The sequence below is a fragment of the Microtus pennsylvanicus genome, chromosome Y (genome assembly GCF_037038515.1).
Source record: "Microtus pennsylvanicus isolate mMicPen1 chromosome Y, mMicPen1.hap1, whole genome shotgun sequence".
In the NCBI taxonomy this organism is placed as follows: domain Eukaryota; kingdom Metazoa; phylum Chordata; class Mammalia; order Rodentia; family Cricetidae; genus Microtus; species Microtus pennsylvanicus.
In genome coordinates, this window is record NC_134602.1 from 21,031,357 (window position 1) to 21,103,445 (window position 72,089).

Sequence of the window (72,089 nt, forward strand, 5' to 3'; positions counted from 1 at the left end):
ATATTTAAAAAAAGAAAATATCTTGGCTCTCTAGATTCCAACTTCTGGGTATTCGGTTGAACAGTTGTGGAGCCCAAGAGCTGAACTGACCTCCTCAGCCACCTTGAAGATAGTAAGCCCACCTTCACAGAAGACCAGTGCTTCAAGTGCAACACAGTAGCCACCCCCAAACAAAGCTTTGTGACATCATCAAGGCTCTACTTATGTCATAAAACTCCTCCTAGCCAGGTGTCTTTCCTACTAACCCCCAGAAATATCCAGCATACAGGTCCTAAAATGCTGCTTATACAGCCCCATGAAGACCCAAAATAAAAACCCCCGTCTTCTTCCCAATTACTAGAGTCATATTTTCCAAGTAACTCAACCCCTTTATGTTTTTTTTTTTTTTCTGTAAAATAATTTTTGGTCTGAGTCAACAACTCACATGAATGTTTTTTTTTCCTAGCTCCAATATCCTGATTGGTTATTTTCTATTGATTTTTCCATTACTTCATAATAATAATTATCAAACTTTCCACTTCTCTTCCTCCTCTCACATTCTTCTTGCTCTGTAAATAAACCTCTCCACTCAAACACCAGTCCAAATAGAGGGCAGGGTACTTTGAGCTGTGGGAAGTCCAAGCCCACCCTTCATCCATCCAGATTTAGCAAGGTATGCATCCACAAAAAATATGATCACAAAAAGCCAGTGTATGATATGCAGACAATTGCAAGTGACATTATCTTTGGTTTCTCCGTCTGCCCCAATTGTCAGCCACATTCAGAACTTCCAGTTCGATCCCATGTTCTTTCATTCCCAGGTCACTGGATTAGTTGAATCCCCTTAGTTCAGGCACAGTGTCTCATAGTGTGGACCAAGCCCTTATATTCCTGACGTCCTTGCTCTTTTTCTCCATCCATCTGCTCTTCCACTGGAGCTTGGAAGCTCCATCTAGTTTTCTGATTTTGACCCTGACTTGATCTCCATCATTTGCCAAACAAAAGTTCCATGGCAGTTTTCAAGATAGTCAGTCATCAGTCTGACTATGGGACAAGGCACACATAGTTCCTAGGGACATGTCACAGTGCGGTCAACTTCTCCACCCTGCTTAAGTACCTAGAGAGGGTCACCCTATGGCCTTCTGAGAACCACTTGAGAGATATCGATCTTGACATCCCCAGAATGGCACCATAAATTGAGATATCATCAGTGTATGTGCATTAACTTGTGTGTGTTTGTGTGTGTATTTAAATCGCAATAACAAATGGATTGTAATATTGAAGTTTCTTCTTATCTTGAGAAGAATATTTGCTACAGAAACACTCTCACAGTAATAGTGAGAGTGTAAACTATCTAAGAAAGGAGAAATAACTGGAGGAATCCCCCAGGAGTTAGGCTCAGTGTCCCAGAAATTACACCCAAGGAAAGTCAATGAACTCAGTGATGGAAGATAAAACCCAGCCTAAATAAAATCCTAAATCATTTAGGTGGAACATGAGATAATCTTACAACAGTTACAAGAGGTCTAAAATGCCTGGACTGGAACATAAGGGGAACACAATGACGTGGAGCTGAGAGTGCATGGCAAACTGATTGGATTTGGCAAAAATTATGTAAGCATACCAAGGAAACCACCAGTGGGACAAAACCCTAAGAAATCTGTATGACAACATATCATGTTGAACATAATGAGATTTATAGAAAAAGGAAAGAAATTAATTATGTCACTGTCACACAGGTGATGATGAACCAGTTCCATCGTAGAGTTACTCCCTGCTGTGTTTAAGGTAACCTGTCAATTCTGTCTAGTCAGTTACAAGGAAATTTGCATAATTGCACAGATTAACTATCAGCATCTTTTACTGCACAATCAAAGGCAAGGCAAAGAAATCATAGACATGTTGTTGAATGCTGATGATGTTATTGGGAGTTTTGATGATTTTTTCTCTTAAAGGGAAATCATCGGTGACTCTCATGCATGAAGCAGATCCTTTCTCTGTGATGTTTCCTGAATAGCCACTGAGATACCAGCCCATTGAGTTGTGGTCTCTCTCTCTTTTAAAAATCAACTTCTACCTTCAGCTTGATCTCTTGCTTGAGCTTCCCTTCCGGCTACTAGGCTCCTTTTCTGATGCTGCAGAGGGCTTTTGTAAGGGATTGTGATCTCTAAGTTTTTCCCCTTTCAAGAACTAATCATTCTATTAATCACAATTCTAAACTGCTGTGGGAGTTTGTTTGTGACTTATGCCTTCACATGTGATACAAGCGACCTGTGTGTATAGGGTCTTCTCTCTGTTCATGTGGGGAAGGCATGGCAGCAGGAGTAGATGGCTGCTCATTCTCTGTAAGGAAATCAGTAAACAGTGGGGACCAAGTACAAGGATGTCCTGAAATATTAAGTCTTGTCCTTTCAAGGTCCCAAAGCCTCCAGCTAGGTTCAGGGTCAAGACAATCTCCAAAACCCACCGAGCATGAAGTATTCAGAACTAGAAGCCTGTGTGTGCCATATCACATAAATTCATCGTGAGTACACCAATCTGTTTTTTTTTTTAATGCTACATTATTTTGTCCCATCGGAACGATCTATATTACCAATTAACCAAATTTGCTGCATCTTTGGTATCCTAGAATTGCTTTAAATTGTTGTTGGGACAGTCTTACAAACCTTCCTGTGCTGTTATGAGACCTTAAGGGGACAGCACTTATTTCAGAAATCAAAGGCAGTTGGGTTCAATCCTATGGTTAGCTGTTAGCTAGACACTGGAAGGATGGATTTGACTAAGAAGGGGAGATAGCATACATGGAGGCAGGTAACCTTTCCTTTGCAAAATGACCCATTTTGAGGCCTTACTTCAGGCTCTTCTCTTCTCCTAATCTTGTTTTTTTTTTATTAGTTTAGGAGAAGAATTAAAACTCCATTTACAGTATCTGTGAACCCGAATGAGTTAAGTATGTGTGACCAACTTGATGTCTGCCTGTCTGTCAACAGGGCCAGAGTTCAGGGGCATCTGATGCATAGCACAGGAATGTCAGCCATCAATCTCTGGTCCACCTAACTCTACAGCATTAGAGTTGTCATGGTTGCTCATCTGATCTTCCTCATATGATCTCCATCCACAGAGATGTCAGAAAAATCCTCCCCTGAGAGTGCAAGTTCTTTACAAATGAAAGATTATACAACAGAAGAAACATGGGAGATTTATATGGGCAAGCTGTTGAAAGGATAAAGTGACAGAAGAAGTTTATTGATTAATTAAAGAAAGAATCCGCTTCAGCTGATAGGTTAGAACATAGGTAGGTGGAGAAAACAAAATAGAATGCCGGGAGGAAGAGGTAGTGAGCTCAGAGAAGCCATGCTCCCCTCTCCCCGGCAGATGCCATAGCTCTGCTCTCTGAGGCAGATGTCGATGCAGCCTACCACCATGTCAGACATACTGAATTTTTCCTGGTAAGTGCACCTCGTTATACTACACTGATTATTAGAAATGGGTTAAAATGCTGAATCTAATGGGCCAGCAGTGTTTAAACGAATACAGTTTTTGTGTATTTATTTCAGGCATAACCTTCATGCGGCCGTGGTGCTGGGGACACAGCCTCGCTGCTCAAATAACTACAGAATGGCTTGCAGCCTTGTGGACAACTGAATCCAATGAAAGCCTGAGAAAGCTTGGGAAAGAGTAAAGCATGTTTTCTTGGTAGCATCGATTTCTCGGTCTGCTCTGCTTGCTAGAAGAAAGCAAGGGCTCTCATCTAAAAGAGGCTTGCTGACTCAGCTTCAGCTGCAAAACCCTGCATCCCTTAAGAGGTCCTGCCACAAAACATTTAAATGGTGTTGATAAAAGCCAACTGAATGCTTGTATGTTTTCAACAGTAGCAGGAAAAAAAACTGTGTTGTTTTAAAATGCCGGCTTTCTGGGCCATCCTGCCTGGGCAAACTCTGACTGTTTGAGGAAGGAGGGCCAGCTACAGAAAGAGGGCTTTAGTGTTGTCTGTTGCAGCCTCTTTGATGGCAAGGACCTTGAAACACTGTAGACTTGTGGCACTGAATGCGGCTCTGTTCGGTACCTCAGCCACAAGCTAAGGAATGGGCTACATCTGGCCAGCAAAGCCACGGCTTTAGTCCTACTGAGATTGTTTGGTAAATGAAAGACTCATGTGGTCAGAAAAACAGAGAGAGAAATAGAGTAAAGAGAGATTCAAAGACAAAGAAAATTTTTAAATGATTTACAGTGTGTTAAAACTATGTGCAGGCTAAAATTTGAAGTTCTTAAAGTTAAAAAAAGGAAGAGAGTTGTTGGGTGTGGTAGTACACACCTGTAAACCCAACACATGGGAGGCAGAGGGAGATTGACCTCTGTACCTTCAAGGTGAGGTAGCACACGCCTTTAATCCCAGTGCCTTGAAGGCAGAGACAAACAGATCTTTGTGAGTTCAATGTGTAGTAGCATACACCTTTAATCCCAATGCCTGAAAGGCAGAGAGAGGCAGATCTCTGAGACTTCAAGGACAGACAGGTATACAGAGTTATTCCAGGTCAAAGATACAGAGAACCTGTCGCAAAAGCCAAAAAATAAAAAAGAAAATAAACAAAAGAGGTTAAATTGAAGCGCACAAAGATGGAAAATTCACAGAGAATTTTGATATTGTATGCTATTATGCTCTTTTTGAATCATTTGAATTTTGAGGAAGTAGCAATAGCTGCTAAAAGATGTTTCTTTATAAAAGCTGCTGAAATAATCCAACATAGATATTTTGAAAATGCCTTGACTTTGAAATTTGGATCTAAGGACATGATGCTTTGGAAAGGAGTTTCTATTTTGTTTTCACAGAGGGTGATAGTCTGTGGATGCCTCTATCCTAATATGGTAGGATGGACCACGCCCTACTTAAAGGTTGCTGTGAACACCTTTAAAAAATTGCTTCGCTCAACTGCCAACTGAGATAAATCAATAATGATGCCACCATTCAGCAGGAAGCATTTGGAGAGAAAAAACTGCACCCATGTTCCCAAATATGGCTTATAAACGTTCTTTTACATTTAAAGTGGGATGTGATATAGATATGAATATTTGCATTAGTATAGATTTTGCTTTACTGATAGAGATTTTAGGTCAATTGTGTTATATGTATATGCATTTTTGATCTTAATTAAGGTATTGTGATTGTGTAGTTCATTTAAAAATATAATGTATATAGGTTATTAATGGATAATCCTTAATAATAGTCAAGTTTGTAGTCATGTTAGTTAGATTTTCTAGCTACATAGATATATATATTTCAGTTAGATAGGAATTATTCATAACTCTCTAGACTACAAAATAGGCTATTTAATGTTTTAGTACCTTAGGGTTTTTCATGACAGTGAGACACTCTACTCTTGGCAGCACATATCTACTTCAGGAAGAAGATGGGCATCAAAGAGGATCCTTATGGAGTTTGATAGCCATTTGGGGAAGAAACTGCTCTTGCCTGGATTGTTGCATAAACTGTACACAGAAAACACTCAGAGAGAGGACTACTGAACTTGCCTAAAGGTGAGATGATCTTTTCGTGTTCCTGATTCAGGAAAGGGTCAGCAAAACATTCTTCAAGACAAGCAGATAGTGACTGCCTTTGAAATTTCCTGCTTCATGGAAATGTCTGCTGGAAATTATGGGCCTGTGGGCTGAGGATAGAAATACCAATTGTACAGAGGAACTTTGGGTGACTGTCCAGGCAGCGAGATGTCTCTGTCATTTCTAGAGTTTGAAAATGGCTTACTTTTTGTTTGCTTAGGTAATACTGTATTATTCTGGAGTCTCTGATGGAGTTGAAGAAGAGATAGATAGTTATAGTTTTCCATTGTTATGATAAAAGATAAAATAGATATAAATATTGTAACTGTAATTCTTGCTTGATCACTGTTTTGTTATATGTAATTTTGCTATGTTAAAGTTAAAGATTCCGTTCTTGTTTAAACAGAAATAGGAGTAATGATGGAGTATAGGTCATTGGTTAATTAAATAAAGAACTGTTTGGCCTGCAAGGTTAGAACATAGGTGGGTGGAATAAACATAAGAGAATGCTGGGAGGAATAGGAATTGAGCTTAGAGATGCCATGCACCTCTCCCATGGGCAGAAATGGTAGCTCTGCACTCTGAGGCAGATGGCGATACAGCCAGCCAGCAGGTCAGACATGCTAAATCTTTCCTTCTAAGCGCACCTCGTGCTGCAACATACATTATTAGACATGGGTTAAGAGTCTGAAAATAATGGGGCAGGCAGTGTTTAAATGAATAGTTTTGTGTTGTTATTTCAGAGCATAACCTTACAAGGCGGCCCCATGGGGATGCAGCCCTGCTGCTCAAATTTCTACAATCAAGGGGGAAATGGAAGAAGGGAAGAAAGAAGAGAGAGAGACAAGGAAGAATGGATGAATTCAATCATTCATTGGAAAAATGAGGGAACCAATGAATGAGGAGACCTAGTAGGAAAAAATGTGCTGCATTCCCTCAGAGAGTCAGGTCAAATTAAGGATTGACAAGGAATCCCTGCCTAATTCCAAAGTCACCTCTACTGGAGGACATTCAGGCGTGATGTGGAGGTTGCCTTCAATGGAATCATCATGATGGTGGTAAAGGTACAGGACCGGATCATTCTCGTTGACAATGTAGAAACAGGTCGTTATGGTCTGCACCTCACCTGGGACCACGCCATTCCACTCTTCCTTAGAGCCTGGCATGATGTGGAGGTTGCCTTCCAGGTAGTCATCCAGGAGGTGGTAAATGTACAACCGGATCTTTCTTGTAGGTAATATAAAACCAGGTCTTCATGATTGGCACCTCTTCTAGGACCAACCCGTTCCAGTCATTCTTAGAGCCATTTGTGCACATGAATGTATGTTTCACTGCTCTGCCAGCTATGGTGTTTGAGAGATGATTGTCTGTCACCTGAGGAAATGGCACATTATTAGGCAGGATCTTCAGGTTTAAAATCCTTTCATCACTATGAAGCTCCAAGCCATAGACACAGTCAATCCCATCATATTTCAACAAATAGAGAGAGGGATATGTTGGCAGTTGATCTAGAATGATGGCATTCCAATGGGTGACTGGTTCATTGGCTTCCTTCCAGCCATGAGAAATTCTGCGGCCAACAATATTCTCCAGGGCCTCAAAAGGCTTACTAAGTTTTTGTTTCTGGAGCGATGGCCCATTCTTCTTCTGGAGATGTGGCATGCAACTCATACTAAGAGGCATCTTCATCATGGCGGGAGACTTTTTGAGATAGGCCACAGCACTCCTGTTCCACTGTCTCTTGGCTCTGTTTCTGTGCTTGGGCTTCATAGCTGCCAATCTCTGCATAGGAAGAACTCTTCAGTTTAAATCAGACACAAAGTGGTTTCCTCCACCATAAGTGCCTGCAAGGATAAGAAGGTGAGGATGTGAGGTCAAGGCTCTTTTTAGGAATAACTTTGGAGCAGGTGAAAAAGGCAGGGCTGAATAGATTTGGATACCTAAATGGAATATGTTCTTAAGAAATTAATAAGAAAAGTATCAAACTCTTGTCTACAGCTCAGTATATGTGTATCAGAGACATATTCCTGCTGCAAAATGCAATTGACCTCTACTGAGAAACCTACTTCCTGACTTACTATATCAATGAGAGAGGAAGCTATGCCTATACCTAAAGTGAGAAAGAAATATCTGAACAGATGGCAAAGAATTCAAAGAACAGCCACTCCTCTCCTTACCACTCAAGCTACTGGTTAGTTGGCTGATCTATAACCACCTGCCCAAGGTCATGGCACTCCAGTCCACTGTCTCTCTCTATTGTGTCTCCTGATCCAGATCCAGGTTGATTACATAAAGATATTCTGTATCTTCATTAGAGAAGTGAGTACTGTGAGTCAAACTGCCAAAAGAAAGAAACATTAATCTGTGCAACAGCACCTATTAGAAATAATTATCTTTTAAAACACATATGGACAAAGAGGATCTTTGCCATTTAAGTGGACTGAGGAATTGGACATTTTTAGCAAAGATAGAGTGGGGAGAATACCTGACATTAACCGTCCCCCAGCTATCAAATATAGGAGCTGTTAACGACATAAATTTTGGACCCAGAGCAGATTTGAAAGAAACCTTTCTTTGACTACAGAGGTCCTAGTTGCTTCCTAAACATATTTAAAAAAAGAAAATATCTTGGCTCTCTAGATTCCAACTTCTGGAAATTCGGTTGAACAGTTGTGGAGCCCAAGAGCTGAACTGACCTCCTCAGCCACCGTGAAGATAGTAAGCCCACCTTCACAGAAGTCCAGTGCTTCATGTGGAACAGAGTTGCCACCCCAACCAAAGCTCTGTGACATCATCAAGGCTCAACTTATGTCATAAAACTCCTCCTAGCCAGGTTTCTTCCCTACTAACCCCCAGAAATATCCAGCATACAGGTCCTAAAATGCTGCTCATACAGCCCCATGAAGACCCAAAATAAAAACCCCAATCTTCTTCCCAATTACTTGAGTCATATTTTCCAAGTAACTCAACCCATTTATGTGTTTTTTTTTCTGTAAAATAATTTTTGGTCTGAGTCACCAACTCACGTGAATGTTTTTTTTCCTAGCTCCAATGTCCTCATTGGTTATTTTCTATTGATTTTTCCATTACTTCATAATAATAATTATCAAACTTTCCACTTCTCTTCCTCCTCCCACATTCTTCTTGCTCCGCATATAAACCTCTCCACTCAAACACCAGTCCAAATAGAGGGCAGGGTACTTTGAGCTGTGGGAAGTCCAAGCCCACCCTTCATCCATCCAGATTTAGCAAGGTATGCATCCACAAAAAATATGACCACAAAAAGCCAGTGTATGATATGCAGACAATTGCAAGTGCCATTATCTTTGGCTTCTCCGTCTGCCTCAATTGTCAGCCACATTCAGAGCTTCCAGTTTGATCCCATGTTCTTTCATTCCCAGGTCACTGGATTAGTTGAAATCCCCTTAGTTCAGGCACAGTGTCTCATAGTGTGGACCAAGCCCTTATATTCCTGACATCCTTGCTCTTTTTCTCCATCCATCTGCTCTTCCACTGGAGCTTGGAAGCTCCATCTAGTTTTCTGATTTTGACCCTGACTTGATCTCCATCATTTGCCAAACCAAAGTTCCATGGTGGTTTTCAAGATAGTCAGTCATCAGTCTGACTATGGGACAAGGCACACATAGTTCCTAGGGACATGTCACAGTGCGGTCAACTTCTCCTCCCTGCTTAAGTACCTAGAGAAGGTCACCCTATGGCCTTCTGAGAACCACTCGAGAGATATCGATCTTGACATCCCCAGAATGGCCCCATAAATTGAGATATCATCAGTGTATGTGCATTAACTTGTGTGTGTTTGTGTGTGTGTATTTAAATCACAATAACAAATGGATTGTAACATTGAAGTTTCTTCTCATATTGAGAAGAATATTTGCTACAGAAACACTCTCACAGTAATAGTGAGAGTGTAAACTATCTAAGAAAGGAGAAATAACTGGAGGAGTTAGGCTCAGTGTCCCAGGAATTACGCCCAAGGAAAGTCAATGAACTCAGTGATGGAAGATAAAACCCAGCCTAAATAAAACCCTAAATCATTTAGGTGGAACATGAGATACTCTTACAACAGTTACAAGAGGTCTAAAATGCCTGGACTGGAACATAAGGGGAACACAATGACGTGGAGCTGAGAGTGCATGGCAAAACTGATTGGATCTGGCAAAAATTATGTAAGCATACCAAGGAAACCACCAGTGGGACAAAACCCTAAGAAATCTGTATGACAACATATCATGTTGAACATAATGAGATTTATAGACAAAGGGAAGATCTTAATTATGTCACTGTCACACAGGTGATGATGAACCAGTTCCATCGTAGAGTGACTCCCTGCTGTGTTTAAGATAACCCGTCAATTCTGTCTAGTCAGTTACAAGGAAATTTGCATTAATTGCACAGATTAACTATCAGCATCATTTACTGCACAATCAAAGGCAAGGCAAAGAAATCATAGACATGTTGTTGAATGCTGATGATGTTATTGGGAGTTTTGATGGGTTTTTTTCTTAAAGGGAAATCATCGGTGACTCTCATCCATGAAGCAGATCCTTTCTCTGTGATGTTTCCTGAATAGCCACTGAGATACCAGCCCATTGAGTTGTGGTCTCTCTCTCTTTTAAAAAGCAACTTCTACCTTCAGCTTGATCTCTTGCTTGAGCTTCCCTTCCGGCTACTAGGCTCCTTTTCTGATCCTGCAGATGGCTTTTGTAAGGGATTGTGATCTCTAAGTTTTTCCCTGTTCAAGAACTAATCATTCTATTAATCACAATTCTAAACTGCTGTGGGAGTTTGTTTGTGACTTATGCCTTCACATGTGATACAAGCGACCTGTGTGTATAGGGTCTTCTCTCTGTTCATGTGGGGAAGGCATGGCAGCAGGAGTAGATGGCTGCTCATTCTCTGTAAGGAAATCAGTAAACAGTGGGGACCAAGTACAAGGATGTCCTGAAATATTAAGTCTTGTCCTTTCAAGGCCCCAAAGCCTCCAGCTAGGTTCAGGGTCACGACAATCTCCAAAACCCACCGAGCATGAAGTGTTCAGAACCAGAAGCCTGTGTGTGCCATATCACATAAATTCATCGTGAGTACACCAATCTGTTTTTTTTCAATTCTAAATTATTTTGTCCCATCAGAACGATCTATATTACCAATTAACCAAATTTGCTGCATCTTTGGTGTCCTAGAATTGCTTTAAATTGTTGCTGACAGTCTTACAAACCTTCCTGTGCTGTTATGAGACCTTAAGGGGACAGCACTTATTTCAGAAATCAAAGGCAGTTGGGTTCAATCCTATGGTTAGCTGTTAGCTAGACACTGGAAGGATGGATTTGACTAAGAAAGGGAGACAGCATACATGGAGGCAGGTAACCTTTCCTTTGCAAAATGACCCATTTTGAGGCCTTACTTCAGGCTCTTCTCTTCTCCTAATCTTGGTTTTTTTTTTTATTAGTTTAGGAGAAGAATTAAAACTCCATTTACAGTATCTGTGAACCCGAATGAGTTAAGTATGTGTGACCAACTTGATGTCTGCCTGTCTGTCAACAGGGCCAGAGTTCAGGGGCATCTGATGCATAGCACAGGGATGTCAGCCATCAATCTCTGGTCCACCTAACTCTACAGCATTAGAGTTGTCATGGTTGCTCATCTGATCTTCCTCATATGATCTCCATCCACAGAGATGTCAGAAAAATCCTACCCTGAGAGTGCAAGTTCTTTACAAATGAAAGATTATACAACAGAAGACACATGGGAGATTTATATGGGCAAGCTTTTGAAAAGATAAAGTGACAGAAGAAGTTTTTTGATTAATTAAAGAAAGAATCCTATTCAGCTGATAGGTTAGAACATAGGTAGGTGGAGTAAACAAAATAGAATGCCGGGAGGAAGAGGTAGTGAGCTCAGAGAAGCCATGCTCCCCTCTCCCCGGCAGATGCCATAGCTCTGCTCTCTGAGGCAGATGTCGATGCAGCCAGCCACCATGTCAGACATGCTGAATTTTTCCTGGTAAGTGCACCTCGTTATACTACACTGATTATTAGAAATGGGTTAAAATGCTGAATCTAATGGACCAGCAGTGTTTAAAAGAATACAGTTTTGGTGTATTTATTTCAGGCATAACCTTCATGCGGCCGAGGTGCTGGGGACACAGCCTCGCTGCTCAAATAACTACAGAATGGCTTGCAGCCTTGTGGACAACTGAATCCACTGAAAGCCTGAGAAAGCTTGGGAAAGAGTAAAGCATGTTTTCTTGGTAGCAGCGATTTCTCGGTCTGCTCTGCTTGCTAGAAGAAAGCAAGGGCTCTCATCTAAAAGAGGCTTGCTGACTCAGCTTCAGCTGCAAAAACCTGCAGCCCTTAAGAGGTCCTGCCACAAAACATTTAACTAGTGTTGATAAAAGCCAACTCAATGCTTGCATGTTTTCAGCAGTAGCAGGAAAACAAATTGTGTTGTTTTAAAATGCTGGCTTTCTGGGCCATCCTGCCTGGGCAAACTCTGACTGTTTGAGGAAGGAGGGCCAGCTACAGACAGAGGGCTTGAGTGTTGTCTGTTGCAGCCTCTTTGATGGCAAGGACCTTGAAACACTGTAGACTTGTGGCACTGAATATGGCTCTGTTCGGTACCTCAGCCACAAGGTTGGAATGGCAGAAAGCTAAGGAATGGGCTACATCTGGCCAGAAAAGCCACGGCTTTAGTCCTACTGAGATTGCTTGGTAAATGAAAGACTCATGTGGTCAGAAAAACAGAGAGAGAAATAGAGTAAAGAAGGATTCAAAGACAAAGAAAATTTTTACATGATTTACAGTGTGTTAAAAAATATGTGCGCGCTAAAATTTGAAGTTCTTAAAGTTAAAAAAAGGAAGAGAGTTGTTGGGTGTGGTAGTACACACCTGTAAACCCAACACATGGGAGGCAGAGGGAAATTGACCTCTGTACCTTCAAGGTGAGGTAGTACACGCCTTTAATCCCAGTGCCTTGAAGGCAGAGACAAACAGATCTTTGTGAGTTCAATGTGTAGTAGCATACACCTTTAATCCCAATGCCTGAAAGGCAGAGAGAGGCAGATCTCTGAGACTTCAAGGACAGACAGGTATACAGAGTTATTCCTGGTCAAAGATACAGAGAACCTGTCTCAACAGGCAAAAAAATAAAAAGGAAAAGAATCAAAATAGAGGTTAAATTGAAGCACACAAAGATGGAAAATTCACAGCGAATTTTGATATTGTATACTATTATGCTCTTTTTGAATCATTTGAATTTTGAGGCAGTAGCAATAGCTGCTAAAAGATGTTTCTATATAAAAGCTGCTGAAATAATCCAACATAGATATTTTGAAAATGCCTTGACTTTGAAATTTGGATCTAAGGACATGATGCTTTGGAAAGGAGTTTCTATTTTGTTTTCACGGAGGGTGATAGTCTGTGGATGCCTCTATCCTAATATGGTAGGATGGACCACGCCCTACTTAAAGGTTGTTGTGAACACCTTTAAAAATTTGCTTCGCTCAACTGCCAACTGAGATAAATCAATAATGATGCCACCATTAAGCAGGAAGCATTTTGGAGAGAAAAAACTGCACCCACGTTCCCAAATATGGCTTATAAATGTTCTTTTATATTTAAAGTGGGATGTGATATAGATATGAATATTTGCATTAGTATAGATTTTGCTTTACTGATAGAGATTTTACATCAATTTTGTTATATGTATATGCATTTTTGATCTTAATTAAGGTATTGTGATTGTGTAGTTCATTTAAAAATATAATGTATATAGGTTATTAATGGATAATCATTAATAATAGTCAAGTTTGTAGTCATGTTAGTTAGATTTTCTAGCTACATATATATATATATATATATACATATATATATATATGTATATATATATATATATATTTCAGTTAGATAGGCATTATTCATATCTCTCTAGACTACAAAATAGGGTATTTAATGTTTTAGTACCTTAGGGTTTTTCATGACAGTGAGACACTCTACTCTTGGCAGCACATATCTACTTCAGGAAGAAGATGGGCATCAAAGAGGATCCTTATGGAGTTTGATAGCCATTTGGGGAAGAAACTGCTCTTGCCTGGATTGTTGCATAAACTGTACACAGAAAACACTCAGAGAGAGGACCTCTGAACTTGCCTAAAGGTTAGATGATCTTTTCGTGTTCCTGATTCAGGAAAGGGTCAGCAAAACATTCTTCAAGACAAGCAGATAGTGACTGCCTTTGAAATTTCCTGCTTCATGGAAATGTCTGCTGGAAACTATGGGCCTGTAGGCTGAGGATGGAAACACCAACGGTACAGAGGAACTTTGGATGACTGTCCAGGCAGCGAGATGTCTCTGTCATTTCTAGAGTTTGAAAATGGCTTACTTTTTGTTTGCTTAGGTAATACTGTATTATTCTGGAGTCTCTGATGGAGTTGAAGAAGAGAGAGATAGTTATAGTTTTCCATTGTTATGATAAAAGATAAAATAGATATAAATATTGTAACTGTAATTCTTGCTTGATAACTGTTTTGTTATATGTAATTTTGCTATGTTAAAGTTAACGATTCCGTTCTTGTTTAAACAGAAATAGGAGTAATGATGGAGTATAGGTCATTGGTTAATTAAATAAAGAAACTGTTTGGCCTGAAAGGTTAGAACATAGGTGGGTGGAATAAACATAAGAGAATGCTGGGAGGAATAGGAATTGAGCTTAGAGATGCCATGCACCTCTCCCATGGGCAGAAATGGTAGCTCTGCACTTTGAGGCAGATGGCCATACAGCCAGCCACCAGGTCAGACATGCGAAATCTTTCCTTCTAAGCGCACCTCGTGCTGCAACATACATTATTAGACATGGGTTAAGAGGGTGAAAATAATGGGGCAGGCAGTGTTGAAATGAATAGTTTTGTGTTGTTATTTCGGAGCATAACCTTACAAGGCGGCCCCATGGGGATGCAGCCCTGCTGCTCAAATTTCTACAATCAAGGGGGACATGGAAGAAGGGAAGAAAGAAGAGAGAGAGACAGGGAAGAATGGATGAATTCAATCATTCACTGGAAAAATGAGTGAACCAATGAATGAGGAGACCTAGTAGGAAAAAATGTGCTGCATTCCCTCAGAGAATCAGGTCAAATTAAGGATTGACAAGGTTTTCCACTAAGGAGGAGGCTTATTCCATTTTACCTTCTTTGTGCTCCAGGCCCACCCACAAGAGTGATGATGAGGACAGGGAGAAGAAGAGGAGAGGGTGTACCAGAATTCCCTGGTACAATTTCTCACCCAAATTGTAGACAAATCACCTGACCTGGGACAGCTGATCTACATGCTGGACCCTAACTCCCAGTTTGACAACCCTAACATTTTAACCAAGTTTGTGAAGATGAAGGAACCAAAAATAGCCGAGTTACAGGACGGCAGGTTCCTTAAAGGATGGGAGTCAGACATCAGTACCATACTGGTATTTGGCGGTTTGATGGGTGTGTGGGGTCTTTGCCAGACTCCACCTAGCATCATGGATTCCCTACTTTACTGATATTATGGAGTTCTGTGCATTCATCATATGTGTGCATGTCACACACTAGTGGGCATCATATGTACATGTTTATCCTGTGTGTGGGTGAGTGTGTTCATGAGTTTTATAGCCCAAGTACTACAGAACATGATCAATGAAAGGGAACACTGTTTTCCAGATATGGCAGGGCAATTATTTAAATGAACTGACAAGGGTTGGATGGCATGGATAAGACCTATGAGAGTTCAAGGCATACCGAATCCAGGCATGACAAAGTAGGTGGCAGACAGAATTCTGGCAAAACTAAGTAGGTAGCTTGATGTCCAACTTACTGGAGAAGAGCAACTGAGTGGAGACACTTTTCACTAAGCAACATGCTCTAGTGGAGATCAAACATCCTTTGACTTACAGCCAGTACGAATTAAACCATTCATCAAATGAAACCTAATTTTCTCTGATTTTGAGTATACATTTGTGTCCCTTCCTGATTAATCTACTCTTTATCCTCTTAAGTCCCAATACCTCACGCTGATAGCGGTCACATCTTTCCATTTGACATGGTTTTCCCTCAAGCTTCGTACCGCCCCGAGATCATACAACTTTTTGTCCCCTCTCCACTGCTTCCTTGACAGCCATCTTGTCTTTTACCACACCACGCATCCCCAGTCCTTTACTCTCCAAGGGGAAAAGACCATAAATCCTGCTTTGTTTTAAGGCATGTATTTCTGTGATGCCCCATCCACCAAACACAATCCATCATTGACCAAATAACACAACATGTTTACAAATTTTTATTCTTTGAGAAAGAATAATCCATTGGAAAAGATACCAGGATTCATAGAAGACCTGAGGTATCTCTGAAAACACACATTCCCAAGGAGAGAATTAAGTCTGCCCCTCAAAATTTGAGAATTTCACTTTAACAGATCTTCACCAAATCATAGACATAGATATGGAAGTCATTATCAAACTTGATGAAATACACAGAAGGTTTGTTGGGAACTTGGCAAATAATTTTACCTATCTCTTGGGTTCCATCTTTTTTGTTGTACTGCACTATTTTGCCCTCCAAGGAATCCCTGCCTAATTCCAAAGTCACCTCTCCTGGAGGACATTCGGGCGTGATGTGGAGGTTGCCTTCAATGGAAACATCATGATGGTGGTAAAGGTACAGGACCGGATCATTCTCGTTGACAATGTAGAAACAGGTCGTTATGGTCTGCACCTCATCTGGGACCACGCCACTCCACTCTTCCTTAGAGCCTGGCATGATGTGGAGGTTGCCTTCCAGGTAGTCATCCAGGAGGTGGTAAATGTACAAGACCGGATCTTTCTTGTAGGTAATATAAAACCAGGTCTTCATGATTGGCACCTCTTCTAGGACCATCCCGTTCCAGTCATTCTTAGAGCCATTTGTGCCCATGAATGTATGTTTCACTGCTCTGCCAACTATGGTGTTTGAGAGATGAGTGTCTGTCACCTGAGGAAATGGCACATTATTAGGCAGGATCTTCAGGTTTAAAATCCTTTCATCACTATGAAGCTCCAAGCCATAGACACAATCAATCCCATCATATTTCAACAAATAGAGAGAGGGATATGTTGGCAGTTGATCTAGAATGATGGCTTTCCAATGGGTGACTGGTTCATTGGCTTCCTTCCAGCCATGAGAAATTCTGCGGCCAACAATATTCTCCAGGGCCTCAAAAGGCTTACTAAGTTTTTGCTTCTGGAGCGATGGCCCATTCTTCTTCTGGAGATGTGGCATGCAACTCATACTGAGAGGCATCTACATCATGGTGGGAGACTTTCTGAGATAGGCCACAGCACTCCTGTTCCACTGTCTCTTGGCTCTGTTTCTGTGCTTGGGCTTCATAGCTGCCAATCTCTGCATAGGAAGAACTCTTCAGTTTAAATCAGACACAAAGTGGTTTCCTCCACCATAAGTGCCTGCAAGGATAAGAAGGTGAGCATCTGAGGTCAAGGCTCTTTTTAGGAATAACTTTGGAGCAGGTGAAAAAGGCAGGGCTGAATAGATTTGGATACCTAAATGGAATATGTTCTTAAGAAATTAATAGGAAAATTATCAAACTCTTGTCTACAGCTCAGTATATGTGTATCAGAGACATATTCCTGCTGCAAAATGCAATTGACCTCTACTGAGAAACCTACTTCCTGACTTACTATATCAATGAGAGAGGAAGCTATGCCTATACCTAAAGTGAGAAAGAAATATCTGAACAGATGGCAAAGAATTCAAAGAACAGCCACTCCTCTCCTTACCACTCAAGCTACTGGTTAGTTGGCTGATCTATAACCACCTGCCCAAGGTCATGGCACTCCAGTCCACTGGCTCTCTCTATTGTGTCTCCTGATCCAGATCCAGGTTGATTACATAAAGATATTCTGTATCTTCATTAGAGAAGTGAGTACTGTGAGTCAAACTGCCAAAACAAAGAAACCTTAATCTGTGCAACAGCACCTATTAGAAATAATTATCTTTTAAAACACATATGGACAAAGAGGATCTTTGCCATTTAAGTGGACTGAGGAATTGGACATTTTTAGCAAAGATAGAGTGGGGAGAATACCCGACATTAATCGTCCCCCAGCTATCAAATATAGGAGCTGTTAACAACATAAATTTTGGACCCAGAGCAGATTTGAAAGAAACCTTTCTTTGACTACAGAGGTCCTAGTTGCTTCCTAAACATATTTACCAAAAGAAAATATCTTGGCTCTCTAGATTCCAACTTCTGGAAATTCGGTTGAACAGTTGTGGAGCCTAAGAGCTGAACTGACCTCCTCAGCCACCGTGAAGATAGTAAGCCCACCTTCACAGAAGACTAGTGCTTCATGTGGAACAGAGTTGCCACCCCCAACCAAAGCTTTGTGACATCATCAAGGCTCTACTTATGTCATAAAACTCCTCCTAGCCAGGTTTCTTCCCTACTAACCCCCAGAAATATCCAGCATACAGGTCCTAAAATGCTGCTCATACAGCCCAATGAAGACCCAAAATCAAAACCCCAATCTTCTTCCCAATTACTTGAGTCATATTTTCCAAGTAACTCAACCCCTTTATGTGTTTTTTTTTCTGTAAAATAATTTTTGGTTTGAGTCAACAACTCACATGAATGTTTTTTTTCCTAGCTCCAATGTCCTCATTGGTTATTTTCTATTGATTTTTCCATTACTTCATAATAATAATTATCAAACTTTCCACTTCTCTTCCTCCTCCCACATTCTTCTTGCTCTGCAAATAAACCTCTCCACTCAAACACCAGTCCAAATAGAGGGCAGGGTACTTTGAGCTGTGGGAAGTCCAAACCCCACTTTATCCATCTAGATTTAGCAAGGTATGCATCCACAAATAATATGATCACAAAAAGCCAGTGTATGATATGCAGACAATTGCAAGTGCCATTATCTTTGGCTTCTCCGTCTGCCCCAATTGTCAGCCACATTCAGAGCTTCCAGTTTGATCCCATGTTCTTTCATTCCCAGGTCACTGGATTAGTTGAAATCCCCTTAGTTCAGGCACAGTGTCTCATAGTGTGGACCAAGCCCTTATATTCCTGACATCCTTGCTCTTTTTCTCCATCCATCTGCTCTTCCACTGGAGCTTGGAAGCTCCATCTAGTTTTCTGATTTTGACCCTGACTTGATCTCCATCATTTGCCAAACAAAAGTTCCATGGTGGTTTTCAAGATAGTCAGTCATCAGTCTGACTATGGGACAAGGCACACATAGTTCCTAGGGACATGTCACAGTGTGGTCAACTTCTCCTCCCTGCTTAAGTACCTAGAGAGGGTCACCCTATGGCCTTCTGAGAACCACTCGAGAGATATCGATCTTGACATCCCCAGAATGGCCCCATTAATTGAGATAACATTAGTGTATGTGCATTAACTTGTGTGTGTTTGTGTGTGTGTATTTAAATCACAATAACAAATGGATTGTAACATTGAAATTTCTTCTCATCTTGAGAAGAATATTTGCTACAGAAACACTCTCACAGTAATAGTGAGAGTGTAAACTATCTAAGAAAGGAGAAATAACTGGAGGAATCCCCCAGGAGTTAGGCTCAGTGTCCCAGGAATTACGCCCAAGGAAAGTCAATGAACTCAGTGATGGAAGATAAAACCCAGCCTAAATAAAACCCTAAATCATTTAGGTGGAACATGAGATACTCTTACAACAGTTACAAGAGGTCTAAAATGCCTGGACTGGAACATAAGGGGAACACAATGACGTGGAGCTGAGAGTGCATGGCAAAACTGATTGGATCTGGCAAAAATTATGTAAGCATACCAAGGAAACCACCAGTGGGACAAAACCCTAAGAAATCTGTATGACAACATATCATGTTGAACATAATGAGATTTATAGACAAAGGAAAGATCTTAATTATGTCACTGTCACACAGGTGATGATGAACCAGTTCCATCATAGAGTGACTCCCTGCTGTGTTTAAGATAACCTGTCAATTCGGTCTAGTCAGTTACAAGGAAATTTGCATTAATTGCACAGATTAACTATCAGCATCATTTACTGCACAATCAAAGGCAAGGCAAAGAAATCATAGACATGTTGTTGAATGCTGATGATGTTATTGGGAGTTTTGATGGGTTTTTTTCTTAAAGGGAAATCATCGGTGACTCTCATGCATGAAGCAGATCCTTTCTCTGTGATGTTTCCTGAATAGCAACTGAGATACCAGGCCATGGAGTTGTGGTCTCTCTCTTTTACAAAGCAACTTCTACCTTCAGCTTGATCTCTTGCTTGAGCTTCCCTTCCAGCTACTAGGCTCCTTTTCTGATCCTGCAGAGGGCTTCTGTAAGGGATTGTGATCTCTAAGTTTTTCCCCTTTCAAGAACTAATCATTCTATTAATCACAATTCTAAACTGCTGTGGGAGTTTGTTTGTGACTTATGCCTTCACATGTGATACAAGCCACCTGTGTGTATAGGGTCTTCTCTCTGTTCATGTGGGGAAGGCATGGCAGCAGGAGTAGATGGCTGCTCATTCTCTGTAAGGAAATCAGTAAACAGTGGGGACCAAGTACAAGGATGTCCTGAAATATTAAGTCTTGTCCTTTCAAGGCCCCAAAGCCTCCAGCTAGGTTCAGGGTCACGACAATCTCCAAAACCCACCGAGCATGAAGTATTCAGAACCAGAATCCTGTGTGTGCCATATCACATAAATTCATCGTGAGTACACCAATCTGTTTTTTTTTAATTCTAAATTATTTTGTCCCATTAGAACGATCTATATTACCAATAAACCAAATTTGCTGCATCTTTGGTGTCCTAGAATTGCTTTAAATTGTTACTGGGACAGTCTTACAAACCTTCCTATGCTGTTATGAGACCTTAAGGGGACAGCACTTATTTCAGAAATCAAAGGCAGTTGGGTTCAATCCTATGGTTAGCTGTTAGCTAGACACTGGAAGGATGAATTTGACTAAGAAAGGGAGACAGCATACATGGAGGCAGGTAACCTTTCCTTTGCAAAATGACCCATTTTGAGGCCTTAGTTCAGGCTCTTCTCTTCTCATAATCTTGGTTTTTTGATTACTTTAGGAGAAGAATTAAAACTCCATTTACAGTATCTGTGAACCCGAATGAGTTAAGTATGTGTGACCAACTTTTGTGTCAACAGGGCCAGAGTTCAGGGGCATCTGATGCATAGCACAGGAATGTCAGCCATCAATCTCTGGTCCACCTAACTCTACAGCATTAGAGTTGTCATGGTTGCTCATCTGATCTTCCTCATATGATCTCCATCCACAGAGATGTCAGAAAAGTCCTCCCCTGAGAGTGCAAGTTCTTTACAAATGAAAGATTATACAACAGAAGACACATGGGAGATTTATATGGGCAAGCTGTTGAAAGGATAAAGTGACAGAAGAAGTTTATTGATTAATTAAAGAAAGAATCCGCTTCAGCTGATAGGTTAGAACATAGGTAGGTGGAGTAAACAAAATAGAATGCCGGGAGGAAGAGGTAGTGAGCTCAGAGAAGCCATGCTCCCCTCTCCCTGGCAGATGCCATAGCTCTGCTCTCTGAGGCAGATGTCGATGCAGCCAGCCACCATGTCAGACATGCTGAATTTTTCCTGGTAAGTACACCTCGTTATACTACACTGATTATTAGAAATGGGTTAAAATGCTGAATCTAATTGGCCAGCCGTGTTTAAAAGAATAAAGTTTTGGTTTATTTATGTCAGGCATAACCTTCATGCAGTCGTGGTGCTGAGGAGACAGCCTCGCTGCTCAAATAACTACAGAATGGCTTGCAGCCTTGTGGACAACTGAATCCACTGAAAGCCTGAGAAAGCTTGGGAAAGAGTAAAGCATGTTTTCTTGGTAGCAGTGATTTCTCGGTCTGCTCTGCTTGCTAGAAGAAAGCAAGGGCTCTCATCTAAAAGAGGCTTGCTGACTCAGCTTCAGCTGCAAAACCCTGCAGCCCTTAAGAGGTCCTGCCACAAAACATTTAAATGGTGTTGATAAAAGCCAACTGAATGCTTGTATGTATTCAGCAGTAGCAGGAAAAAAAAAACTGTGTTGTTTTAAAATGCCGGCTTTCTGGGATATCCTGCCTGGGCAAACTCTGACTGTTTGAGGAAGGAGGGCCAGCTACAGAAAGAGGGCTTGAGTGTTGTCTGTTGCAGCCTCTTTGATGGCAAGGACTTTGAAACACTGTAGACTTGTGGCACTGAATGCGGCTCTGTTCGGTACCTCAGCCACAAGGTTGGAATGGCAGAAAGCTAAGGAATGGGCTACATCTGGCCAGCAAAGCCACGTCTTTAGTCCTACTGAGATTGCTTTGTAAATGAAAGATTCATGTGGTCAGAAAAACAGAGAGAGAAATAGAGTAAAGAGAGATTCAAAGACAAAGAAAATTTTTAAATGATTTACAGTGTGTTAAAAATATGTGCAGGCTAAAATTTGAAGTTCTTAAAGTTAAAAAAAGGAAGAGAGTTGTTGGGTGTGGTAGTACACACCTGTAAACCCAACACATGGGAGGCAGAGGGAGATTGACCTCTGTACCTTCAGGGTGAGGTAGCACACGCCTTTAATCCCAGTGCCTTGAAGGCAGAGACAAACAGATCTTTGTGAGTTCAATGTGTAGTAGCATACACCTTTAATCCCTATGCCTGAAAGGCAGAGAGAGGCAGATCTCTGAGACTTCAAGGACAGACAGGTATACAGAGTTATTCCAGGTCAAAGATACAGAGAACCTGTCTCAAAAGGCAAAAAATAAAAAGGAAAAATAAACAAAATAGAGGTTAAATTGAAGCGCACAAAGATGGAAAATTCAGAGTGAATTTTGATATTGTATGCTATTATGCTCTTTTTGAATCATTTGAATTTTGAAGCAGTAGCAATAGCTGCTAAAAGATGTTTCTTTATAAAAGCTGCTGAAATAATCCAACATAGATATTTTGAACATGCCTTGTCATTGAAATTTGGATCTAATTACATGATGCTTTGGAAAGGAGTTTCTATTTTGTTTTCACAGAGGGTGATAGTCTGTGGATGCCTCTATCCTAATATGGTAGGATGGACCACGCCCTACTTAAAGGTTGCTGTGAACACCTTTAAAAAATTGCTTCGCTCAACTGCCAACTGAGATAAATCAATAATGATGCCACCATTCAACAGGAAGCATTTTGGAGAGAAGAAACTGCACCCACGTTCCCAAATATGGCTTATAAACGTTCTTTTACATTTAAAGTGGGTTGTGATATAGATACGAATATTTGCATTAGTATAGATTTTGCTTTACTGATAGAGATTTTAGGTCAATTTTGTTATATGTATATGCATTTTTGATCTTAATTAAGGTATTGTGATTGTGTAGTTCATTTAAAAATATAATGTATATAGGTTATTAATGGATAATCATTAATAATAGTCAAGTTTGTAGTCATGTTAGTTAGATTTTCTAGCTACATAGATATATATATTTCAGTTAGATAGGCATTATTCATAACTCTCTAGACTACAAAATAGGCTATTTAATGTTTTAGTACCTTAGGGTTTTTCATGACAGTGAGACACTCTACTCTTGGCAGCACATATCTACTTCAGGAAGAAGATGGGCATCACAGAGGATCCTTATGGAGTTTGATAGCCATTTGGGGAAGAAACTGCTCTTGCCTGGATTGTTGCATAAACTGTACACAGAAAACACTCAGAGAGAGGACTACTGAACTTGCCTAAAGGTGAGATGATCTTTTCATGTTCCTGATTCAGGAAAGGGTCAGCAAAACATTCTTCCAGACAAGCAGATAGTGACTGCCTTTGAAATTTCCTGCTTCATGGAAATGTCTGCTGGAAACTATGGGCCTGTAGGCTGAGGATGGAAACACCAACGGTACAGAGGAACTTTGGGTGACTGTCCAGGCAGCGAGATGTCTCTGTCATTTCTAGAGTTTGAAAATGGCTTACTTTTTGTTTGCTTAGGTAATACTGTATTATTCTGGAGTCTCTGATGGAGTTGAAGAATAGATAGATAGTTATAGTTTTCCATTGTTATGATAAAAGATAAAATAGATATAAATATTGTAACTGTAATTCTTGCTTGATAACTGTTTTGTTATATGTAATTTTGCTATGTTAAAGTTAAAGATTCCGTTCTTATTTAAACAGAAATAGGAGTAATGATGGAGTATAGGTCATTGGTTAATTAAATAAAGAAACTGTTTGGCCTGAAAGGTTAGGACATAGGTGGATGGAATAAACATATGAGAATGCTGGGAGGAATAGGAATTGAGCTTAGAGATGCCATGCACCTCTGCCATGGGCAGAAATGGTAGCTCTGCACTCTGAGGCAGATGGCGATACAGCCAGCCAGCAGGTCAGACATGCTAAATCTTTCCTTCTAAGCGCACCTCGTGCTGCAACATACATTATTAGACATGGGTTAAGAGGGTGAAAATAATGGGGCAGGCAGTGTTGAAATGAATAGTTTTGTGTTGTTATTTCAGAGCATAACCTTACAAGGCGGCCCCATGGGGATGCAGCCCTGCTGCTCAAATTTCTACAATCAAGGGGGAAATGGAAGAAGGGAAGAAAGAAGAGAGAGAGACAAGGAAGAATGGATGAATTCAATCATTCACTGGAAAAATGAGTGAACCAATGAATGAGGAGACCTAGTAGGAAAAAATGTGCTGCATTCCCTCAGAGAGTCAGGTCAAATTAAGGATTGACAAGGTTTTCCACTAAGGAGGAGGCTTATTCCATTTTACCTTCTTTGTGCTCCAGGACCACCCACAAGAGTGATGATGAGGACAGGGAGAAGAAGAGGAGAGGGTGTACCAGAATTCCCTGGTACAATTTCTCACCCAAATTGTAGCCAAATCACCTGACCTGGGACAGCTGATCTACATGCTGGACCCTAACTCCCAGTTTGACAACTCTCACATTTTAACCAAGTTTGTGAAGATGAAGGAACCAAAAGTAGCCCAGTTACAGGATGGCAGGTTCCTTACAGGATGGGAGTCAGACATCAGTACCATACTGGTATTTGGCGGTTTGATGGGTGTGTGGGGTCTTTGCCAGACTCCACCTAGCATCATGGATTCCCTCCTTTACTGATATTATGGAGTTCGGTGCATTCATCATATGTGTGCATGTCACACACTAGTGGGCATCATATGTGCATGTTTATCCTGTGTGTGGGTGAGTGTGTTCATGAGTTTTATAGCCCAAGTGAAGGGGTTAAATCAGCTCCCTTTAGAGGGCGGGGTTTGCCTCAGGCGAATCCCTGCCAATAAAGGGTGCGCGGAGAGGCGGCTCGCCCCTTTTTTTGTTCCTCGCTACCTGTGCTACGCTGGAACTTTGGTTCAGTAAGTTTAACAATAAACTGGTAAACATTCTTTGATATCTGCATTGCCTTTATTTTGTGCAGGAACATCTGGCGCCTGCCCCGTGGGGCTTTGCCGAGAACCGGCCCCGAATCGGAGTCTCTTGCACCCCCGGTCGCTGCGGCGGTCTCTCTGGGCGCGCGCGGAAGAAGTTGAGATTCTGAGCAGTCTCTCTGGGCACGCGCTGTAACAGCTGAGATTCTGAGCGACTCGATTTTCCCTGCTGCTTGTTAGAGTATCAAGCAGTGAGTTTGATATCGACAGAGCATTTTTAACAGCGCCTAAGCCTCTGTTCCGAGCCGCCCCGGCCAGATTTCCCGTGCCCGCCCGCCGGCGTGCGCGCTGCCTGTGTCTGCTGCTCCCCCTCCCACCGCCGCCAGTGCTCAGGTCACGTGACAGCGGCCTGAGAGCCCCGGCAAAAAATACTTATCAGCCTGGTGTCTGTTTCAATTTTGTTTTTGAGTCGTTTTATTTCAGATTTAGGACATGTGGATTCAACTGGACTCTTTCGCCACCACTGGCAGGAACCACTTATTACAGGTAAGAGAACTTTTTCTTTTCTAAATAATGTCTGAGAACGTGACCGCAGCCTATTTCAATAGTTCTTTTGAGTGCACCATTTGGGAGATCTTACAAGAGGTGTCTACCACACCACATATATGGATATTCCTGGGATTCTTAATTTTCCTTAGCACTATTTGGTTTGATAATAGGAAAATGATCAAATCTCTTAAGGCAGAGGTTGAACGTTTGAAAACTATTGAGAGCGACAACAATCTTCTCAAGAATCAGTTTGAAGTTCTCCAGGAAGAAAACAAATCTTTGTTTAACATGACTTGGTTAACTGAGCAAAATCTAGAAAAAGTACAGGTTGATGTTAAGGAGAAATTCATTACTATGGAAGAAGGAACAGCTGAATTAGATCGTAAGTTTCAGCAGTCCCTTTCTGATGTTAAGGAGAAATTCATTACTATGGAAGAAGGAACAGCTGAATTAGATCGTAAGTTTCAGCAGTCCCTTTCTGATGTTAAGGAGAAATTCATTACTATGGAAGAAGGAACAGCTGAATTAGATCGTAAGTTTCAGCAGTCCCTTTCTGTAGGAACTGAAACGTTAACTGAGAGAATCAAAACTGCTGAATGTGACAATCGAATTTTGTCTAAAGCTTATGACAGATTGGCGGAAAGATTGTCAATACAAGAAGGCACGGTTTATGCCATAAAAATTATGTCCAAAGATGACAAGTTATCTCTACTGGACAAATTTCATACTCTAGAATCCTCAATGAAGGCTTTAGAACATAATTCTGGGCAGGAGATTCAGACATTACAAAAAGCAATGGTGAATAGAATAGAAAAGATTGAGGAATTTCTAAATTCTGATGAAGAAGAGCAAAGGGTAGAAAGGCAAATTTTAACTACATCTGTGGATAAATCCCTCCGGGAAAATTTTCACAAAGCTCTACCTACAGCTCTACATGCCTTTCCTGTAATAACAACAGAAAAGGTGGTTGGTTCCAGAAAGCCTAGGGTCATCAAGGAAGATACATGGGAGCCTGTCCGTATGAATGATCTCAAAGAAATTAAACAGGCCATCATGTCTGTTGGGATGCACTCCCCTTTTGTTAAAGAGATGCTAAAATCTTGGGCCACAACAAGCAAAGCAACCCCCTTGGACTGGCTCCAGCTGAGCTCCGCGGTCCTTGAGAGTGGACCGCAATTAAAATGGAAATGCTTATTCAGGCAAGAGGCTAGACTTTTAGAACAGCAGGAAAAGGCGAAGGGAATTGACATTTCCCTAGATAAAATTCTAGGTGAAGGGCTCTTTTCAGACCCTCAGGAACAAGCTAATTTGGATGAAAACATACTCTCCATGTGTACTACAGCAGCCTTAAGGGCTTGGGACAGAGTACAAGACCCAGGACAGAGAATGGAATCATTTGTCACAGTTAAACAGAGTCAGAGAGAACCCTTTAGTGACTTTTTACAAGGATTAACTAAGGCTGTACAAATGGGGATACCTGACCCAGAAACAAGACGTATAATAATTGAGTCTTTGGCTTACGAAAATGCTAATGTGGAATGCAAAAGGATCTTGAGGCCTTTAATGTTCAGATTAGCGTCCTTGGAAGAATGGGTCTTGCATACACTAGATGTTGACACATTTGACTATGGCGCTGATCATGGGTAGAAGAAGCAATTTCCAATGGTAAAAGGAGACACCAGAATACCAAATGTTTTAATTGTGGCAAAATGGGTCATATGAAAAGGAATTGTAAACAATGGGTTTTCAGAAATAATAATAATGCGTCTTCTAGAAATAACAGGAATAGAAGGAATCAGCCTTCAGGTTTATGTAGAAGAGGTGGGAAGGGAGGACACTGGACGAATGAATGCAGGTCTACAAGAGATAGACAAGGCAACCTGATACAGATGGGAAACGTGAGAGGGGGGGCCTCTCAGGCCCCCATGGCAAACATGGTTCAGACATTCCCAGTTTCTGCAGAGAACATGCCTCGTCAGGACAATTAGAAAGCCACATGCCTACTGTTACAAGCAATAGTAATCAGAAAGATGAGTTACGTGTGTTTTGGCAAACTTCTATAAATGATCAAAGACCTAAGCTGAGAGTGTGTGTAAATGGCATTTTTATTACTGGCCTACTGGACACAGGTGCTGATGTAAGTATCATTACCCCAGAATCTTGGCATCCATATTGGCCTCTTCCGAATGTAAATGTTCAGCTCCTGGGAATTGGAACCCTATGTCGAGTAAGGCAGAGCACGAGATGGGTTGAATGTATAGGGCCTGAGGGACAAATAGGAAAATTAAGGCCTTATGTAGCCAATATTGCAATGAATTTATGGGGTCGTGACCTATTACAACAATGGAATACTCAAATTAACATTCCTGCTACTTCTAGAGCCCATATTTCTGAAAGGAATATTAAAAGTTATTACAAAAGGACAAAACCGGCCATTAGGGCTGTGCAGGAACAAGCAATTGATGTCCCTTCAGAAATACCAACAGCCTTGCCTCTAAAATGGTTGACTGAGAAACCAATATGGACAAAGCAATGGCCTTTAGCTGAGGAAAAGCTACAGGCTTTAGAACAGCTGGTACAAGAGCAACTAGATGCTGGACATATAGAAGAATCTACCAGCCCTTGGAATTCTCCTGTATTTGTGGTTAAGAAAAAATCAGGTAAATGGAGAATGGTGACAGATCTCAGGGCCATCAACAAGGTTATTCAACCTATGGGCCCTCTGCAATCTGGAATTCCATTGCCCTCTTTATTACCAAAAGGATGGCCTCTCATAGTTATTGATTTAAAGGATTGTTTTTTCACTATACCTTTGCAAAAAGAAGATAGAGAAAAATTTGCCTTCACAGTGCCTACTTATAACAATTCTCAACCTTCGAGGAGGTACCACTGGACCGTCCTCGCCCAGGGTATGTTAAATAGCCCCTCCCTGTGCCAATATTTTGTGAACCAACCATTGCAAATAATACGCAAGAAATTTCCCAAATCTATTGTATACCATTACATGGACGACATATTGTTATCTGATTCAAACATAGATACCTTGAACAGACTGTTTGAAGAAATACAGATACTGTTACCTAAATGGGGATTGCAAATTGCTCCTGAAAAGATTCAGAAGGGAGATTCTGTTAATTATTTAGGTTATAGAATAGGTTTGCAAAAAATTAAGACACAGAAGGCACAAATTTGGAGAGATCGCTTACGGACTCTTAATGACTTTCAAAGACTGTTAGGAGACATTTCCAGTTTACGACCAACTATTGGGATAACACCTGATCTAATAATTCATTTGAACAAGACCTTGGATGGTGATAAAGATTTAAACAGTCCCAGAGAATTAACAGCTGAAGCAGAAAAGGAACTGACAAAATAAAGGCAATGCAGATATCAAAGAATATTTACCAGTTTATTGTTAAACTTACTGAACCAAAGTTCCAGCGTAGCACAGGTAGCGAGGAACAAAAAAGGGGCGAGCCGCCTCTCCGCGCACCCTTTATTGGCAGGGATTCGCCTGAGGCAAACCCCGCCCTCTAAAGGGAGCTGATTTAACCCCTTCATCTCCTCCTTTTGTCTAAATAAGACACAACTAAACCAAATATAACTATAACAATAATAACAAATGATAAATATAACAAACAATATTGAGAGCAAAAGTTTTGCTAAAGAGTAACTACAATTAAATAATCTTCAACTCCATCAAAGATCTGAGAAGGGAGTAAATATTACTTAACAAAAAAGAGATATCCAAAATGTGCAACAAATGACAGAGACAACTGACTGCCTGGGCAATCACCCAAAATCTCGTTTGCAATGTTGAGTCAACCAACTTTGGCTAAGGCCTAACATAACTGACATACCATTCTCAAATGCAAGGAACTTTCTTAGGATTATCCTACCCTGTCTTGGCAAGATAAGACAATCCTGTTTATATCTTAGTCAGTAGTTGAGGTATGGGTTTTTCTTAACCCAAAGGCCAGTTCTGCCAGGAAGACAAGCTCCCAGTGGAGTGTCTTTGGTGCTCAACGTTCTCTCGGGAGTAGAGTGGTGTTGCCAGGAGTAAATTGTGTCTCGATGGCACAGAATTCTAGGTTAGATTAAAGGCCATTTTCTACAGCTCTTCAAAGAGGCTGAAGATTATACTATCTATACTGAAAATAATCTCTATGTATCTAAAAGACCTGATTAACCTAAAAATAATATGACAAACATGTAATTCTCAATACCTATCTAATTTGAAAACTAAGGGAATAAACAATTGTGCAATGTATGAAGACAATGATCTTCACCTGTAAACAATGTCATTACTTATCAAATGTAAACAATGTTATTACATAAATAGTACCAGAGGTAGAAATTTACATTGTGATATGATAGATGTATCCATACAATATAAGCATACTCTTATACCAAAATAGAGGTAGGAACACTCACATTCAATATTCAATATATCAATATACAAGAAACAGTACCAACATAATTTTCTAAAAACAGTAAGTCACAAATACCAATCATCCCATCAACCCAGTTAATCCCCCCTTTTTTTTTATCCCTAATTACATACAATATCTCCCCATCCCCTCACTCCTTAACCAACCACTAAAAGCTGTTCCTAACCCTGTGGGCAAACTCTGTTGGGAGAGGGGACGTCGTCCTCTTAGATTGCTTCTAGCTGACATGGGGGCGACGTTCTTCTTAGGGGCCCCTGTGAAAGCAAACGATGGTAAAATTCCCAAATTAACCTTTGACTTAAGAAAATTATAACTAGTCTCTGTGTGTTTCGAGAAGGTCCGGCCAGAGTATTGTCAAAAATGTGCATCATATGAAATTGTCTCTTGCAGTTGGTACAAAAAACAGGTCTAAAATTAGTGCTTAAAAAAAAAATCATGACGTCATAAAAAACAGATTGAGTTGATGTTGTGGGGCCCCATCTTCATCCTGGAAACTTCAAAAATTACTGTAGGAAAATATGTTGCTTGTTATGGGAAATTTAAACATTAACAACAAGGACTTATACTGACATATAAAGAAAGACACAGATGTGAGGGAAGGCAAAGAAAGTTTATCAAGTATAAAATTATTCTTATTGTGTCCCATTTCATGGCTCCTGACCTGAGACAGAAACTTTGAAATACCTCTTATCAACAGGCTTGGAATTGAAGAAGGACTGAGCCATAGTCCAACTCCAAAACCAGCTCTACACATTTATAAAGAAGTGTTCAATAAAACATATATATATATATATATATATATATATATATATATATATATATATATATAAAATCAATACTTACGATATGTATAGAATTTTATTGTTGATGTTTAATGGGTCGTAACTATTTTCCATCCATCAGTAATTAAATATTCAGGGTCCCTCAAATTCTTTGGAGATGAATATTTTCCTGTGGAGATAAGAAAAGAACCCTGCCCCCATCCTATTAGTAATCCTTACCATCTGTATGTCGGTCATCCTTGTGAATGAATTGTTATTTATCTTTTCCAAGTGACTTCCCTTCCTCAAACCGAACCTTTATTAATTTTGACGGTATCCATAATTTTTCCTCACCTGTGGAGATAAGAGCAAAACCCCTTCCCCAACGCAGCACATCTCCTGGCTTCCATTGTGAGGTCAGTACATCCTTGAAATAAACTGGTTGATTTAGTTCAGCAGACTTTTCCATTATCCAATGTCTTTCTGCAGCCGTCGTTCCCTTCTCGTTAGCGTTGAGAAAATTCAAGGTTAACAAAGCATTATGTAACCTATTTCTAGGGGTGTTTTCCACTCCTTTCTGTTTGTTCAACATATCCTTTATAGTTCGATTTGATCTTTCTATGACTGCTTGACCTGTAGGATTGTATGGTATACCTGTAACATGTTTGATATTGTAATGATCAAAAAACCGTTTCATCTTCCTAGAGACATAAGCAGGACCATTATCGGTCTTTATTTGTGTAGGTATACCCATGATAGCCATGACTTCTAATAAATGAGTGATTACTGAATCAGCTTTTTCTGAACTTAAAGCAGTTGCCCACTGAAAGCCTGAATAAGTGTCGATGGTGTGATGAACATACTTCAATTTGCCAAATTCTGCAAAGTGGAACACATCCATCTGCCAGATTTCATTTCTATGAGTGCCCTTTGGATTAACTCCTGCTGGCAGTGGCGTTTGGTTATAGAAAGAGCAGGTAGGGCATTTCTTCACAATCTCCTTAGCTTGTTGCCATGTAATAGAAAACTCTTTCTTCAAAACTTTGCTATTAACATGATGTTTTTTATGAAATTCAGAGGCTTGAAGCACACTACCAATCAATAATTGATCAATTTCTGCATTACCTTGTGCTAGAGGACCTGGCAGACCCGTATGGGATCGGATGTGTTATGTACATAGGGCAAAGCCGGTTCCTTACAGGATGGGAGTCAGACATCAGTACCATACTGGTATTTGGCAGTTTGATGGGTGTGTGGGGTCTTTGCCAGACTCCACCTAGCATCATGGATTCCCTACTTTACTGATATTATGGAGTTCGGTGCATTCATCATATGTGTGCATGTCACACACTAGTGGGCATCATATGTACATGTTTATCCTGTGTGTGGGTGAGTGTGTTCATGAGTTTTATAGCCCAAGTACTACAGAACATGATCAATGAAAGGGAACACTGTTTTCCAGATATGGCAGGGCAATTATTTAAATGAACTGACAAGGGTTGGATGGCATGGATAAGACCTATGAGAGTTCAAGGCATACCGAATCCAGGCATGACAAAGTAGGTGGCAGACAGAATTCTGGCAAAACTAAGTAGGTAGCTTGATGTCCAACTTACTGGAGAAGAGCAACTGAGCGGAGACACTTTTCACTAAGCAACATGCTCTAGTGGAGATCAAACATCCTTTGACTTACAGCCAGTACGAATTAACCCTTTCATCAAATGAAAGCTAATTTTCTCTGATTTTGAGTATACATTTGTGTCCCTTCCTGATTAATCTACTCTTTATCCTCTTAAGTCCCAATACCTCACGCTGATATCGGTCACATCTTTCCATTTGACATGGTTTTCCCTCAAGCTTCATACCGCCCCGAGATCATACAACTTTTTGTCCCCTCTCCACTGCTTCCTTGACAGCCATCTTGTCCTTTACCACACCACGCATCCCCAGTCCTTTACTCTCCAAGGGGAAAAGACCATAAATCGTGCTTTGTTTTGAGGCATGTATTTCTGTGATGCCCCATCCACCAAACACAATCCATCATTGACCAAATAACACAACATGTTAACAAATTTTTATTCTTTGAGAAAGAATAATCCATTGGAAAAGATACCAGGATTCATAGAAGACCTGAGGTATCTCTGAAAAAACACATTGCCAAAGAGAGAATTAAGTCTGCCCCTCAAAATTTGAGAATTTCACTTTAACAGATCTTCACCAAATCATAGACATAGATATGGAAGTCATTATCAAACTTGATGAAATACACAGAAGGTTTGTTGGGAACTTGGCAAATAATTTTACCTATCTCTTGGGTTCCATCTTTTTTGTTGTACTGCACTCTTTTGCCCTCCAAGGAATCCCTGCCTAATTCCAAAGTCACCTCTACTGGAGGACATCCAGGCGTGATGTGGAGGTTGCCTTCAATAGAATCATCATGATGGTGGTAAAAGTACAGGACCGGATCATTCTCGTTGACAATGTAGAAACAGGTCATAATGGTCTGCACCTCATCTGGGACCACGCCACTCCACTCTTCCTTAGAGCCTGGCATGATGTGGAGGTTGCCTTCCAGGTAGTCATCCAGGAGGTGGTAAATGTATAAGACCGGATCATTCTTGTAGGTAATATAAAACCAGGTCTTCATGATTGGCACCTCTTCTAGGACCATCCCGTTCCAGTCATTCTTAGAGCCATTTGTGCCCATGAATGTATGTTTCACTGCTCTGCCAACTATGGTGTTTGAGAGATGAGTGTCTGTCACCTGAGGAAATGGCACATTATTAGGCAGGATCTTCAGGTTTAAAATCCTTTCATCACTATGAAGCTCCAAGCCATAGACACAATCAATCCCATCATATTTCAACAAATAGAGAGAGGGATATGTTGGCAGTTGATCTAGAATGATGGCTTTCCAATGGGTGACTGGTTCATTGGCTTCCTTCCAGCCATGAGAAATTCTGCGGCCAACAATATTCTCCAAGGCCTCAAAAGGCTTACTAAGTTTTTGCTTCTGGAGCGATGGCCCATTCTTCTTCTGGAGATGTGGCATGCCACTCATACTAAGAGGCATCTTCATCATGGCGGGAGACTTTCTGAGATAGGCCACAGCACTCCTGTTCCACTGTCTCTTGGATCTGTTTCCGTGCTTGGGCTTCATAGCTGCCAATCTCTGCATAGGAAGAACTCTTCAGTTTAAATCAGACACAAAGTGGTTTCCCCCACCATAAGTGCCTGCAAGGATAAGAAGGTGAGGATGTGAGGTCTAGGCTCTTTTTAGGAATAACTTTGAAGCAGGTGAAAAAGGCAGGGCTGAATAGATTTGGATACCTAAATATAATATGTTCTTAAGAAATTAATAGGAAAATTATCAAACTCTTGTCTACAGCTCAGTATATGTGTATCAGAGACATATTCCTGCTGCAAAATGCAATTGACCTCTACTGAGAAACCTACTTCCTGACTTACTATATCAATGAGAGAGGAAGCTATGCCTATACCTAAAGTGAGAAAGAAATATCTGAACAGATGGCAAAGAATTCAAAGAACAGCCACTCCTCTAATTACCACTCAAGCTACTGGTTAGTTGGCTGATCTATAACCACCTGCCCAAGGTAATGGCACTCCAGTCCACTGGCTCTCTCTATTGTGTCTCCTGATCCAGATCCAGGTTGATTACATAAAGTTATTCTGTATCTTCATTAGAGAAGTGAGTACTGTGAGTCAAACTGCCAAAAGAAAGAAACATTAATCTGTGCAACAGCACCTATTAGAAATATTTATCTTTTAAAACACATATGGACAAAGAGGATCTTTGCCATTTAAGTGGACTGAGGAATTGGACATTTTTAGCAAAGATAGAGTGGGGAGAATACCTGACATTAACCGTCCCCCAGCTATCAAATATAGGAGCTGTTAACGACATAAATTTTGGACCCAGAGCAGATTTGAAAGAAACCTTTCTTTGACTACAGAGGTCCTAGTTGCTTCCTAAACATATTTATCAAAAGAAAATATCTTGGCTCTCTAGATTCCCACTTCTGGAAATTCGATTGAACAGTTGTGGAGCCCAAGAGCTGAACTGACCTCATCAGCCACCATGAAGATAGTAAGCCCACCTTCACAGAAGACCAGTGCTTCATGTGGAACAGAGCTTTGTGACATCATCAAGTCTCTACTTATGTCATAAAACTCCTCCTAGCCAGGTTTCTTCCCTACTAACCCCCAGAAATACCCAGCATACAGGTCCTAAAATGCTGCTCATACAGCCCCATGAAGACCCAAAATAAAATCCCCAATCTTCTTCCCAATTACTTGAGTCATATTTTCCAAGTAACTCAACCCCTTTATGTGTTTTTTTTTTTCTGTAAAATAATTTTTGGTCTGAGTCAACAACTCACATGAATGTTTTTTTTTCCTAGCTCCAATGTCCTCATTGGTTATTTTCTATTGATTTTTCCACTACTTCATAATAATAATTATCAAACTTTCCACTTCTCTTCCTCCTCCCACATTCTTCTTCCTCCTCAAATAAACCTCTCCACTCAAACACCAGTCCAAATAGAGGGCAGGGTACTTTGAGCTGTGGGAAGTCCAAGCCCACCCTTCATCCATCCAGATTTAGCAAGGTATGCATCCACAAAAAATATGATCACAAAAAGCCAGTGTATGATATGCAGACAATTGCAAGTGCCATTATCTTTGGCTTCTCCGTCTGCCCCAATAGTCAGCCACATTCAGAGCTTCCAGTTTGATCCCATGTTCTTTCATTCCCAGGTCACTGGATTAGTGGAAATCCCCTTAGTTCAGGCACAGTGTCTCATAGTGTGGACCAAGCCCTTATATTCCTGACATCCTTGCTCTTATTCTCCATCCATCTGCTCTTCCACTGGAGCTTGGAAGCTCCATCTAGTCTTCTGATTTTGACCCTGACTTGATCTCCATCATTTGCCAAACAAAAGTTCCATGGTGGTTTTCAAGATAGTCAGTCATCAGTCTGACTATGGGACAAGGCACACATAGTTCCTAGAGACATGTCACAGTGCGGTCAACTTCTCCTCCCTGCTTAAGTACCTAGAGAGGGTCACCCTATGGCCTTCTGAGAACCACTCGAGAGATATCGATCTTGACATCCCCAGAATGGCCCCATAAATTGAGATATCATCAGTGTATGTGCATTAACTTGTGTGTGTTTGTGTGTGTGTATTTAAATCACAATAACAAATGGATTGTAACATTGAAGTATCTTCTCATCTTGAGAAGAATATTTGCTACAGAAACACTCTCACAGTAATAGTGAGAGTGTAAACTATCTAAGAAAGGAGAAATAACTGGAGGAATCCCCCAGGAGTTAGGCTCAGTGTCCCAGGAATTACGCCCAGGGAAAGTCAATGAACTCAGTGATGGAAGATAAAACCCAGCCTAAATAAAACCCTAAATCATTTAGGTGGAACATGAGATACTCTTACAACAGGTACAAGAGGTCTAAAATGCCTGGACTGGAACATAAGGGGAACAAAATGACGTGGAGCTGAGAGTGCATGGCAAAACTGATTGGATCTGGCAAAAATTATGTAAGCATACCAAGGAAACCACCAGTGGGACAAAACCCTAAGAAATCTGTATGACAACATATCATGTTGAACATAATGAGATTTATAGACAAAGGAAAGATCTCAATTATGTCACTGTCACACAGGTGATGATGAACCAGTTCCATCGTAGAGTGACTCCCTGCTGTGTTTAAGATAACCTGTCAATTCTGTCTAGTCAGTTACAAGGAAATTTGCATTAATTGCACAGATTAACTATCAGCATCATTTACTGCACAATCAAAGGCAAGGCAAAGAAATCATAGACATGTTGTTGAATGCTGATGATGTTATTGGGAGTTTTGATGGGTTTTTTTCTTAACGGGAAATCATCGGTGACTCTCATGCATGAAGCAGATCCTTTCTCTGTGATGTTTCCTGAATAGCCACTGAGATACCAGCCCATTGAGTTGTGGTCTCTCTCTCTTTTAAAAAGCAACTTCTACCTTCAGCTTGATCTCTTGCTTGAGCTTCCCTTCCGGCTACTAGGCTCCTTTTCTGATCCTGCAGAGGGCTTTTGTAAGGGATTGTGATCTCTAAGTTTTTCCCCTTTCAAGAACTAATCATTCTATTAATCACAATTCTAAACTGCTGTGGGAGTTTGTTTGTGACTTATGCCTTCACATGTTATACATGCGACCTGTGTGTATAGGGTCTTCTCTCTGTTCATGTGGGGAAGGCATGGCAGCAGGAGTAGATGGCTGCTCATTCTCTGTAAGGAAATCAGTAAACAGTGAGCACCAATTACAAGGATGTCCTGAAATATTAAGTCTTGTCCTTTCAAAGCCCCAAAGCCTCCAGCTAGGTTCAGGGTCATGACAATCTCCAAAACCCACCGAGCATGGAGTATTCAGAACCAGAAGCCTGTGTGTGCCATATCACGTAAATTCATCGTGAGTACACCAATCTGTTTTTTTTCAATTCTAAACTATTTAGTCCCATCAGAACGATCTATATTACCAATTAACCAAATTTGCTGCATCTTTGGTGTCCTAGAATTGCTTTAAATTGTTGCTGACAGTCTTACAAACCTTCCTGTGCTGTTATGAGACCTTAAGGGGACAGCACTTATTTCAGAAATCAAAGGCAGTTGGGTTCAATCCTATGGTTAGCTGTTAGCTAGACACTGGAAGGATGGATTTGACTAAGAAAGGGAGACAGCATACATGGAGGCAGGTAACCTTTCCTTTGCAAAATGACCCATTTTGAGGCCTTACTTCAGGCTCTTCTCTTCTCCTAATCTTGGTTTCTTTATTAGTTTAGGAGAAGAATTAAAACTCCATTTACAGTATCTGTGAACCCGAATGAGTTAAGTATGTGTGACCGCCTGGATGACTGCCTGTCTGTCAACAGGGCCAGAGTTCAGGGGCATCTGATGCATAGCACAGGAATGTCAGCCATCAATCTCTGGTCCACCTAACTCTACAGCATTAGAGTTGTCATTGTTGCTCATCTGATCTTCCTCATATGATCTCCATCCACAGAGATGTCAGAAAAATCCTCCCCTGAGAGTGCAAGTTCTTTACAAATGAAAGATTATACAACAGAAGACACATGGGAGATTTATATGGGCAAGCTGTTGAAAGGATAAAGTGACAGAAGAAGTTTATTGATTAATTAAAGAAAGAATCCGCTTCAGCTGATAGGTTAGATCATAGGTAAGTGGAGTAAACAAAATAGAATGCCGGGAGGAAGAGGTAGTGAGCTCAGAGAAGCCATGCTCCCCTCTCCCCGGCAGATGCCATAGCTCTGCTCTCTGAGGCAGATGTCGATGCAGCCAGCCACCATGTCAGACATGCTGAATTTTTCCTGGTAAGTGCACCTCGTTATACTACACTGATTATTAGAAATATGTTAAAATGCTGAATCTAATGGGCCAGCAGTGTTTAAAAGAATACAGTTTTTGTGTATTTATTTCAGGCATAACCTTCATGCGGCCGTGGTGCTGGGGACACAGCCTCGCTGCTCAAATAACTACAGAATGGCTTGCAGCCTTGTGGACAACTGAATCCATTGAAAGCCTGAGAAAGCTTGGGAAAGAGTAAAGCATGTTTTCTTGGTAGCAGCGATTTCTCGGTCTGCTCTGCTTGCTAGAAGAAAGCAATGGCTCTCATCTAAAAGAGGCTTGCTGACTCAGCTTCAGCTGCAAAACCCTGCAGCCCTTAAGAGGTCCTGCCACAAAACATTTAAATGGTGTTGATAAAAGCCAACTGAATGCTTGTATGTTTTCAGCAGTAGCAGGAAAACAAACTGTGTTGTTTTAAAATGCCGGGTTTCTGGGCCATCCTGCCTGGGCAAACTCTGACTGTTTGAGGAAGGAGGGCCAGCTACAGAAAGAGGGCTTGAGTGTTGTCTGTTGCAGCCTCTTTGATGGCAAGGACCTTGAAACACTGTAGACTTGTGGCACTGAATGCGGCTCTCTTCGGTACCTCAGCCACAAAATTGGAATGGCAGAAAGCTAAGGAATGGGCTACATCTGGCCAGCAAAACCACGGCTTTAGTCCTACTGAGATTGCTTGGTAAATGAAAGACTCATGTGGTCAGAAAAACAGAGAGAGAAATAGAGTAAAGAGAGATTCAAAGACAAAGAAAATTTTTAAATGATTTACAGTGTGTTAAAAATATGTGCAGGCTAATATTTGAAGTTCTTATAGTTAAAAAAAGGAAGAGATTTGTTGGGTGTGGTTGTACACACTTGTAAACCCAACACATGGGAGGCAGAGGGAGATTGACCTCTGTACCTTCAGGGTAAGGTAGCACACGCCTTTAATCCCAGTGCCTTGAAGGCAGAGACAAACAGATCTTTGTGAGTTCAATGTGTAGTAGCATACACCTTTAATCCCAATGCCTGAAAGGCAGAGAGAGGCAGATCTCTGAGACTTCAAGGACAGACAGGTATACAGAGTTATTCGAGGTCAAAGATACAGAGAACCTGTCTCAAAAGGCAAAAAATAAAAAGGAAAAGTAAACAAAATAGAGGTTAAATTGAAGCGCACAAAGATGGAAAATTCACAGCGAATTTTGATATTGTATGCTATTATGCTCTTTTTGAATCATTTGAATTTTGAGGCAGTAGCAATAGCTGCTAAAAGATGCTTCTTTATAAAAGCTGCTGAAATAATCCAACATAGATATTTTGAAAATGCCTTGACTTTGAAATTTGGATCTAAGGACATGATGCTTTGGAAAGGAGTTTCTATTTTGTTTTCACAGAGGGTGATAGTCTGTGGATGCCTCTATCCTAATATGGTAGGATGGACCACGCCCTACTTAAAGGTTGCTGTGAACACCTTTAAAAAATAGCTTCGCTCAACTGCCAACTGAGATAAATCAATAATGATGCCACCATTCAGCAGGAGGCATTTTGGAGAGAAAAAACTGCACCCACGTTCCCAAATATGGCTTATAAACGTTCTTTTACATTTAAAGTGGGATGTGATATAGATATGAATATTTGCATTAGTATAGATTTTGCTTTACTGATAGAGTTTTTAGGTCAATTTTGTTATATGTATATGCATTTTTGATCTTCATTAAGGTATTGTGATTGTGTAGTTCATTTAAAAATATAATGTATATAGGTTATTAATGGATAATCATTAATAATAGTCAAGTTTGTAGTCATGTTAGTTAGATTTTCTAGATACATATATATATATATATATATACATATATATATATATATATATATATATCAGTTAGATAGGCATTATTCATAACTCTCTAGACTATAAAATAGGCCATTTAATGTTTTAGTACCTTAGGGTTTTTCATGACAGTGAGACACTCTACTCTTGGCAGCACATATCTACTTCAGGAAGAAGATGGGCATCAAAGAGGATCCTTATGGAGTTTGATAGCCATTTGGGGAAGAAACTGCTCTTGCCTGGATTGTTGCATAAACTGTACACAGAACACACTCAGAGAGAGGACTACTGAACTTGCCTAAAGGTGAGATGATCTTTTCGTGTTCCTGATTCAGGAAAGGGTCAGCAAAACATTCTTCAAGACAAGCAGATAGTGACTGCCTTTGAAATTTCCTGCTTCATGGAAATGTCTGCTGGAAACTATGTGCCTGTAGGCTGAGGATGGAAACACCAACGGTACAGAGGAACTTTGGGTGACTGTCCAGGCAGCGAGATGTCTCTGTCATTTCTAGAGTTTGAAAATGGCTTACTTTTTGTTTGCTTAGGTAATACTGTATTATTCTGGAGTCTCTGATGGAATTGAAGAATAGATAGATAGTTATAGTTTTCCATTGTTATGATAAAAGATAAAATAGATATAAATATTGTAACTGTAATTCTTGCTTGATAACTGTTTTGTTATATGTAATTTTGCTATGTTAAAGTTAAAGATTCCGTTCTTGTTTAAACAGAAATAGGAGTAATGATGGAGTATAGGTCATTGGTTAATTAAATAACGAAACTATTTGGCCTGAAAGGTTAGAACATAAGTGGGTGGAATAAATATAAGAGAATGCTGGGAGGAATAGGAATTGAGCTTAGAGATGCCATGCACCTCTCCCATGGGCAGAAATGGTAGCTCTGCACTCTGAGGCAGATGGCGATACAGCCAGCCACCAGGTCAGACATGCTAAATCTTTCCTTCTAAGCGCACCTCGTGCTGCAACATACATTATTAAACATGGGTTAAGAGGCTGAAAATAATGGGGCAGGCAGTGTTGAAATGAATAGTTTTGTGTTGTTATTTCGGAGCATGACCTTACAAGGCGGCCCCATGGGGATGCAGCCCTGCTGCTCAAATTTCTACAATCAAGGGGGAAATGGAAGAAGGGAAGAAAGAAGAGAGAGAGACAAGGAAGAATGGATGAATTCAATCATTCATTGGAAAAATGAGTGAACCAATGAATGAGGAGACCTAGTAGGAAAAAATGTGCTGCATTCCCTCAGAGAGTCAGGTCAAATTAAGGATTGACAAGGTTTTCCACTAAGGAGGAGGCTTATTCCATCTTAACTTCTTTGTGCTCCAGGCCCACCCACAAGTGTGATGATGAGGACAGGGAGAAGAAGAGGAGAGGGTGTACCAGAATTCCCTGGTACAATTTCTCACCCAAATTGTAGACAAATCACCTGACCTGGGACAGCTGATCTACATGCTGGAATCTAACTCCCAGTTTGACAACTCTAACATTTTAACCAAGTTTGTGAAGATGAAGGAACCAAAAATAGCCCAGTTACAGGATGGCAGGTTCCTTACAGGATGGGAGTCAGACATCAGTACCATACTGGTATTTGGCAGTTTGATGGGTGTGTGGGGTCTTTGCCAGACTCCACCTAGCATCATGGATTCCCTACTTTACTGATATTATGGAGTTCGGTGCATTCATCATATGTGTGCATGTCACACACTAGTGGGCATCATATGTACATGTTTATCCTGTGTGTGGGTGAGTGTGTTCATGAGTTTTATAGCCCAAGTACTACAGAACATGATCAATGAAAGGGAACACTGTTTTCCAGATATCGCTGGACAATTATTTAAATGAACTGACAAGGGTTGGATGGCATGGATAAGACCTATGAGAGTTCAAGGCATACCGAATCCAGGCATGACAAAGTAGGTGGCAGACAGAATTCTGGCAAAACTAAGTAGGTAGCTTGATGTCCAACTTACTGGAGAAGAGCAACTGAGCAGAGACACTTTTCACTAAGCAACATGCTCTAGTGGAGATCAAACATCCTTTGACTTACAGCCAGTACGAATTAAACCATTCATCAAAGGAAAGCTAATTTTCTCTGATTTTGAGTATACATTTGTGTCCCTTCCTGATTAATCTACTCTTTATCCTCTTAAGTCCCAATACCTCACGCTGATAGCGGTCACATCTTTCCATTTGACATGGTTTTCCCTCAAGCTTCATACCGCCCCGAGATCATACAACATTTTGTCCCCTCTCCACTGCTTCCTTGACAGCCATCTTGTCCTTTACCACACCACGCATCCCCAGTCCTTTACTCTCCAAGGGGAAAAGATCATAAATCCTGCTTTGTTTTGAGGCATGTATTTCTGTGATGCCCCATCCACCAAACACAATCCATCATTGACCAAATAACACAACATGTTAACAAATTTTTATTCTTTGAGAAAGAATAATCCATTGGAAAAGATACCAGGATTCATAGAAGACCTGAGGTATCTCTGAAAAAACACATTCCCAAAAAGAGAATTAAGTCTGCCCCTCAAAATTTGAGAATTTCACTTTAACAGATCTTCACCAAATCATAGACATAGATATGGAAGTCATTATCAAACTTGATGAAATACACAGAAGGTTTGTTGGGAACTTGGCAAATAATTTTACCTATCCCTTGGGTTCCATCTTTTTTGTTGTACTGCACTCTTTTGCCCTCCAAGGAATCCCTGCCTAATTCCAAAGTCACCTCTACTGGAGGACATTCAGGTGTGATGTGGAGGTTGCCTTCAATGGAATCATCATGATGGTGGTAAATGTACAGGACCGGATCATTCTCGTTGACAATGTAGAAACAGGTCGTTATGGTCTGCACCTCATCTGGGACCACGCCCCTCAACTCTTCGTTAGAGCCTGGCATGATGTGGAGGTTGCCTTCCAGGTAGTCATCCAGGAGGTGGTAAATGTACAAGACCGGATCTTTCTTGTAGGTAATATAAAACCAGGTCTTCATGATTGGCACCTCTTCTAGGACCATCCCGTTCCAGTCATTCTTAGAGCCATTTGTGCCCATGAATGTATGTTTCACTGCTCTGCCAACTATGGTGTTTGAGAGATGAGTGTCTGTCACCTGAGGAAATGGCACATTATTAGGCAGGATCTTCAGGTTTAAAATCCTTTCATCACTATGAAGCTCCAAGCCATAGACACAATCAATCCCATCATATTTCAACAAATAGAGAGAGGGATATGTTGGCAGTTGATCTAGAATGATGGCTTTCCAATGGGTGACTGGTTCATTGGCTTCCTTCTAGCCATGAGAAATTCTGCGGCCAACAATATTCTCCAGGGCCTCAAAAGGCTTACTAAGTTTTTGCTTCTGGAGCGATGGCCCATTCTTCTTCTGGAGATGTGGCATGCAACTCATACTAAGAGGCATCTTCATCATGGCGGGAGACTTTCTGAGATAGGCCACAGCACTCCTGTTCCACTGTCTCTTGGCTCTGTTTCTGTGCTTGGGCTTCATAGCTGCCAATCTCTGCATAGGAAGAACTCTTCAGTTTAAATCAGACACAAAGTGGTTTCCTCTACCATAAGTGCCTGCAAGGATAAGAAGGTGAGCATGTGAGGTCAAGGCTCGTTTTAGGAATAATTTTGGAGCAGGTGAGAAAGGCAGGGCTGAATAGATTTGCATACCTAAATGTAATATGTTCTTAAGAAATTAATAGGAAAATTATCAAACTCTTGTCTACAGCTCAGTATATGTTTATCAGAGACATATTCCTGCTGCAAAATGCAATTGACCTCTAGTGAGAAACCTACTTCCTGACTTATTATATCAACGAGAGAGGAAGCTATGCCTATACCTAAAGTGAGAAAGAAATATCTGAACAGATGGCAAAGAATTCAAAGAACAGCCACTCCTCTCCTTACCACTCAAGCTACTGGTTATTTGGCTGATCTATAACCGCCTGCCCAAGGTCATGGCACTCCAGTCCACTGGCTCTCTCTATTGTGTCTCCTGATCCAGATCCAGGTTGATTACATAAAGATATTCTGTATCTTCATTAGAGAAGTGAGCGCAGCCGGCGGGGACCCACTGGGACCAGAGCGGCAGCAGAGGACACAGGCTGCTGGCGGCGGGAACCGTCCCAGCAGCAGAAGCAGGCTGCAGGGACCGTGCGTAACACCAAGAACAGATCGCCCCACTACAATTAAACCAAAGAGGTAGGCCTTCGGTTGGGGAGGTCCCTGGCAAAGGAGGAGCCAGGTCCTATTCCTGAAGACCTTTCTGAGGGGTGAGAGGGATCTTGGCCCCCGGCAGGAACCAGGAAACAGAGCAAGGGCATTTTGTAAGAGGAGCCCCTGGCCAGCAGGGGAACCTGAACCAGTTTTAAAAGACCCCTTAGATAGCATTGATAGGAGGAGATGGGCAGGTGCCAAGGAAAGAATTCACCCAATAATTTGAAAAACAACATGAAAACACCAGAACCCAATGATCTTACAACAGAAGGTCTCCAACACCATAACACAGAAGAAGTGGAAAAAATTGACTTTATGAAAGCTGTAGAGTCCCTTAAACAACATGTGAAAAATGCCCTTATAGAAATGGATGAGAAGTATAACCAAAAATTTGAAGAAATGAGTAAATACGTACATAATACCCTGGGAAACCAAGAAAGAACGATCAAACAGGTAATGGAAACAGTTCAAGAATTGAAAACTGAAATGGAAGCAAGGAAGAAAACACAAACTGAGGACCAGCTGGATATGGAAAATCTAGGTCAACGAGCAGAGCCTACAGAAACAAGCATAATCAATAGAATACAAGAAATAGAAGAAAGAATCTCAGATTCTGAGGACAACATAGAGAAAATAAACGCTCTGATCAAAGAAAACTGCAAAGCCAACAAATTCTCATCACAAAACATTCAGGAAATATGGGACACAATAAAAAGACCAAATCTAAGAATAATAGGAATAGAAGAAGGAGAAGAGTCACAGCTCAAAGGCCCAGAAAATATTTTGAACAAAATTATGGAAGAAAACTTTCCCAACATAAAGAAAGATATTCCTTTGAATATTCAAGAAGCATATAGAACACCAAACAGACTGGATCAAAGGAAAACATCCCCTCGCCATATAATAATCAAAACACAAAATATACAGGTTAAAGAAAGAATACTAAGAGCTGCAAAGGAAAAAGGCCAAGTAACTTATAAAGGTAAACCGATCAGACTTACACCTGATTTCTCTATGGAAACAATGAAAGCCAGAAGGTCCTGGATAGAAGTACTGCAGAAGCTAAGAGACCATGGATGCAAGCCCAGACTACTATACCCAGCCAAGCTTTCGTTCACTATAAATGGAGAAATCAAGACATTCCAGGATAAAAACAAATTTAAACAATACGTAGCCACGAATCCAGCCCTACAGAAAGTAATAGAAGGAAAATCGCAACCCAAGGAATCCAACATTGACAACACTGCTTACAATAACTCAGGCATCTAGCGACCCTTCACTAGCACAACTCAAAGAAGGGAGACACACAAATTCTACTTCCAAAAACAATAAGAATATCTGGCATAAACAACCACTGGTCATTAATATCACTTAATATTAATGGTCTCAATTCACCTATAAAAAGGCACAGGCTAAGAGATTGGATACGAAAACAGGATCCAACATTCTGCTGTTTGCAAGAAACACATCTCAACCACAAAGACAGGCATCTACTCAGAGTAAAGGGCTGGGAAAAGAGCTTTCAAGCAAATGGTCCTAAGAAAAAAGCAGGTGTGGAACATATTAATTTCTAACAAAACTGACTTCAAACTAAAATCAATCCGAAGAGATCGAGATGGACACTTTATACTCATAACAGGAACAATTTGTCAGGATGAAGTCTCAATCCTGAATATTTACGCCCCTAATATAAAAGCACCCACGTATGTAAAAGAAATATTACTAAAACTCAAAGCAGACATCAAACCACACACACTAGTAGTAGGAGACTTCAATACACCTCTCTCAGCAATGGACAGGTCAATCAGACAGAAACCTAATAGAGAAGTAAGAGAACTACTGGAGGTAATGAAGCAAATGGACTTAACAGACATCTATAGAACATTCCACCCAAATAGGAAAGAATATACCTTCTTCTCTGCAGCCCATGGAACCTTCTCGAAAATTGACCACATACTCGGAAACAAAGTAAACCTCCACAGATACAAAAAAATATCAGTGTCCACCTGTGTCTTATCAGATCACCACGGATTAAAGTTAGAATTCAACAACAATCCTACCTCCAGAAAGCCGACAAACTCATGGAAACTGAACAGTCAACTACTGAACCACACCTGGGTCAAGGAAGAAATCAAGAAAGAAATTAAAGTCTTCCTTGAATTTAATGAAAATAAAGGGACAACATACTCAAACCTATGGGACACTATGAAAGCAGTGCTAAGAGGAAAGTTCATAGCACTAAGTGCCCACTTAAAGAAAACAGAAAAAGCATACATCGGAAACTTAACAGCATACCTGAAAGCTTTAGAAAAAAAAGAAGCAGATGTGCCCAGGAGGAGTAGAAGACTGGAAATAATCAAACTGAGGGCAGAAATCAACAAAATAGAAACGCAGAAAACAGTCCAAAGAATCAATGAAACAAAAAGTTGGTTCTTGGAGAAAATCAACAAGATCGGCAAACCCCTATCCAAACTAATTAAACGACAGAGAGAGAATACGCAAATAAATAAGATCAGAAATGAAAAGGGGGACATAACCACAGACACAGAGGAAATTCAGAGAATCATTAGATCTTACTACAAAAGCCTGTATGCCACAAAACTAGAAAATGCAAAAGAAATGGACATTTTTTTAGATAAATACCACATACCAAAGCTAAACCAAGACCAGGTGAACGATCTAAATAGAGCTGTTAGTCGCGAAGAGCTAGAAACCGTTATCAAAAATCTACCTTCCAAAAAAAGCCCAGGACCAGATGGTTTCAATGCAGAATTCTACCAGAACTTCCAAAAAGAGCTAATACCTATACTCCTTAATGTATTTCACAATATAGAAACAGAAGAGTCATTGCCAAATTCCTTTTATGAAGCTACAGTTACCCTGATACCAAAACCACACAAAGACCCAACCAAGAAAGAAAATTACAGGCCAATCTCACTCATGAATATCGATGCAAAAATTCTCAATAAAATACTGGCAAACCGAATCCAAGAACACATTAGAAAAATTATCCATTATGATCAAGTAGGCTTCATCCCAGAGATGCAGGGCTGGTTCAACATACGCAAATCTATCAATGTAATCCACCATATAAATAAACTGAAAGAAAAAAACCATATGATCATTTCATTAGATGCTGAAAAAGCATTCGACAAAATTCAACACCCCTTTATGATAAAAGTCTTGGAGAGATTAGGGATACAAGGGTCATACCTAAATATAATAAAAGCTATTTACAGCAAGCCGTCAGCTAACATTAAATTAAATGGAGAAAAACTCAAAGCCATCCCACTAAAATCAGGAACACGACAAGGCTGTCCACTCTCTCCATACCTCTTCAATATAGTGCTTGAAGTTCTAGCAATAGCAATAAGACAACATAAAGGGATCAAGGGGATTCGTATCGGAAAAGAAGAAGTTAAGCTCTCGTTATTTGCAGATGATATGATAGTATACATAAGCGACCCCAAAAACTCTACCAAAGAACTCCTACAGCTGATAAACACCTTTAGTAATGTGGCAGGATACAAGATCAACTCCAAAAAATCAGTGGCCTTCCTATACACTAAGGATAAGGAAACAGAGAGGGAAATTAGAGAAGCATCACCTTTCACGATAGCCACAAATAGCATAAAATATCTTGGGGTAACTCTGACCAAGGACGTGAAAGATCTATTTGACAAGAACTTTAAGTCTTTGAAGAAAGAAATTGAAGAGGACACCAGAAAATGGAAAGATCTTCCTTGCTACTGGATTGGGAGGATCAACATAGTAAAAATGGCAATTCTACCAAAAGCAATCTATAGATTCAATGCAATCCCCATCAAAATCCCATCAAAATTCTTCACAGATCTGGAGAAGACAATAATCAACTTTATATGGAAAAACAAAAAACCCAGGATAGCCAAAATAATCTTATACAACAAAGGATCGTCTGGAGGCATTACCATCCCTGACTTCAAACTCTACTACAGAGCTACAGTATTGAAAACAGCTTGGTATTGGCATAAAAACAGAGAAGTCGACCAATGGAATCGAATAGAAGACCCTGACATTAACCCACAAACCTATGAACACCTCATTTTCGATAAAGGAGCTAAAAGTATACAATGGAAAAAAGAGAGCATCTTCAACAAATTGTGCTGGCAAAACTGGATGTCAACCTGTAGAAGAATGAAAATAGATCCATATCTATCACCATGCACAAAACTCAAGTCCAAATGGATTAAAGACCTCAATATCATTTTGAACACAGTGAACCTGATAGAAGAGAAAGTGGGAAGTACTCTACAACACATGGGCACAGGAGACCACTTCTTATGTATAACCCCAGCAGCACAGACATTAAGGACCTCATTGAATAAATGGGACCTCCTGAGACTGAGAGGCTTCTGTAAAGCAAAGGACACTGTCACTAAGACACAAAGGCAACCCACCAACTGGGAGAAGATCTTCACCAACCCCGCAACTGACAAAGGTCTGATCTCCAAAATATATAAAGAACTCAAGAAACTAGACCGTAAAAGGCTAATCAACCCAATTATAAAATGGGGCATTGAGCTGAACAGAGAATTCTCAACAGAAGAACTTCAAATGGCCAAAAGACACTTAAGGTCATGCTCAACTTCCTTAGCGATCAGGGAAATGCAAATCAAGACAACTTTAAGATACCATCTTACACCTGTCAGAATGGCTAAAATCAAAAATACCAATGATAGCCTTTGCTGGAGAGGTTGTGGAGAAAGGGGTACACTCATCCATTGCTGGTGGGAATGCAAACTTGTGCAACCACTTTGGAAGGCAGTATGGCGGTTTCTCAGGAAATTCGGGATCAACTTACCCCTGGACCCAGCAATACCACTCTTGGGAATATACCCAAGAGAGGCCTTATCATACAACAAAAGTATATGCTCTGCAATGTTCATAGCAGCATTATTTGTGGTAGCCAGAACCTGGAAACAACCTAGATGCCCTTCAATGGAAGAATGGATGAAGAAAGTATGGAATTTATACATATTAGAGTACTACTCAGCAATAAAAAACAAGGACTTCATGAATTTTGCATACAAATGGATGGAAATAGAAAACACTATCCTGAGTGAGGTAAGCCAGACCCAAAAAGAGGAACATGGGATGTACTCACTCATATTTGGTTTCTAGCCATAAACCAAGGACATTGAGCTTATAATTAGTGATCCTAGAGAAGCTAAATAAGGAGAACCCAAAGAAAAACATATAGGCATCCTCCTGAATATTAACCTTCAGCAAGCGATGAAAGGAGACAGAGACAGAGACCCAAATTGGAGCACAGGACTGAAATCTCAAGGTCCAAATCAGGAGCAGAAGGAGAGAGAGCACGAGCATAGAACTCAGGACCGCGAGGGGTGCACCCACACACTGAGACAATGGGGATGTTCTATCGGGAACTCACCAAGGCCAGCTGGCCTGGGTCTGGAAAAGCCTGGGATAAAACCAGACTCTCTGAACATAGCGGACAATGAGGACTACTGAGAACTCAAGAACAATGGCAATGGGTTTCTGATCCTACTGCACGCACTGGCTTTGTGGGAGCCTAGGCAGTTTGGATGCTCAACTTACTAGACCTGGATGGAGGTGGGGGTTCCTTGGACTTCCCACAGGACAGGGAACCCTGATTGCTTTTCGGGCTGGGGGGAGACTTAATTGGGGGAGGGGGAGGGAAATGGGAGGCGGTGGCGGGGAAGAGACAGAAATCTTTAATAAATAAATAAATTTAAACAAAAAACAAAATAAAAATAAATAAATAAATAAAAAAAAAGCACCCACGTACATAAAAGAAACATTGCTAAAATTCAAGGCAGCCATCAAACCGCACACACTAATAGTAGGAGATTTCAACACCCCTCTCTCACCAATGGACAGGTCAATCAGACAGAAAACTAACAGAGAAATAAGACAACTAATGGAGGTAATGAAGCAAATGGACTTAACAGACATCTATAGAACATTCCACCCAAATAGGAAAGAATACACCTTCTTCTCTGCAGCTCATGGAACCTTCTCGAAAATCGACCACATAGTCGGTAACAAAGCAAACATCCACAGTTACAAAAAAGTATTACTAACCACCTGTGTCTTATCAGATCACCATGGATTAAAGTTAGAATTCAACAACAAGGCTACCCCCGGAAAGCCCACAAAGTCATGGAAACTGAACAGCCAACTACTGAACCACACCTGGATTAAGGAAGAAATAAAGAAAGAAATTAAAGTCTTCCTGGAATTCAATGAAAATAAAGAAACAACATACTCAAACTTATGGGACACTCTGAAAGCAGTCCTAAGAGGAAAGTTCATAGCATTAAGTGCCCACTTAAAGAAAACAGAGAAAGCTCACATTGGAGACTTAACAGCCCACCTGAAAGCTCTAGAAAAAAAAGAAGCAGTCTCACCTAGGAGGAGTAGGAGACTGGAAATAATCAAACTGAGGGCTGAAATCAATAAAATAGAAACACAGAGAACAATCCAAAGAATCAATGAAACAAAAATCTGGTTCCTGGAGAAAATCAACAAGATTGACAAACCCCTATCCAAACTAATCAAACGGCAGAGAGAGAATTTGCAAATTAATAAGATCAGAAATGAAAAGGGGGACATAACCACAGACACAGAGGAAATTCAGAGAATCATTAGATCCTACTACAAAAGCCTATATGCCACAAAACTGGAAAATGTAAAGGAAATGGATACTTTCTTAGATAAATATCATTTACCAAAGTTAAATCAGGACCAGGTGAACAATCTAAATAGACCTGTTAGTCGCGAAGAATTAGAAGAGATTATCAAAAACCTCCCTACCAAAAAAAGCCCAGGACCAGATGGTTTCAATGCGGAATTCTACCAGAACTTCCAAGAAGACCTAATACCTATACTCCTTAATGTATTTCACAATATAGAAACAGAAGGGTCATTACCAAATTCCTTTTATGAAGCTACAGTTACTCTGATACCAAAACCACACAAAGACTCAACCAGGAAAGAGAATTACAGGCCGATCTCACTCATGAATATCGACGCAAAAATCCTCAACAAAATACTGGCAAACCGAATCCAAGAACACACCCGAAAAATTATCCATTATGATCAAGTAGGCTTCATTCCTGAGATGCAGGGCTGGTTCAACATACGAAAATCTATCAATGTAATCCATCATATAAATAAACTGAAAGAAAAAAACCATATGATCATTTCATTAGATGCTGAAAAAGCATTCGACAAAATTCAACATCTATTTATGTTAAAAGTCTTGGAGAGATTAGGGATACAAGGGTCATACCTAAATATAATAAAAGCTATATACAGCAAGCCGACAGCTAACATCAAATTAAACGGAGAGAAACTCAAAGCCATCCCGTTTAACTCAGGAACACGACAAGGCTGTCCACTTTCGCCATACCTCTTCAATATAGTGCTGGAAGTTCTAGCAGTAGCAATAAGACAGCATAATGGGATCAAGGAGATTCGAATTGGAAAGGAAGAAGTTAAACTTTCGTTATTCGCAGATGATATGATAGTGTACATAAGCGATCCCCAAAACTCCACCAAAGAACTTTTACAGCTGATAAACAGCTTTAGTAATGTGGCAGGATACAAGATCAACTCCAAAAAATCAGTCGCCCTCTTATACACAAAGGATATGGAAGCAGAGAGGGAAATCAGAGAAGCTTCTCCATTCATGATAGCCACAAACAGCATAAAATATCTTGGGGTAAATCTAACCAAGGAAGTGAAAGATCTATTTGACAAGAACTTTAAGGCATTGAAGAAAGAAATTGATGAGGATACCAAAAAATGGATGGACATCCCTTGCTCTTGGATTGGGAGGATCAACATAGTAAAAATGGCAATTCTACCTAAGGCAATTTATAGATTCAATGCAATCCCCATCAAAATCCCATCAAAATTCGTCACAGATCTGGAGAGGACAATAATCAACTTTATATGGAAAAACAAAAAACCCAGGATAGCCAAAACAATCCTATACAATAAAGGATCTTCTGGAGGCATTACCATCCCTGACTTCAAACTCTATTACAGAGCTACAGTAATGAAAACAGGGTGGTACTGGCATAAAAACAGAGAAGTCGACCAATGGAATCGTATAGAAGACCCGGATTTTACCCCACAAACCTATGAACACCTCATTTTCGATAAAGGAGCTAAAAGTATGCAATGGAAGAAAGAAAGCATCTTCAACAAATGGTGCTGGCACAACTGGATGTCAACCTGTAGAAGAATGAAAATAGACCCATATCTATCACCGTGCACAAAACTCAAGTCCAAATGGATTAAAGACCTCATTATCAGCCCGAAAACACTGAACCTGATAGAAGAGAAAGTGGGAAATACCCTACAACAGATGGGCACAGGTGATCGCTTCTTAGGTATAACCCCAGAAGCACAGGCATTAAGGGCAACATTGAATAAATGGGACCTACTAAAACTGAGAAGCTTCTGTAAAGCAAAGGACACTGTCACTAAGACACAAAGGCAACCTACTGACTGGGAGAAGATCTTCACCAACCCCGCAACAGACAAAGGTCTGATCTCCAAAATATATAGAGAACTCAAGAAACTAGACTTTAAAATGCTAATTAACCCAATTAAAAAATGGGGCACTGAACTGAACAGAGAATTCTCAACAGAAGAACTTCAAATGGCCAAAAGATACTTAAGGTCGTGCTCAACTTCCTTAGCAATCAGGGAAATGCAAATCAAAACAACTTTGAGATACCATCTTACACCTGTCAGAATGGCTAAAGTCAAAAACACCAAGGATAGCCTTTGCTGGAGAGGCTGTGGAGGAAGGGGTACCCTCATCCATTGCTGGTGGGAATGCAATCTTGTGCAACCACTGTGGAAGTCAGTGTTTCGGTTTCTCAGGAAATTCGGGATCAACCTACCCTTGGACCCAGCAATACCACTCTTGGGAATTTACCCAAGAGATGCTCTATCACATGTCAAAAGCATTTGTTCAACTATGTTCATAGCAGTATTATTTGTAATAGCCAGAACCTGGAAACAACCTAGATGCCCTTCAATGGAAGAATGGATGAAGAAAGTATGGAATATATACACACTAGAGTACTACGCTGCGGTAAAAAACAATGACTTCTCGAATTTTGCATGCAAATGGATGGAAATAGAAAGCACTATCCTGAGTGAGGTATCCCAGACCCAAAAAGAAGAACATGGGATGTACTCACTCATAATTGGTTTCTAGCCATAAATAGGGGTCACAGAATCTACAATTGGCGAACCTAAAGAAGCTAAGTAAGAAGGTGAACACAAGGAAAAACATATTGTTATCCTCTTGGATAAGGGAAGTAGACAAAATTGCCGGGGAGAAAAGTGGGATATTGGGGGTGGGGTGGGAAGGGGGTTAGGGGAGATGGGGAGAGAAAAGGTAGAAGGGAAGGAGGGGGGACTTGGGGAAATAGGAGGATCGGGATAAAGGAAGGTTGGATAGGGGAGCATGTAACCACAATTCTTAGTTAAGGGACCCACTTTAGGGTGGGCAGGAGAATTGACCCTAGAGGGGCTCCCAGGTGCCCAAGCTGAGGTCCCCAGTTAGTTCCTTGGGCAGCTGAGGATAGGGAACCTGAAATGACCCCATCCTAGCGCAATACTGATGAATATCTTGCATATCATCTTAGAACTTTCATCTGGTGATGGATGGAGATAGAGACAGAGACCCACTCTGGAGCACTGGACTGAGCTCCCAAGGTCCCAACGAGGAGCAGAAGGAGGGAGAACATGAGCAAAGAAGTCGGGACCACGAGGGGTGCACCCACCCACTGAGACAGTGGAGCTGATTTACTGGGAGCTCACCAAGGCCAGCTGGACTATTACCAAAAAAAGCATGGGATAAAACTGAACTCTCTGATCATGACGAACAATGAGGGCTGATGATACGCCAAGGACAATGGCACGCAGTTTTGATCCTACGCAATCTGCTGGCTTGGTGGGAGCCTAGCCAGTTTGGATGTTCACCTTCCTAGATATGGACGGAGGGGGGAGGACCTTGGACTTACCACAGGGCAGGGAACCCTGATTGCTCTTTGGACTGGAGAGGGAGGAGGAGAGGAGTGGGGGGAAGGGGAGAGGGGTGGGAGGAGGGGGAGAAGAGTGGGAGGAGGGGGAGAAGAGTGGGAGGAGGGGGAGGGAAAGGGGAGGCTGGGAGGAGGTGGAAGATTGTTTTTTTTTAATTTATTCTTTTATCAATAAAAAAAATAATCAAAAAAAAAAGATAACCTGTCAATTCTGTCTAGTCAGTTACAAGGAAATTTGCATTAATTGCACAGATTAACTATCAGCATCATTTACTGCACAATCAAAGGCAAGGCAAAAAAAATAATAGACATGTTGTTGAATGCTGATGATGTTATTGGGAGTTTTGATGGGTTTTGTTCTTAAAGGGAAATCATCGGTGACTCTCATGCATGAAGCAGATCCTTTCTCTGTGATGTTTCCTGAATAGCCACTGAGATACCAGCCCATTGAGTTGTGGTCTCTCTCTCTTTTAAAAAGCAACTTCTACCTTCAGCTTGATCTCTTGCTTGAGCTTCCCTTCCGGCTACTAGGCTCCTTATCTGATCCTGCAGAGGGCTTTTGTAAGGGATTGTGATCTCTAAGTTTTTCCCCTTTCAAGAACTAATCATTCTATTAATCACAATTCTAAACTGCTGTGGGAGTTTGTTTGTGACTTATGCCTTCACATGTGATACAAGCGACCTGTGTGTATAGGGTCTTCTCTCTGTTCATGTGGGGAAGGCATGGCAGCAGGAGTAGATGGCTGCTCATTCTCTGTAAGGAAATCAGTAAACAGTGGGGACCAAGTACAAGGATGTCCTGAAATATTAAGTCTTGTCCTTTCAAGGCCCCAAAGCCTCCAGCTAGGTTCAGGGTCACAACAATCTCAAAAACCCACCGAGCATGAAGTATTCAGAACCAGAAGCCTGTGTGTGCCATATCACGTAAATTCATCGTGAGTACACCCATCTGTTTTTTTTTTTTTAATTCTAAATTATTTTGTCACATCGGAACGATCTATATTACCAATTAACCAAATTTGCTGCATCTTTGGTGTCCTAGAATTGCTTTAAATTGTTGCTGGGACAGTCTTACAAACCTTCCTGTGCTGTTATGAGACCTTAAGGGGACAGCACTTATTTCAGAAATCAAAGGCAGTTGGGTTCAATCCTATGGTTAGCTGTTAGCTAGACACTGGAAGGATGGATTTGACTAAGAAAGGGAGACAGCATACATGGAGGCAGGTAACCTTTCCTTTGCAAAATGACCCATTTTGAGGCCTTACTTCAGGCTCTTCTCTTCTCCTAATCTTGGTTTTTTTATTAGTTTAGGAGAAGAATTAAAACTCCATTTACAGTATCTGTGAAACCGAATGACTTAAGTATGTGTGACCAACTTGATATCTGCCGGTCTGTCAACAGGGCCAGCATTCAGGGGCATCTGATGCATAGCACAGGAATGTCAGCCATCAATCTCTGGTCCACCTAACTCTACAGCATTAGAGTTGTCATGGTTGCTCATCTGATCTTCCTCATATGATCTCCATCCACAGAGATGTCAGAAAAATCCTCCCCTGAGAGTGCAAGTTCTTTACAAATGAAAGATTATAAAACAGAAGACAGATGGGAGATTTATATGGGCAAGCTGTTGAAAGGATAAAGTGACAGAAGAAGTTTATTGATTAATTAAAGAAAGAATCCGCTTCAGCTGATAGGTTAGAACATAGGTAGGTGGAGTAAACAAAATAGAATGCCGGGAGGAAGAAGTAGTGAGCTCAGAGAAGCCATGCTCCCCTCTCCCTGGCAGATGCCATAGCTCTGCTCTCTGAGGCAGATGTCGATGCAGCCAGCCACCATGTCAGACATGCTGAATTTTTCCTGGTAAGTGCACCTCGTTATACTACACTGATTATTAGAAATGGGTTAAAATGCTGAATCTAATGGACCAGCAGTGTTTAAAAGAATACAGTTTTTGTGTATTTATTTCAGGCATAACCTTCATGCGGCCATGGTGCTAGGGACACAGTCTCGCTGCTCAAATAACTACAGAATGGCTTGCAGCCTTGTGGACAACTGAATCCACTGAAACCCTGAGAAAACTTGGGAAAGAGTAAAGCATGTTTTCTTGGTAGCAGCGATTTCTCGGTCTGCTCTGCTTGCGAGAAGAAAGCAAGGGCTCTCATCTAAAAGAGGCTTGCTGACTCAGCTTCAGCTGCAAAACCCTGCAGCCCTTAAGAGGTCCTGCCACACAACATTTAAATGGTGTTGATAAAAGCCAACTGAATGCTTGTATGTTTTCAGCAGTAGCAGGAAAAAAACTGTGTTGTTTTAAAATGCCGGCATTCTGGGCCATCCTGCCTGGGCAAACTCTGACTGTTTGAGGAAGGAGGGCCAGCTACAGAAAGAGGGCTTGAGTGTTGTCTGTTGCAGCCTCTTTGATGGCAAGGACCTTGAAACACTGTAGACTTGTGGCACTGAATGCGGCTCTGTTCGGTACCTCAGCCACAAGTTTGGAATGGCAGAAAGCTAAGGAATGGGCTACATCTGGCCAGCAAAGCCACGGCTTTAGTCCTACTGAGATTGCTTGGTAAATGAAAGACTCATGTGGTCAGAAAAAGAGAGAGAGAAATAGAGTAAAGAGAGATTCAAAGACAAAGAAAATTTTTAAATGATTTACAGTGTGTTAAAAATATGTGCAGGCTAAATTTTGAAGTTCTTAAAGTTAAAAAAAGGAAGAGAGTTGTTGGGTGTGGTAGTACACACCTGTAAACCCAACACACGGGAGGCAGAGGGAGATTGACCTCTGTATTTTCAAGGTGAGGTAGCACACACCTTTAATCCCAGTGCCTTGAAGGCAGAGACAAACAGATCTTTGTGAGTTCAATGTGTAGTAGCATACACCTTTAATCCCAATGCCTGAAAGGCAGAGAGAGGCAGATCTCTGAGACTTCAAGGACAGACAGGTATACAGAGTAATTCCAGGTCAAAGATACAGATCTCCTGTCTCAAAAGGCAAAAAATAAAAAGGAAAAATAAACAAAATAGAGGTTAAATTGAAGAGCACAAAGATGGAAAATTCACAGCGAATTTTGATATTGTATGCTATTATGCTCTTTTTGAATCATTTGAATTTTGAGGCAGTAGCAATAGCTGCTAAAAGATGTTTCTTTATAAAAGCTGCTGAAATAATCCAACATAGATATTTTGAAAATGCCTTGACTTTGAAATTTAGATCTAAGGACATGATGCTTTGGAAAGGAGTTTCTATTTTGTTTTCACAGAGGGTGATAGTCTGTGGATGCCTCTATCCTAATATGGTAGGATGGACCACTCCCTACTTAAAGGTTGCTGTGAACACCTTTAAAATATTGCTTCGCTCAACTGCCAACTGAGATAAATCAATAATGATGCCACCATTCAGCAGGAAGCATTTTGGAGAGAAAAAACTGCACCCACGTTCGCAAATATGGCTTATAAACGTTCTTTTACATTTAAAGTGGGATGCGATATAGATATGAATATTTGCATTAGTATAGATTTTGCTTTACTGGTAGAGATTTTAGGTCAATTTTGTTATATGTATATGCATTTTTGATCTTCATTAAGGTATAGTGATTGTGTAGTTCATTTAAAAATATAATGTATATAGGTTATTAATGGATAATCATTAATAATAGTCAAGTTTGTCGTCATGTTAGTTAGAGTTTCTAGCTACATAGATATATATATTTCAGTTAGATAGGCATTATTCATATCTCTCTAGACTACAAAATAGGCTATTTAATGTTTTAGTACCTTAGGGTTTTTCATGACAGTGAGACACTCTACTCTTGGCAGCACATATCTACTTCAGGAAGAAGATGGGCATCAAAGAGGATCCTTATGGGGTTTGATAGCCATTTGGGGAAGAAACTGCTCTTGCCTGGATTGTTGAATAAACTGTACACAGAACACACTCAGAGAGAGGACTACTGAACTTGCCTAAAGGTGAGATGATCTTTCCGTGTTCCTGATTCAGGAAAGGGTCAGCAAACCATTCTTCAAGACAAGCAGATAGTGACTGCCTTTGAAATTTCCTGCTTCATGGAAATGTCTGCTGGAAACTATGGGCCTGTAGGCTGAGGATGGAAACACCAACGGTACAGAGGAACTTTGGGTGACTGTCCAGGCAGCGAGATGTCTCTGTCATTTCTAGAGTTTGAAAATGGCTTACTTTTTGTTTGCTTAGGTAATACTGTATTATTCTGGAGTCTCTGATGGAGTTGAAGAATAGATAGATAGTTATAGTTTTCCATTGTTATGATAAAAGATAAAATAGATATAAATATTGTAACTGTACTTCTTGCTTGATAACTGTATTGTTATATGTAATTTTGCTATGTAAAAGTTAACGATTCCGTTCTTGTTTAAACAGAAATAGGAGTAATGATGGAGTATAGGTCATTGGTTAATTAAATAAAGAAACTGTTTGGCCTGCAAAGTTAGAACATAGGTGGGTGGAATAAACATAAGAGAATGCTGGGAGGAATAGGAATTGAGCTTAGAGATACCATGCACCTCTCCCATGGGCAGAAATGGTAGCTCTGCACTCTGAGGCAGATGGCGATACAGCCAGCCACCAGGTCAGACATGCTAAATCTTTCCTTCTAAGCGCAACTCGTGCTGCAACATACATTATTAGACATGGGTTAAGAGGCTGAAAATAATGGGGCAGGCAGTGTTTAAATGAATAGTTTTGTGTAGTTGTTTCGGAGCATAACCTTACAAGGCGGCCCCATGGGGATGCAGCCCTGCTGCTCAAATTTCTACAATCAAGGGGGAAATGGAAGAAGGGAAGAAAGAAGAGAGAGAGACAAGGAAGAATGGATGAATTCAATCATTCATTGGAAAAATGAGTGAACCAATGAATGAGGAGACCTAGTAGGAAAAAATGTGCTGCATTCCCTCAGAGAGTCAGGTCAAATTAAGGATTGACAAGGTTTTCCACTAAGGAGGAGGCTTATTCCATTTTACCTTCTTTGTGCTCCAGGCCCACACACAAGAGTGATGATGAGGACAGGGGGAAGAAGAGGAGAGGGTGTACCAGAATTCCCTGGTACAATTTCTCACCCAAATTGTAGCCAAATCACCTGACCTGGGACAGCTGATCTACATGCTGGACCCTAACTCCCAGTTTGACAACTCTAACATTTTAACCAAGTTTGTGAAGATGAAGGAACCAAAAATAGCCCAGTTACAGGATGGCAGGTTCCTTACAGGATGGGAGTCAGACATCAGTACCATACTGGTGTTTGGCGGTTTGATGGGTGTGTGGGGTCTTTGCCAGACTCCACCTAGCATCATGGATTCCCTACTTTACTGATATTATGGAGTTCGGTGCATTCATCATATGTGTGCATGTCACACACTAGTGGGCATCATATGCACATGCTTATCCTGTGTGTGGGTCAGTGTGTTCATGAGTTTTATAGCCCAAGTACTACAGAACATGATCAATGAAAGGGAACACTGTTTTCCAGATATGGCAGGGCAATTATTTAAATGAACTGACAAGGGTTGGATGGCATGGATAAGACCTATGAGAGTTCAAGGCATACCAAATCCAGGCATGACAAAGTAGGTGGCAGACAGAATTCTGGCAAAACTAAGAAGGTAGCTTGATGTCCAACTTACTGGAGAAGAGCAACTGAGCGGAGACACTTTTCACTAAGCAACATGCTCTAGTGGAGTTCAAACATCCTTTGACTTACAGCCAGTACGAATTAAACAATTCATCAAATGAAACCTAATTTTCTCTGATTTTGAGTATACATTTGTGTCCCTTCCTGATTAATCTACTCTTTATCCTCTTAAGTCCCAATACCTCATGCTGATATCGGTCACATCTTTCCATTTGACATGGTTTTCCCTCAAGCTTCATACCGCCCCGAGATCATACAACTTTTTGTCCCCTCTCCACTGATTCCTTGACAGCCATCTAGTCCTTTACCACACCACGCATCCCCAGTCCTTTACTCTCCAAGGGGAAAAGACCATAAATCCTGCTTTGTTTTGAGGCATGTATTTCTGTGATGCCCCATCCACCAAACACAATCCATCATTGACCAAATAACACAACATGTTAAAAATTTTTATTCTTTGAGAAAGAATAATCCATTGGAAAAGATACCAGGATTCAAAGAAGACCTGAGGTATCTCTGAAAAAAACACATTCCCAAAGAGAGAATTAAGTCTGCCCCTCAAAATTTGAGAATTTCACTTTAACAGATCTTCACCAAATCATAGACATAGATATGGAAGTCATTATCAAACTTGATGAAATACACAGAAGGTTTGTTGGGAACTTGGCAAATAATTTTACCTATCTCTTGGGTTCCATCTTTTTTGTTGTACTGCACTCTTTTGCCCTCCAAGGAATCCCTGCCTAATTCCAAAGTCACCTCTATTGGTGGACATTCAGGCATGATGTGGAGGTTGCCTTCAATGGAATCATCATGATGGTGGTAAAGGTACAGGACCGGATCATTCTCGTTGACAATGTAGAAACAGGTCGTTATGGTCTGCACCTCATCTGGGACCACGCCACTCCACTCTTCCTTAGAGCCTGGCATGATGTGGAGGTTGCCTTCCAGGTAGTCATCCAGGAGGTGGTAAATGTACAAGACCGGATCTTTCTTGTAGGTAATATAAAACCAGGTCTTCATGATTGGCACCTCTTCTAGGACCATCCCGTTCTAGTCATTCTTAGAGCCATTTGTACCCATGAATGTATGTTTCACTGCTCTGCCAACTATGGTGTTTGAGAGATGAGTGTCTGTCACCTGAGGAAATGGCACATTATTAGGAAGGATCTTCAGGTTTAAAATCCTTTCATCACTATGAAGCTCCAAGCCATAGACACAATCAATCCCATCATATTTCAACAAATAGAGAGAGGGATATGTTGGCAGTTGATCTAGAATGATGGCTTTCCAATGGGTGACTGGTTCATTGGCTTCCTTCCAGCCATGAGAAATTCTGCAGCCAACAATATTCTCCAGGGCCTCAAAAGGCTTACTAAGTTTTTGCTTCTGGAGCGATGGCCCATTCTTCTTCTGGAGATGTGGCATGCCACTCATAATAAGAGGCATCTTCATCATGGCGGGAGACTTTCTGAGATAGGCCACAGCACTCCTGTTCCACTGTCTCTTGGCTCTGTTTCTGTGCTTGGGCTTCATAGCTGACAATCTCTGCATAGGAAGAACTCTTCAGTTTAAATCAGACACAAAGTGGTTTCCTCCACCATAAGTGCCTGCAAGGGTAAGAAGGTGAGCATGTGAGGTCAAGGCTCTTTTTAGGAATAACTTTGGAGCAGGTGAAAAAGGCAGGGCTGAATAGATTTGGATACCTAAATGGAATATGTTTCTAAGAAATTAATAGGAGAATTATCAAACTCCTGTCTACAGCTCAGTATATGTGTATCAGAGACATATTCCTGCTGCAAAATGCAATTGACCTCTACTGAGAAACCTACTTCCTGACTTACTATATCAATGAGAGAGGAAACTATGCCTATACCTAAAGTGAGAAAGAAATATCTGAACAGATGGCAAAGAATTCAAAGAGCCACTCCTCTCCTTACCACTCAAGCTACTGGTTAGTTGGCTGATCTATAAACTCCTGCCCAAGGTCATGGCACTCGAGTCCACTGGCTCTCTCTATTGTGTCTCCTGATCCAGATCCAGGTTGATTACATAAAGATATTCTGTATCTTCATTAGAGAAGTGAGTACTGTGAGTCAAACTGCCAAAAGAAAGAAACATTAATCTGTGCAACAGCACCTATTAGAAATAATTATCTTTTAAAACACATATGGACAAAGAGGATCTTTGCCATTTAAGTGGACTGAGGAATTGGACATTTTTAGCAAAGATAGAGTGGGGAGAATACCCGACATTAACCGTCCCCCAGCTATCAAATATAGGAGCTGTTAACGACATAAATTTTGGACCCAGAGCAGATTTGAAAGAAACCTTTCTTTGACTACAGAGGTCCTAGTTGCTTCCTAAACATATTTACCAAAAGAAAATATCTTGGCTCTCTAGATTCCAACTTCTGGAAATTCGGTTGAACAGTTGTGGAGCCCAAGAGCTGAACTGAACTCCTCAGCCACCGTGAAGATAGTAAGCCCACCTTCACAGAAGACCAGTGCTTCATGTGGAACAGAGTTGCCACCCCCAACCAAAGCTTTGTGACATCATCAAGGCTCTACTTATGTCATAAAACTTCTCCTAGCCAGGTTTCTTCCCTACTAACCCCCAGAAATATCCAGCATACAGGTCCTAAAATGCTGCTCATACAGCCCCATGAAGACCCAAAATAAAAACCCCAATCTTCTTCCCAAATTCTTGAGTCATATTTTCCAAGTTACTCAAACCCTTTATGTGTTTTTTTTTTTTTTTCTGTAAAATAATTTTTGGTCTGAGTCGACAACTCACATGAATGTTTTTTTTTCTCTAGCTCCAATGTCCTCATTGGTTATTTTCTATTGATTTTTCCATTACTTCATAATAATAATTATCAAACTTTCCACTTCTCTTCCACCTCCCACATACTTCTTGCTCCGCAAGTAAACCTCTCCACTCAAACACCAGTCCAAATAGAGGGCAGGGTACTTTGAGCTGTGGGAAGTCCAAGCCCACCCTTCATCCATCCAGATTTAGCAAGGTATGCATCCACAAAAATTATGATCACTAAAAGCCAGTGTATGATATGCAGACAATTGCAAGTGCCATTATCTTTGGCTTCTCCGTCTGCCCCAATTGTCAGCCACATTCAGAGCTTCCAGTTTGATCCCATGTTCTTTCATTCCCAGGTCACTGGATTAGTTGAAATCCCCTTAGTTCAGGCACAGTGTCTCATAGTGTGGACCAAGCCCTTATATTCCTGACATCCTTGCTCTTTTTCTCCATCCATCTGCTCTTCCACTGGAGCTTGGAAGCTCCATCTAGTTTTCTGATTTTGACCCTGACTTGATCTCCATCATTTGCCAAGCAAAAGTTCCATGGTGGTTTTCAAGATAGTCAGTCATCAATCTGACTATGGGACAAGGCACACATAGTTCCTAGGGACATGTCACAGTGCGGTCAACATCTCCCCCCTGCTTAAGTACCTAGAGAGGGTCACCCTATGGCCTTCTGAGAACCACTCGAGAGATATCGATTTTGACATCCCCAGAATGGCCCCATAAATTGAGATATCATCAGTGTATGTGCATTAACTTGTGTTTGTGTCTGTGTATTTAAATCACAATAACAAATGGATTGTAATATTGAAGTTTCTTCTCATCTTGAGAAGAATATTTGCTACAGAAACACTCTCACAGTAATAGTGAGAGTGTAAACTATCTAAGAAAGGAGAAATAACTGGAGGAATCCCCCAGGAGTTAGGCTCAGTGTCCCAGGAATTACGCCCAAGGAAAGTCAATGAACTCAGTGATGGAAGATAAAACCCAGCCTAAATAAAACCCTAAATCATTTAGGTGGAACATGAGATACTCTTACAACAGTTACAAGAGGTCTAAAATGCCTGGACTGGAACATAAGGGGAACACAATGACGTGGAGCTGAGAGTGCATGGCAAAACTGATTGGATCTGGCAAAAATTATGTAAGCATACCAAGGAAACCACCAGTGGGACAAAACCCTAAGAAATCTGTATGACAACATATCATGTTGAACATAATGAGATTTATAGACAAAGGAAAGATCTCAATTATGTCACTGTCACACAGGTGATGATGAACCAGTTCCATCGTAGAGTGACTCCCTGCTGTGTTTAAGATAACCTGTCAATTCTGTCTAGTCGGTTACATGGAAATTTGCATTAATTGCACAGATTAACTATCAGCATCATTTACTGCACAATCAAAGGCAAGGCAAAGAAATCATAGACATGTTGTTGAATGCTGATGATGTTATTGGGAGTTTTGATGGGTTTTTTTCTTAAAGGGAAATCATCGGTGACTCTCATGCATGAAGCAGATCGTTTCTCTGTGATATTTCCTGAATAGCCACTGAGATACCAGCCCATTGAGTTGTGATCTCTCTCTCTTTTTAAAAGCAACTTCTACCTTCAGCTTGATCTCTTGCTTGAGCTTCCCTTCCGGCTACTAGGCTCCTTTTCTGATCCTGCAGAGGGCTTTTGTAAGGGATTGTGATCTCTAAGTTTTTCCCCTTTCAAGAACTAATCATTCTATTAATCACAATTCTAAACTGCTGTGGGAGTTTGTTTGTGACTTATGCCTTCTCATGTGATACAAGCGACCTGTGTGTATAGGGTCTTCTCTCTGTTCATGTGGGGAAGGCATGGCAGCAGGAGTAGATGGCTGCTCATTCTCTGTAAGGAAATCAGTAAACAGTGGAAACCAAGTACAAGGATGTCCGGAAATATTGTCTTGTCCTTTCAAGGCCCCAAAGCCTCCAGCTAGGTTCAGGGTCACGACAATCTCCAAAACCCACCGAGCATGAAGTATTCAGAACCAGAAGCCTGTGTGTGCCATATCACATATTCATCGTGAGGACACCAATCTGTTTTTTTTTTAATGCTGCATCATTTTTTCCCATCAGAACGGTCTATATTACCAATAAACCAAATTTGCTGCATCTTTGGTGTCCTAGAATTGCTTTAAATTGTTGCTGGGACAGTCTTACAAACCTTCCTGTGCTGTTATGAGACCTTAAGGGGACAGCTCTTATTTCAGAAATCAAAGGCAGTTGGGTTCAATCCTATGGTTAGCTGTTAGCTAGACACTGGAAGGATGGATTTGACTAAGAAAGGGAGACAGCATACATGGAGGCAGGTAACCTTTCCTTTGCAAAATGACCCATTTTGAGGCCTTACTTCAGGCTCTTCTCTTCTCCTAATCTTGTTTTTTTATTAGTTTAGGAGAAGAATTAAAACTCCATTTACAGTATGTGTGAACCTGAATGAGTTAAGTATGTGTGACCAACTTGATGTCTGCCTGTCTGTCAACAGGGCCAGAGTTCAGGGGCATCTGATGCATAGCACAGGAATGTCAGCCATCAATCTCTGGTCCACCTAACTCTACAGCATTAGAGTTGTCATGGTTGCTCATCTGATCTTCCTCATATGATCTCCATCCACAGAGATGTCAGAAAAATCCTCCCCTGAGAGTGCAAGTTCTTTACAAATGAAAGATTATACAACAGAAGACACATGGGAGATTTCTATGGGCAAGCTGTTGAAAGGATAAAGTGACAGAAGAAGTTTATTGATTAATTAAAGAAAGAATCTGCTTCAGCTGATAGGTTAGAACATAGGTAGGTGGAGTAAACAAAATAGAATGCCGGGAAGAAGAGGTAGTGAGCTCAGAAAAGCCATGCTCCCCTCTCCCCGGCAGATGCCATAGCTCTGCTCTCTGAGGCAGATGTCGATGCAGTCAGCCACCATGTCAGACATGCTGAATTTTTCCTGGTAAGTGCACCTCGTTATACTACACTGATTATTAGAAATGGGTTAAAATGCTGAATCTAATGGGCCAGCAGTGTTTAAAAGAATACAGTTTTTGTGTATTTATTTCAGATATAACCTTCATGCGGCCGTGGTGCTGGGGACACAGCCTCGCTGCTCAAATAACTACAGAATGGCTTGCAGCCTTGTGGACAACTGAATCCACTGAAAGCCTGAGAAAGCTTGGGAAAGAGTAAAGCATGTTTTCTTGGTAGCAGCGATTTCTCGGTCTGCTCTGCTTGCGAGAAGAAAGCAAGGGCTCTCATCTAAAAGAGGCTTGCTGACTCAGCTTCAGCTGCAAAACCCTGCATCCCTTAAGAGGTCCTGCCACAAAACATTTAAATGGTGTTGATAAAAGCCAACTGAATGCTTGTATGTTTTCAGCAGTAGCAGGAAAACAAACTGTGTTGTTTTAAAATGCCGGCTTTCTGGGCCATCCTGCCTAGGCAAACTCTGACTGTTTGAGGAAGGAGGGCCAGCTACAGAAAGAGGGCTTGAGTGTTGTCTGTTTCAGCCTCTTTGATGGCAAGGAACTTGAAACACTGTAGACTTGTGGCACTGATGCGGCTCTGTTCGGTACCTCAGCCACAAGATTGGAATGGCAGAAAGCTAAGGAATGGGCTACATCTGGCCAGCAAAGCCCCGGCTTTAGTCCTACTGAGATTGCTTGGTAAATGAAAGACTCATGTGGTCAGAAAAACAGAGAGACAAATAGAGTAAAGAGAGAATCAAAGACAAAGGAAATTTTTAAATGATTTACAGTGTGTTAAAAATATGTGCAGGCTAAAATTTGAAGTTCTTAAAGTTAAAAAAAGGAAGAGAGTTTTTGGGTGTGGTAGTACACACGTGTAAACCCAACATATGGGAGCCAGAGGGAGGTTGACCTCGGTACTTTCAAGGTGAGGTAGCACACGCCTTTAATCCCAGTGCCTTGAAGGCAGAGACAAACAGATCTTTGTGAGTTCGATGTATAGTAGCATACACCTTTAATCCCAATGCCTGAAAGGCAGAGAGAGGCAGATCTCTGACACTTCAAGGACAGACAGGTATACAGAGTTATTCCAGGTCAAAGATACAGAGAACCTGTCTCAAAAGGCAAAAAATAAAAAGGAAAAATAAACAAAATAGAGGTTAAATTGAAGCGCACAAAGATGGAAAATTCACAGCGAATTTTGATATTGTATGCTATTATGCTCTTTTTGAATCATTTGAATTTTGAGGCAGTAGCAATAGCTGCTAAAAGATGTTTCTTTATAAAAGCTGCTGAAATAATCCAACATAGATATTTTGAAAATGCCTTGACTTTGAAATTTGGATCTAAGGACATGATGCTTTGGAAAGGAGTTTCTATTTTGTTTTCACAGAGGGTGATAGTCTGTGGATGCCTCTATCCTAATATGGTAGGATGGACCACGCCCTACTTAAAGGTTGCTGTGAACAACTTTAAAAAATTGCTTCGCTCAACTGCCAACTGAGATAAATCAATAATGATGCCACCATTCAGCAGGAAGCATTTTGGAGAGAAGAAACTGCACCCACGTTCGCAAATATGGCTTATAAACGTTCTTTTACATTTAAAGTGGGATGTGATATAGATATGAATATTTGCATTAGTATAGATTTTGCTTTACTGATAGAGATTTTAGGTCAATTTTGTTATATGTATATGCATTTTTGATCTTCATTAAGGTATTATGATTGTGTAGTTCATTTAAAAATATAATGTATATAGGTTATTAATGGATAATCATTAATAATAGTCAAGTTTGTAGTCATGTTAGTTAGATTTTCTAGCTACATAGATATATATATTTCAGTTAGATAGGCATTATTCTTATCTCTCTAGACTACAAAATAGGCTATTTAATGTTTTAGTACCTTAGGGTTTTTCATGACAGTGAGACACTCTACCCTTGGCAGCACATATCTACTTCAGGAAGAAGATGGGCATCAAAGAGGATCCTCATGGAGTTTGATAGCCATTTGGGGAAGAAACTGCTCTTGCCTGGATTGTTGCATAAACTGTACACAGAAAACACTCAGAGAGAGGACTACTGAACTTGCCTAAAGTTGAGATGATCTTTTCGTGTTCCTGATTCAGGAAAGGGTCTGCAAACCATTCTTCAAGACAAGCAGATAGTGACTGCCTTTGAAATTTCCTGCTTCATGGAAATGTCTGCTGGAAACTATGGGCCTGTAGGCTGAGGATGGAAACACCAACGGTACAGAGGAACTTTGGGTGACTGTCCAGGCAGCGAGATGTCTCTGTCATTTCTAGAGTTTGAAAATGGCTTACTTTTTGTTTGCTTAGGTAATACTGTATTATTCTGGAGTCTCTGATGGAGTTGAAGAAGAGATAGATAGTTATAGTTTTCCATTGTTATGATAAAAGATAAAATAGATATAAATATTGTAACTGTAATTCTTGCTTGATAACTGTTTTGTTATATGTAATTTGCTATGTTAAAGTTAAAGTTTCCGTTCTTGTATAAACAGAAATAGGAGTAATGATGGAGTATGGGTCATTGGTTAATTAAATAAAGAAACTGTTTGGCCTGAAAGGTTAGAACATAGGTGGGTGGAATAAACATAAGAGAATGCTGGGAGGAATAGGAATTGAGCTTAGAGATGCCATGCACCTCTCCCATGGGCAGAAATGGTAGCTCTGCACTCTGAGGCAGATGGCGATACAGCCAGCCACCAGGTCAGACATGCTAAATCTTTCCTTCTAAGCGCACCTCGTGCTGCAACATACACTATTAGACATGGGTTAAGAGGCTGAAAATAATGGGGCAGGCAGTGTTGAAATGAATAGTTTTGTGTTGTTATTTCGGAGCATAACCTTACAAGGCAGCCCCATGGGGAAGCAGCCTTGCTGCTCTAATATCTACAATCAAGGGGGAAATGGAAGAAGGGAAGAAAGAAGAGAGAGAGACAAGGAAGAATGGATGAATTCAATCATTCCTTGGAAAAATGAGTGAACCAATGTATGAGGAGACCTAGTAGGAAAAAATGTGCTGCATTCCCTCAGAGAGTCAGGTCAAATTAATGATTGACAAGGATTTCCACTAAGGAGGAGGCTTATTCCATTTTACCTTCTTTGTGCTCCTGGCCCACCCACAAGAGTGATGATGAGAACAGAAAGAAGAAGAGGAGAGGGTGTACCAGAATTCCCTGGTACAATTTCTCACCCAAATTGTAGCCAAATCACCTGACCTGGGACAGCTGATCTACATGCTGGACCCTAACTCCCAGTTTGACAACTCTAACATTTTAACCAAGTTTGTGAAGATGAAGGAACCAAAAATAGCCCAGTTACAGGATGGCAGGTTCCTTACAGGATGGGAGTCAGACATCAATACCATACTGGTATTTGGCGGTTTGATGGGTGTGTGGGGTCTTTGCCAGACTCCACCTAGCATCATGGATTCCCTACTTTACTGATATTAGGGAGTTCGGTGCATTCATCATATGTGTGCATGTCACACACTAGTGGGCATCATATGTACATGTTTCTCCTGTGTGTGGGTGAGTGTGTTCATGAGTTTTATAGCCCAAGTAGTACAGAACATGATCAATGAAAGGGAACACTGTTTTCCAGATATGGCAGGGCAATTATTTAAATGAACTGACAAGGGTTGGATGGCATGGATAAGACCTATAAGAGTTCAAGGCGTACCGAATCCAGGCATGACAAAGTAGGTGGCAGACAGAATTCTGGCAAAACTAAGTAGGTAGCTTGATGTCCAACTTACTGGAGAAGAGCAACTGAGCGGAGACACTTTTCACTAAGCAACATGCTCTAGTGGAGATCAAACATCCTTTGACTTACAGCCAGTACGAATTAAACCATTCATCAAATGAAACCTAATTTTCTCTGATTTTGAGTATACATTTGTGTCCCTTCCTGATTAATCTACTCTTTATACTCTTAAGTCCCAATACCTCACGCTGATATCGGTCACATCTTTCCATTTGACATGGTTTTCCCTCAAGCTTCATACCGCCCCGAGATCATACAACTTTTTGTCCCTTCTCCACTGCGTCCTTGACAGCCATCTTGTCCTTTACCACACCACGCATCCCCAGTCCTTTACTCTCCAAGGGGAAAAGAGCATAAATCCTGCTTTGTTTTGAGGCATGTATTTCTGTGATGCCCCATCCACCAAACACAATCCATCATTGACCAAATAACACAACATGTTAACAAATTTTTATTCTTTAAGAAAGAATAATCCATTGGAAAAGATACCAGGATTCATAGAAGATCTGAGGTATCTCTGAAAAAACACACTCCCAAAGAGAGAATTAAGTCTGCGCCTGAAAATTTGAGAATTTCACTTTAACAGATCTTCACCAAGTCATAGCCATAGATATGGAAGTCATTATCAAACTTGATGAAATACACAGAAGGTTTGTTGGGAACTTGGCAAATAATTTTACCTATCTCTTGGGTTCCATCTTTTTTGTTGTACTGCACTCTTTTGCCCTCCAAGGAATCCCTGCCTAATTCCAAAGTCACCTCTACTGGAGGACATTCAGGCATGATGTGGAGGTTGCCTTCAATGGAATCATCATGATGGTGGTAAAGGTACAGGACCTGATCATTCTCGTTGACAATGTAGAAACAGGTCGTTATGGTCTGCACCTCATCTGGGACGATGCAACTCCACTCTTCCTTAGAGCCTGGCATGATGTGGAGGTTGCCTTCCAGGTAGTCATCCAGGAGGTGGTAAATGTACAAGACCGGATCATTCTTGTAGGTAATATAAAACCAGGTCTTCATGATTGGCACCTCTTCTAGGACCATCCCGTTCCAGTCATTCTTAGAGCCATTTGTGCCCATGAATGTATGTTTCACTGCTCTGCCAACTATGGTGTTTGAGAGATGAGTGTCTGTCACCTGAGGAAATGGCACATTATTAGGCAGGATCTGCAGGTTTAAAATCCTTTCATCACTATGAAGCTCCAAGCCATAGACACAATCAATCCCATCATATTTCAACAAATAGAGAGAGGGATATGTTGGCAGTTGATCTAGAATGATGGCTTTCCAATGGGTGACTGGTTCATTGGCTTCCTTCCAGCCATGAGAAATCTGCGGCCAACAATATTCTCCAGGGCCTCAAAAGGCTTACTAAGTTTTTGCTTCTGGAGCGATGGCCCATTCTTCTTCTGGAGATGTGGCATGCCACTCATACTAAGAGGCATCTTCATCATGGCGGGAGACTTTCTGAGATAGGCCACAGCACTCCTGTTCCACTGTCTCTTGGCTCTGTTTCTGTGCTTGGGCTTGTAGCTGCCAATCTCTGCATAGGAAGAACTCTTCAGTTTAAATCAGACACAAAGTGGTTTCCTCCACCATAAGTGCCTGCAAGGATAAGAAGGTGAGGATGTGAGGTCAAGGCTCTTTTTAGGAATAACTTTGGAGCAGGTGAAAAAGGCAGGGCTGAATAGATTTGGATACCTAAATGGAATATGTTCTTAAGAAATTAATAGGAAAATTATCAAACTCTTGTCTACAGCTCAGTATATGTGTATCAGAGACATATTCCTGCTGCAAAATGCAATTGACCTCTACTGAGAAACCTACTTCCTGACTTACTATATCAATGAGAGAGGAAGCTATGCCTATACCTAAAGTGAGAAAGAAATATCTGAACAGATGGCAAAGAATTCAAAGAACAGCCACTCCTCTCCTTACCACTCAAGCTACCGGTTAGTTGGCTGATCTGTAACCACCTGCCCAAGGTCATGGCACTCCAGTCCACTGGCTCTCTCTATTGTGTCTCCTGATCCAGATCCAGGTTGATTACATAAAGATATTCTGTATCTTCATTAGAGAAGTGAGTACTGTGAGTCAAACTGCCAAAAGAAAGAAACATTAATTTGTGCAACAGCACCTATTAGAAATAATTATCTTTTAAAACACATATGGACAAAGAGGATCTTTGCCATTTAAGTGGACTGAGGAATTGGACATTTTTAGCAAAGATAGAGTGGGGAGAATACCTGACATTAACCGTCCCCCAGCTATCAAATATAGGAGCTGTTAACAACATAAATTTTGGACCCAGAGCAGATTTGAAAGAAACCTTTCTTTGACTACAGAGGTCCTAGTTGCTTCCTAAACATATTTAAAAAAAGAAAATATCTTGGCTCTCTAGATTCCAACTTCTGAAAATTCGGTTGAACAGTTGTGGAGCACAAGAGCTGAACTGACCTCCTCAGCCACCGTGAAGATAGTAAGCCCACCTTCACAGAAGACCAGTGCTTCATGTGGAACAGAGTTGCCACCCCCAACCAAAGCTTTGTGACATCATCAAGGC